This window comes from Schistocerca serialis, chromosome 6 (assembly GCF_023864345.2).
Source record: "Schistocerca serialis cubense isolate TAMUIC-IGC-003099 chromosome 6, iqSchSeri2.2, whole genome shotgun sequence".
Taxonomy (NCBI): Eukaryota; Metazoa; Arthropoda; class Insecta; order Orthoptera; family Acrididae; genus Schistocerca; species Schistocerca serialis.
In genome coordinates, this window is record NC_064643.1 from 197,874,652 (window position 1) to 197,946,740 (window position 72,089).

The following is a 72,089-nucleotide window of genomic DNA, read 5'->3' on the forward strand; positions in this document are numbered from 1 at the left end:
AAGATCAAACCGGAGTGTTACACCATGCATTGAAGACAAACGGCAACATATCTGCAAAGGAGAAAGTCTCGGGTGTAGGACAGCGGTAGTACAGCAGCTTCTACATGTAGACTCTAAACTGAGCTATTGTAAAAGGCACCAGTGGCCAAACAGATGACACAATGGTGGATAGTATTGAGACGGCGTAAGAGGGATGGACATGCAGATGCATAAACGAAACACCCATAGTCTAGTTTCAAACAGACAAGGGACTGGTACAAAGGGAGGAGGGTGACTCGATTTGCTCCCTGGAAGTACCACTGAGGACATGTAGGACAGTGAGGGACCCCACACAGTGGGCTGCCAGGTAAGACATGTGGGAGGACCAAGAAAGTTTCCTATCAAGCATGAGCCTCAGGAAATTTTGTAGTTTCAATGAATGGAAGAGCAACAGGATCAAGATGTAAAGATGGTGGAAGAAACCAATTGTGCCAATAGAAATTCATACAAACAGTTTTGTCAATGGAAAAACGAAAGCTATTGTCAATGCTCCATGAGTAAAAATGATCAAGACATCGCTGAACATGCTGCTTGATGAGGTAAGTCGTGGAGAACTACAACAGACGGCGAAATCATCAACGAAAAGGGAGCCGGAGATACCCAGTGGGAGACAGGCCACTATAGGGTTAATGGCAATATCAAAGAGGACAACGGTGAGGACGGGACCCTAAAGCACACTGTTTTCCTGCATAAAGGTGCCCAACAAGGCAGAACCCACACCTACCTTGAATACTTGGTCTTTTAAAAATTCCTGAAGGAAATGGGGCATGCAACCATGGAAGCCCCACAGAGAGTACGGAGGATACCAGTCCAACACCAGATTTCTTAGGCTTTCTCCAAATCGAAAAACATGGCCAGTCTGGGATTTCCACAGAAAACCATTCATGACTTGGGTGGACAAAGTGACGAGATGGTCAATCGCAGAAGAGCGCACTCTAAATCCACACTGTGCAGTGGTTAGTAAATTGCGAGATGCGAGCCACCATACCAGCCATGCATAAATCATATGCTCCATCACCATGCAAACACAGCTGGTGAGAAAAATGGGGCAGTAGCTAGAAGGAAGGTGTTTTTCCTTACCAGGCTTAAGGATGGGTATGACAGTGGCTTCACGCCAGCATCTGGGAAACATACCCTCTCCCCAGACGCAGTTGTATGTATGAAGGAGAGTGTGCTTGCTGCAACATCTGAATGTGAACATCATCTGGCCATGAGGCGGAGGATCAGGATGAAGCAAGAGCATGATTTAGCTGTCTCATGGTAAAGGCGGCATTGTAGCACTCACTTTTCTGAGAAGTAAAAGGTATCCGATGGAGGAAGGGACGCCAATAGTGGAAGGAGCTCAAAATCTCCGCAAAATGGGGGTCCAAGGTGTTGGAGATAGCAATAGGGTCCACTAAGACACATCTGCTACCGTCAGGCCGGAAATTGGGGAATGGACCTCGGTCCCAAGAGCTGTCGGTGGTTGGTCCACACAACAGAAGAGGGAGTGGAAATGTTAAAAGAACTAGTAAATGAAATCCAGCTAGCTTTTTAGCTATCCCAAAGAAAGTGACTGTGCACACAACTGTCGATAATGAATGCAGTTTGCAATTGTAGGATGATGGTTGAAACATGGAGAACATGTCTCCACACACAAATTGCGTCGCGGCACGCCTCAGTCCACCAGGGGACCAGGACACAGCATGCTACAGAGGAAGTGCTAGGAATGGAATGTTCTGCAGAGGTAAGGATAATGTTTGTAAGATATTCTACCTGTTCATCACAACTGGGGAGATGTTGTTCAGCGAAGGTCACCAGAGAGAAGTAAAGCCTCCAGTCAGCCTTCGAAAGCTGCCATTTGTGTGTGCACGGAGATAGGGTAAGAGTCAGAAAACGGATAGCACATGGGAAATGGTCACTCGAGTATGTGTCAGAGAGAATCCATCACTCAAGACGATGGGCAAGCTAGGCAGTGCAGCAGGATAGTTCAAATGGGAACAGGTGTGCATGGAGTCTGAAAGGAATGTGGGTGCTCCAGTGTTAAGGCGGATGAAATTAACTTGATTGAGGTCAGTCTAGATGGCACTCTCTGACAAGTTCTGAGAGAACCCCAAAAGGAACGGTGCGCATTAAAGCCACCGAGCAGCAGAAAGGGGTAAGGCAACTGCCCAATAAGCTGGAGGAAGTCTGCCCTGGTGACATCAAATGAGAGAGGGATGTAAATGGTACAAAGGGAAAAGGTCACGTGAGGAAGGAAAAGGCGAACTGCAACAGCTTGAAGACAGGTAGTCAGGGAGATGCGTTGACTATGAACATAATCTCAGATGAGCAGCATGACTCCCCCATGACTTGGAACGCTGTCATCAGGCAAAGGTCAATGCAGACCGGGAAGAAACGAAAGAGCTCATAGCAATCGTGAGAACGAAATTTTGTTTCCAGGAGGCAGAGAACAAGGGGATGCTGTGATTCTAAGAGCAACCATAAATCCTCTTTATTGGATCGAAGGCCGCTAACATTCTATTGGAGGAGAGTCATGAGGAGGGAAAAAAATGAAGGAGTGTTGCGTCGGCGGCTGCCTAGTGCCAGCCTTCGAAGGCTCACTGCTACAGGGTAAAGAGATTGGAGGTCTGCAGAGGCATCGGCATTCACCTTCTGTCAGTCTGCAGAATCCAGGGCAGAAAAATGGTTGGTGGTGCGCACCGGCGACATGAAGGTTGGCTGATCAAGGGTATCATGTGGCAACACTGTTGAAGAGGATCTCTGAGATGGCAAAGGAGAAGACCGTTTCCCTTTGTTTGATTTCTTGGAGCCTTTCTGATTGGCAGAGGAAGACTCAGATGTTTGCTGCCTGGAGAGACATAGGAAGTTTTCGGGGGAGTATTCCTTCTGTTCCTTCCAGCATGCTGGTTGCGTAGCAGGTGACTTTGCCTCGTGAGGCGGAAGTTTGGTGACTTGTTACACAGCTGAAGGAGGAGATGTGGACACTACCATGATACTAGGTGGTTTTACAACCGTGGTGCAAAATTTGAGGTCACATGTCTACGTGGCCATGTCCTTCGTGGAGCGAGATGTAGCAAGAACAGTACTGTATGTTCCAGATGGTAGAACGCTGGGTTTCCAACTAGCCAATACTTGTGAGTCAGGATAAGGCACTTTTTCCTTCACTTGGATCTTCTGGACAGCCCACTCATTGAGATACATGGGACAGTCTTGAGAGGAGGCAGAATGGTCCCTATTGCAGTTGATACAGTGGGGAGAAGGAGGCAGACAATTGCCTTCATAAGCATCCCTACCATAGAATACACATTTGGCCGTGTGTCAAAAGGACCCCGGAGTGTGGTAGCAGCGCATCAGGTTTGGAGCATATGGTCGTACTGTGATAACTTCATAGCCTGCTTTAATCTTTGATGGAAGTAGCATTCTATCATAAGTGAGAAAAAGAGTGTATATAGGCACTAAGGAAGCACCTACTTTTTTTCATCACCCAGGAACTGCAATTACACCCTGATCAGAGAGGTACATTTGGATTTCAGCCTCCAGCAGAACATCACGCAGCCTAGTGTAGATTATACCATGGGAAGAATTCGGCATTCGATGGGCCACGACACGAACAGGATAGCCGTGGGGGAGCGAAGATGCAAGCAGTTGTTGTGTTTGAGAGTCAGAAGTAGTCTCCAAAAGCAAAGTGCCATTGTGTAAAAACAGCAGAATTTCACAGGGCCAGCAATAGCATTAACATCTTTCTGAATAATAAATGGATTGACAGTAGGGAAGGACTGATTGTCTTCAGTATGTGAAACCACAAGGAACCGTGGTGCAGCTGGGAGAGTCTTCGAATCATTAGCCTCATTCCATTTACGTTTGGTAGACATTGACAGTGAAAAAGATGATTGGCTCATTGCGAGAAAATCCCTCCATGATTGCCAGCATCTCCAGTAGTGCGCTTCTTCCAACTGGGGGTGCACCTTACGTGATTGTTCACACCTCAGGTCACATCTCCCAAACATGTGACAGAGGGGCCAATTGGCAATTTAGGAAGGTAGCAGCTCAGGCAATCATCTCTCCCTGGTCCTGGCCTTTACCAGGGGGTGCATGTGAACCCTACTTGTCAACCCGGTGCTGGGAATTACGCATTATACAGTCACCTTTTATATGTCAGATGCATGGGCTGACCTTCAGGAGCACACTGGGAGGAAGAGGAAGAGGAAGAAGAACCTCAAACACCAAAGTGAAGGCAGAATAGGAGCGGAAAAAAAGACAGTGGAGAAACTGTTCTGAAATTGGCAACATGTCATATTTTGCAGTTATCTGATGACCTGAACTCTACACAATTAGTCTGCAATGGTAAGGTTCCACTGCATTAATTCCACAAGTTACGATAGTGTGTCACTTCTGTGTGTTTATCGTGATACTATACATTTCATCTTCAGAAAGTAAGTAATGGCCAGCAACTCAGCCTCAATTTATTAGTATTCCCAACTGAATTTCTCTTTGAGAGACTCTACCATTTTTATTATTTGAAGTCTGCTGCTTGATTCTCTCCAATGACATGTCTGTTCCATCACATTTGCTTTGGCACACTGGATACTGCATAAACTGACATAAAATAAGGCAATACAGCCATAAAGTTCAAAACAATTTTTATTTTACACACTGAATACACTGACATCTGGTTTTTCACACTGGAATACATGGTCTGAACTGATGATATATGCAACAGTTTCTATATTTTACAGAAATCACACGAAGTACATTATCATCTATTTAATTTAATACCATATAATTTTTCAGCTACATGCATCTGTGCATCAGTTAACAGTTTTAATAATTTACTTTGTTGAAACCCTTGTCCGCTTGTTCCATGAGAAATTGAAACCATAATTTTTGACCTTCGCTTGTTTTGGCTTTGGTTCCTCAACAAACCAACGCCAACCATTCTTTTCACAAAAACTTATTGCATCATCTTTGGTTTGGAAGTCAATCTTCATGTTTGATAATGGGTCACCACTAGAGATGAAAAAAAATCTATTAATAGAGCATCTGAGAAAATACAGAATGAAATCTAAATTAGTTACCATCCATGAGCAAAACAATACATGTATATAGTCTCCATTAATGATGATGTCATTAGAGACAGGACACAAGTTCGGATTTGAAAGGAATAGGAAGAGGCCTTGTCCTCTGAAAAAATAATCATTAACTTAATTTAGGGACAGCATCAATCAAAAACTGGTAGGCTGGACAAGGAATTGAGTCCCATTAGCATGAGAAAGTATTAAGATTTAACTTCCTGTTGATGATGCCACCATAAGAAACAGAGCAAAAACTTGGGATAGAGAAGGAAAATTAACTGTGCCCTTTAAAACAGAACCATCCCAACATTTATATTAATTTGTACAGGGAAACCACAGACATCCTAAATCTACCTGGTCTGACAGAGATTCCAACCTCATTCTTCCCAAATGTGAGCCTAGTGTCTGAACCATCGCATCACCTCACTCTCTTTGTCGCGAAATGGCTAACAGTTAACGCTATCTATAACTCAGAAAAATATCCCAATAAACTATATTATGTGAAATGACAACTGGGATGAATATTTATGATAACTAAAATGGTTATGATTTATGACTTCTTCTTTGGGCACAGTTCACTGCGGACATTACTGATACTGGATAGCCCACAAAAAACTTCAGTGTGGATACTATATGCACAACAGGAAAAAAAATGCCCTCCAATGTAAAAGGTGTCCCAAGAACGTGGTGAAGATTCAGGGATATGACAGGAATGATCATTTGAAGCAAAAAAGTCTTGTAAACAAGGGCTCTCAACTGCATTCCTTTAAGATCTATGAGCACCACATCTTCAATACAGCAAAAAAAAATCTCTTCTACTGCGAGCTCTTTGTTTTTCATATACTGGGAGGAGGTAGTGCTGTGTCATCCAAACAAGACACAGCCAGGGCAAAAGCACCAAAGGCACAAAGATGTGAGCTGGTGCCGGTCCCACAAAGACTCGCCACTTGTGCAAATTCCACCAGCACCATGAGCAGCACTGAGAATGAAGATATCAACTTCACCTCGGCCAATTGCCAGCCAAATACAATCTGCCAATGACCTGACGACAACAGACAGAAACCTACTTGGAAGATAGAAGAGCAACAATCATTGTTCACAGTTGACTTAGACAGGGAACACTACTGAACCAAGGGTTTACAAAACTGGCAACAAGGGTTTACAAAACTGGCAACAAGGATTTACAAAAAGCAGTATGGGCCAAAACAAGAAAAAAGTCTAGTTAAGCATGGGCTCTGAAATGCTAACCTTACAAGCTACGAGCACTTGTTCAATAGAAGAAATGTCTTTCTCACTTTCACAGTAGTGAAGATGAAGTGCTCACAGCTCTTAAGGTATGCATTCTAGGGCCCATGTTTACTAGACATCTCTGCTTTGAATGACCATTCCTGTCCTATACCTGAAGATTGACCATTCTTCCTGCGTCACCCTGTATATGATTAACACACTATCGTGTAAGCAAGAGCTGAACAGACGGTTGCACCTCATTTCGGTCTGAAAGGAACTGCACGTGAAAAAATGCAATGTTGTCATCTTTGAGAGGGGGGAGGGAGGGAGGGGACACTCGGTGTATTGTGTTAGTGAAGGAGGTTGCCATTACTAACAAATATTTAAATATTTTGTTTGAGGAAATGAAGGAGTAATTATGCATGGACAATTGTACATATGGGTACTTTTTTCTTGGCTTCTATGACCTCTAGTTCTGAATATAGAAATGCCTGAAGACTCTGGACCACCCGTATTACATGTTCAATAAATATCAGGCAGACAAATCAAATATCACTATGTACAGGAACACTGTTGATGCCTTTGTTGGACTTCTTGCATCATTTCACTGTGTTCATTTCTTTACGGTAAAACTGGAGATGAAACTGTTAAATTTACATCCTCAGCGATTTTTATTTTATGGGCATTAGGCCATGCTCCAATACCCAAAAAACAAAAATTGCCAATGATGTGAGTGGTAGCCATGAGAGCCTACATTATATGAATAAAGCACTTAATCATCGTTTATTTCCAAATAACAATTGTGGTTTTGTTGATGCTCAGCAGAAAAAGGAGAACACAATGATAAACATTGCGTAAGTAAGGGTGAGGCCTGTCCTCTCTGTACCCCTGACGGCAGTCTGTATGTAGTCAGTCTTCTTTCCTCGATTCCCTACAATTGTCTCTAGAATTAGCCATAACTACAGCGACAAACTTCGAGGATGATGTAGAATGTGTATTAGAGAGAAAATGAAGATAGGAACCCAAATCCAGAAAAGCCATCCAATGATGCTACAGTGCATTGAAGTATTGGTGCTGGCACCTGTATATGTATGTATATACAAGGTGATTCCATGAGGACTGTTTTGTTTGGTTTTAGGGTGCAAAAAACAAATGGGGTCATACACGCCCAAGTCAAAACTACAGAACACGAAGACAGAGAGGAGTTAAAAAATGACTATACATCAATCCCAAGTGATGTAAGATAAGACAACTAAAAACAGGGACATGTAGAAAGGGCTATAAAAGACACCGTACAGAAACGGAGATCCAGAACTAAAAATTAAATGGCCTTCACTGTATTGCTACGCCGGATGAAAAGTACAATGCAGTCAACAGCCAGTGCGCCGTTTGCTAAAACAGCCGATAACTCAGACGGCAAACCCAAGCAGGAACGTAAACTGTCAAAAAAAATGGCCATTCTGTCAGGAAATGGTGGACAGTTAAAACTTGGTGCAATGTGCACATAGTGTTGGGGGAGCACCACTTAACCAATGACGATGGCCGATACACAACCTAGTTTAAAAAAACCTCCTCCCAATGAGAGGGCCAAGAGGGGGTCATCCAAGCCACTGGGAGAGGCTTAATAATGTGGAGTTTATTCCCATAAATGGAGGACCAATGGTGATGCCAAAGTGACACCACCTGTTGACAGACAGTGACACAGATATCATTGGAGAGAATATAGGAACTAGTGAGCTAAGGTATGAGGACTGCAGCCTTGGCAGCAGCATCAGCAGCCTCGTTTCCTGGCATACCAACATGACCAGAAACTCACATAAACTCACAGTGGCTCCATCAACAGTGAGAAAGTGGCAGTTTCCCTGGACCCATTGCACTAAGGGATGGGCAGATGACAACGCAAAGAGACTTTGAAGGGCGCTGAGAGAGTCAGAGCAAAGGACACAACTGAAATGCTTGTGTTGCCAGATATACTCTGTGGCCTGATACAGAGCGAAGAGCTTGGCTGTAAATACCGAGCAGTGTGCTGCAAGACAATATGGAAAAACAGCGACACCAAAAGTCATGGATTCCACAAACACTGCTCATGTGTAGCCACATTTGGGCTTTTACATATGACATCATCAAAGTGCTAGGTAGTCAGCTACACGTAGCAATTCTTGACTTTCAAAAAGCATTTGTTTCATTACCACGCAAATGCTTATTAACAAAACTAAAATTATATGAGGTATCAAATGATATATGTGACTGAGTGAAGGATTTTTTGGTAGGGAGGAAGCAGCATGTTATCTTGGATGAAGAGTTGTCAACAGATGTAGAAGTAATTTCAGGTAGAAATTTCATGGCAAACTTAAACTGTGTGCCAGATGGAGACTTGAACTCAAGGTTCTTGTGAGGGAAATTGCTCTACCAGCTGAGCTACCCAAACACGACTGATGACCCATCCTCAGCGGTTTACTTCCACTAGTACCTGATCTCCTACCTTCCAAACTACATCAAAGCTCTTGTGAAAAGCTTGCAAGACTAGCATACCTAGAAAATGCCCCAAGTTTGAGTCTTGGTCTGGCACACAGTTTTAATCTGCCAGGAAGTTTCATACGAGCGTACAATCCACTGCAGAGTGAAAATTCACCCCAGGGAAGTATGTCAAAACTCTTGCTGTTCATATTACATTTAACAACTTGTTATACAATATTAAAATAGCTTCAGACTTTTTGCAGCTGCAAAAAACTGTACATTAATCAGTCAAATACTGGTAAGATTTCAAAAAGAGGGTAAGACTGGAACTGAACTGAGATACTCAGATCTAAAGTGGCAGATGCTTGTTAACAGACAGCAAGAATCCTGAAAAAGCATACTTACAAAGTTCCAGGAACCAGTATTATGTGAGGAATCTAGGAATACTCTACAAATTGCTATGTATCATTGTTATAGGGATCACAAAGGCAAGATTAGACTAAGTACAGTGAGCACTGAAACATTTATTTATGCAATCTTTCTTCCTGCACTCCATCCAAGATAGAGCAGGTAGATATCCTAATACATGGTACAAATGGAAGTAATCTCTTACAAACACTTCATACTGGTTTGCAGAGTATTTATGTTATATACAGTTTCCTCAGGAACCAGACGGCAGTTATAAAACTCAGAAGACATGAAAGGGAAGCAGTAGTTGAGAGTACGACAGCGTTCAAACATTTCCCCAATGTTATTCAATCTGTATGTTGAACAAGTTGTGAATGAAATCAAACAGAAATATGAAAAGGGAATTAAAGTTCAGAGAGAAGTAGAAAAAACTTTCAGGTTTCCTGATGACACTGTAATTTCATCGGAGATAGCAAAGAACTTGGAAGAACGGACAATGGTCCAGACTGAAATTTCACTCTGTAGCAGGGTGTGTAAAATTTTGAAACTCCCTGCCAGATTATAACTGTGTGGATTTCTAACCTGGGATCCCCTTCTGTGGGAAAGTGCCCTACTGACTGATCTAAGGACAACTAACGACCAGCTCTCATAGCTTTACTTCTTCCAGTGCCTCATGTCCCATCTTCCTAAGTTCACTCAAGTACTTCTGCACACTTTGTATGAATAAGACTCAATATAAGGGACATTGTTAAGAAATGGCTTAGCTATAACCTAGGGGATTGTTTGCACATGACACTGCAGAATGAAACTTCACCCTGGAACCAGTCTCCTAGGTTGAGGCTAACCCATGTCTCCGCATTAGCCTTTCTTCCGGGAGTGCTAATCACACAAGGTATGCAGTAGATTTTCTGTGAAGTTTAGTGTGCACAGTTATGGCTGCTGTGAAATAAAGAAGAAGAAATTACCCAACAGTAATGACTCTTCATATTTGTGATTCCACTGTATCTCCACTGCTACTTTTATTGATTATGTGACATCTATTAATCTTCTTCATAGTTCTTTTCCTTTCCTGTTATACTTCTACAGAATATACATTGCTGTATCTTTTTTGTCAGTCCTGTTTGCCACAAAATTAATAGTTGCTGCATACAAAGAATGTTTTTCCACTTCCTATTTTTCCAATTAGTTAAGGTAAAGTATATGTAAACAGATACATGTGAAACAAAATCTCTCATTTCCTCTTAGTATAGAAACACAATAACCACATTTTGAATATAAATCTCAAGATCTCTTAGCACTGACAAAATAATGTCTAAGGGTTGATTTACATTTTGACAAATGCAGCTTCCATGCACAGTTTCCACATGGGAGAGGGCCTGATAACTGCACATTTTGGAAAAGGAAATTAGGAAAGATCTAATGCAAAGAACTACATTTAACAATACTTACGTAGATGCCCAACCCATAAGAGGGTTTTCCCATCTCTCCCGTGTTTCAAACTCCATCTCCCAACGGTGGGTATTATCTGTGCCAGATTGCATTGCATTTTTTGCAGGCATGTAAATCCTCACTAATCGGGTCTTGATGTGCTCTTCAGGGACCCCAGTGATGACAGAAATGTCAGCCTAAACATATTATCAGTGTTCTGTAATTATGAATGGAAAAACATGTAGTAGTTTCAAGTCACATATAAAGGCAAGTAAAACTTTCAGATAGAGCTGGTCAAGACTTTCAGACAAAAAATTCTGGTGCCAATGTAGTAAAATAAAACTGTCAGTTCTACATCTGTCATGAGTTACTTTCCACTCCCTCAATATGCATCCTACATCTGTGTCATTGTAAATAAAAAGGACAATGCGCAGTTTCCTGCAGCTGCAAAACACAGAAAATAAACTTCATGAATATTGGATAATTTTGTCACAGGCATGAATAACAAACATTTTTTTACAGGGTGATAGTTTGAGAGAAAATGGAACCATATAGGAAGTCAATACTGTACTTTACATGGAAAAAATCATTATCAATATATGGTAATGAAAACAATATATATGATAGAGCAGAGGAAGTACATGCCAGTGTTGGTAGTATGCACACAATTAATTAATGAACGTTTATTCTTTTGTAAACCATCTGCAATGTGTGCATCAAATAGTCTAAAAACTGATGAAAAGTGGACTTACGTAAGTGTGCATACCCATTAGACTGGCAGCATACACAGCCTCATGTTTTTTGCGTAACGGTCGTAACATGCGATGGCAAACAGTTCCACCATATATTAAGTAGTTGCACAAGTTCATAGTGTGTTTGTTTTGCATGTTGGTGTTACAGTTGTTACGGGCTTTTTTATTGATTGTCATTTTTTACTTGTAATTCACCATTGCTATTTAAGTTTACATATCGTCATTTGGAGACAGCAAGTACACCTACAGACAACAGAAAATTAAGTGCAAAGTGAAGAAATCAGAGCATTTCCGACATTCTTCTGTTTAAGTTCAATAGTTGGGTGACAGAAGCGGAGGCATGTTGTTATCAATGGAGAGACGTCTACAGACGTTAAAGTAACCTCTGGCGTGCCACAGGGGAGTGTTATGGGACCATTGCTTTTCACAATATATATAAATGACCTAGTAGATAGTGTCGGAAGTCCCATGTGGCTTTTTGCGGATGAAGCTGTAGTATACAGAGAAGTTGCAGCATTAGAAAATTGTAGCGAAATGCAGGAAGATCTGCAGCGGATAGGCACTTGGTGCAGGGAGTGGCAACTGACCCTTAACATAGACAAATGTAATGTATTGCGAATACATAGAAAGAAGGATCCTTTATTGTATGATTATATGATAGCGGAACAAACACTGGTAGCAGTTACTTCTGTAAAATATCTAGTAGTATGCGTGCGGAACGATTTGAAGTGGAATGATCATATAAAATTAATTGTTGGTAAAGCAGGTACCAGGTTGAGATTCATTGGGAGAGTCCTTAGAAAATGTAGTCCATCAACAAAGGAGGTGGCTTACAAAACACTCGTTCGACCTATACTTGAGTATTGCTCATCAGTGTGGGATCCGTACCAGATCGGGTTGATGGAGGAGATGGAGAAGATCCAAAGAAGAGCGGTGCGTTTCGTCACAGGGTTATTTGGTAACCGTGATAGCGTTACGGAGATGTTTAACAAACTCAAGTGGCAGACTCTGCAAGAAAGGCGCTCTGCATCGCGGTGTAGCTTGCTCGCCAGGTTTCGAGAGGGTGCGTTTCTGGATGAGGTATCGAATATATTGCTTCCCCCTACTTATACCTCCCGAGGAGATCACGAATGTAAAATTAGAGAGATTAGAGCGCGCACGGAGGCTTTCAGACAGTCGTTCTTCCCGCGAACCATACGCGACTGGAACAGGAAAGGGAGGTAATGACAGTGGCACGTAAAGTGCCCTCCGCCACACACCGTTGGGTGGCTTGCGGAGTATAAATGTAGATGTAGATGTAGAAACATTTGTGCCGTGTATGGGGATAATGCCAGAGGACACAGCACAGAAAGAAAATGGTTTTCATGTTTTAAGGAGGACCATTTTGACATTAGTGACTCTCAAAAAGTCCAGGCAGACCTTCAGGATTTGAGGAAGATCATTTAAACACATTAATGAATGATTATTCAAAGCCAGTCTACTTAAGAACTGGCAAATGTGATGAGCTGTACTCATTCCACCATCATGTGATATTTGTATGCAATGAGAAGCGTTCAAAAATCAGGTGTATGGGTACTGCATTCTCTATGCCAAAATCACAAAAATTAGCACACTGCCATAAGTCCATCTCTGCTTGCTCACTTTCAACTAGCTCATGAACAACACCAACCATTCCTACCCTGTATCATTACTGGTGGTGAGAAATGGTGTCTTTATCCTAACATGAGGAAAACAAAGGAGTGGCTGAGCCCAAACAAAGCAGCAACTCCCTGTACAATGACCTACACACAGCCAAAATAGATAATTTACGCATCTGGTGGAACAGCTTCAGCGTGGTGTGCTACGAATTGCTTCCCCGAGGAGTAACCATCACTGCTGACATTTACTGTCAACAACTGAGACATCTTGCAGAGGCAATACAAGAACAATGGCCAGGAAGACTGCTTTGAAGCGACACTGCTCCACGATGACACCTGCCGGCATTTTGTTAAGACACCAACAGGAGTTGGGTTGGGAAGTCATTACGCACCCACCTTATTCACCTGATCTTGCACCCTCAGATTCTCACCTTTTCCACTCCCTATTGAACAACCTTCAATGTGCCCCAAACATGGCTCGACGAGTTCTTCCTTCAAAACCATGTGATTTCTACAGTCACAGAATCTACAGTCACATTGACTGACGGTTGCAAATAGTGAAGGATAATACATTATGGATGACTAAAGTCTCCGTTATGTGTGTCTGTTGTGTTTATTAAACTCATATAAAAATTCCACAAACTTACGCACCAATCCAATAACATGACAGCAAAAAAATCCATTGGCTTTCCAGTAAAGTAGAGTTTATCTGTCTGGAGAAAAGTCACTAACAATCAACACTGAGCTACAACACATGCTGATAAAGAACGAAAGTTTGACTGTGTATGTACGTGCTTACAACACAATTCTTCCTCTACACAGAGTGTGGTGGCCTTCATTCAAAACATTGTTTTTGTTGCTGCTATTATTACTGTTTGGGTAAAAAATGCACATCATTGTTATTAATGTCTCATCTGAGTCAATACATGGCCAATGTTTGACAATTAATCTAAAAAAGCAATAAATTAATAAAAACATCACAGAAGGGAAATGCACAAAAATTATCTATATATAAGGTATGATCAAAAAATAATGGGAATCTTTTAATTTTGGTTTTTGAATATTTAGTTTATTATTGAGAGTCAAAAATGTTATATGTGCTTTTGAGTGGTCAGCAAATTTTCACCTACAAAAAAGTTGGATCAAAGACTTTGCATCACATTTTGCTTGAAAATTGGAGTAAAGTGCAACAACACATTTGAAATGTTGACTTTGGTTTTTGGTGAATCTACTATTAGTAAGACAAGAGTTTAAGAGTGGTATAAATATTTCAAAGATGGTCAAGAAGACGTTGAAGATGACAACTGCCCTGGACACCCTAGCACATCAATTACTGATGACAATGATAAATGGTAATGAAAATGGTTCTGAAAAATCACCAAATCACTATCAGCAACATTGCTGATGATGTCAACATATCCTTTGGCTCATGCCAAGCAATTTTTTTCAGAGTTTTGGGTATGAAACTCGGAGCAGAGAAGTTTGTTCTGAAATCGTTGAATTTCAACCGAAAGTGATGTAGTGTGCACATCACTCAGAAATTGGTGAATGAAGTCAACAATGATCCAGAACTTCTAAGGAGGGTTGTAAAATGTGACAAAACATGGGTATACGGGTATGACATTGAAACCAAGGCCCAATTGTCCCAATGAATACTGCTTGAAGAGCCAAGACTGGAAAAATTTTGACAAGTTCAATCACATGTGAAAGTTCTTCTCTCTTTTTCTTTGATCACAATAGCATGGTGTATCATGAGTTCCTGCCTTACGGTCATACAGTCAATAAGGGATTCTTTCTGGAAGTTATATGTCATTTTTGTGCAGCAATCTGAAGAAAACTGTTGTTGCCTCAGCCACAGTATGCACCACATGTTGCCCCCTACAACTTCTTTCTATTCCCGAGGATGAAGAGAACAACTGCAGGATGCCACTGTGCTACCATTCATAATATAAAAATATATTCACTGAAGGAGTTGAACACCATAACGAAAAATGAGTTCCAGAAGTGCTTCCAACATCAGAAAAAGTTCTGGCACAAGGGAATGATGAAGGGAACTACTTTGAACGGGATAAAGTGGATGTTGATGAATAAATAAAGATTTTTCAGAAAATCAAAAATTCCCGTTACTTTCTGATCACACCTCATAATCCACAAGATGTTTAATATCATCAGGCTGCTTGGTTAAATTAAGTTGACAACCAAACAAAGTGTTCCTTCCCAAAACCATCAAAAACCTAAAAGGTTGAAAAATTTAATATATGCTCAACGATTGTTTGTTCTCATTAGCTTTGAGGTCAGGTATTTAGCCAAACAATGAAGTACTTTCTAATGTGTGAATTAGTTGCACTCATTAAAAATGGAAAATACAGAAGTTCGTACTTCACAAGCACCACACACTGCTAGAAAGTGAAAGATATATCAGAGATACTGTCCAATTTCGAGGTGTGTTAATAAGATGTCACGCTGCTTCAGGGTCTAGAAGGAAGTACGGCATAGCTGGATGCTGTTTCACTAATCATAGTCTGTTGTCCCCCACTTGCACCAATTTCTCTTCTGATTGTCATATGGGCACAAGCAAGAGTGAGCTTAATAGATGTCAAGCACCACACTACTATTTCGGGTAGGAGGCTAGCCTCTTGCTTCCTCAAAGCTTCCTCTACGTTGTGAGCAGCACCTCTATCTTAATTTATTTTGTCTGTACCTAACAGAACATGCAATATTTCCTTGTCTAATTAAAGAAGGCTGACCTGGTACAATTCTTACGCTGGATACTCAGGGAATCAAAGCAGACAAGAAATTTCATACCTGGAACATTCCTTACTTGCTCCAGTGCCCTCAAAAGCATGTTTATCTCTGGATCAAAAATGCTGAATTTGTTTGGTAGCAGATCTTAATGCTGCAGCTGGCATGCTGCTTTTCCAGAGTTAGAGGTGGAGTAAAATGTCACATCATTGCCCACAAACTGTGAGGTCTGAATGTTCGTCTTTATACTGAAAATTATGTTGTTAATAGTAGCAGAAAACAAGGTACTGCTCACCACACTTCCTTGAGCTATACTGATCTATCAATCGCTCAAATGAAATCAGATAAGACTTCCTTAACTCCATTAGTGCAAATAGTGTCTAGGAAGAAGGAACCACACAAAGATGGAAAGATATCTTCAGAGAAACCACTGATGGAGCTATCGGAGTACCACTGTAGGCCCTCAAATGACAGAAAAAAATACTTGTGAGCAACACCCCTTCTACACAGCTGCCTTAAGCAAATTTAGGCATCAACATGGAATGATAACTCCTGAGTCCATGATCCATAAGCCTTTGAGAACACAGACAAGATGTCAGTTGTCTTATATGGTTCAAAGTCTTTCCTAGGCACCTTATGAATACAATCGTACAATAACCACTTGGGCCCTTATGGTTTATGTTGGGTTTAAAAAGAGAGACTAAGATGGTATCCCTCCCACAAGTCAGAGAAGTGTCTCCCAAATTTGGCTGAACAGGAAGAGGATGATTTCCTTTGAAACCCAAGTTAGTTGCAGCAATGTGTTACACCTTATCATGATCAGATGGTGCACCAGGAGCCACAGACAATGCCAAAACTAGTAACCATATGGAAAACGGGCTGCTTTAGTCCTCAGCTTGGGCCCCTTTCCCAGGAACTGTTTGCACTGACGGCTGTAACTTGGCTGACATTGGCAAAAATTAGGGGAAAATTTTTCATTATTTTCTGTGAAGTGCCTCTCACGATTGTCTGGAGATCACTGTTCCACATTAAATCAGTAACTGTGCATCTCCCATCCTCCTGATAGTCTCCTACATCACTATGGATTTTGCAGGATTGTTTGTCATGTTAAAGAACTCTTGTCTCCACCTCTTCCCGCTCTCTTTCACAATTTGACAGTATTTAACACCCCCTGCACAAAACTTTCCATGGTACTCTGCACTTGGTCGGCATTTGAGCCTGTACTTAGCGGTACACCTACTCCTGACTACAGAGCAGCACACCCCACTTTAATAATGCATTACCAACGGCTTAGCGAGTTGCCAATGTAATGTGACACACCCATTCCTAGACACTGTTCAAATGTTGTAACACAGTCAGTCGGCAGCACACTGCCCAGCTAGCCTTGCTATGCATCTATTTAGGTGGCACTGTTTTATCTGTTTGGTGTACCCAGACTGAAAAGTGTTCAGTTGAGTGCAAATCATCAATTTCTTCTCACTGAGCACTGTTAGTGAGAGCAGGTGCTCATAGAGAGTAATGGCAGAGTATCAACCCATGACACTACTGAAGTGTGCTGACACAGCATAGCATATGTAGTTCTTGACAACTCAACCCCCTGAGCAAGTAGAGTTCAAGAAATCATGCTCTAAATTGGCACCTTCTGCAACACACCTGGTTTTATGCTTCCAACACCATGAAGAGCACATCTAGAATTAAATGGAATGCAGCCACCAAAATAAAAAATTAATGTGAAGTTACATTTTAGGCAATAAATAAAAACAGAATTATTGAGATGACAAACATCAGTGGTGAGTTTCTGACCAGCTACGGATAAATACTGGCAATGTTCTTTTTGTTTTGAGCATATCTCTGCTTTTTGTTTCATGCTGACATATAACAATCACAAGGCAAGTCTACAAAAAGCTTGAGAGATAAGGAAACCAAGCAGTCAGAATGTAACTTGTAACAACTTTTATACTTCTTAAAATTCAGGACAGTAGCTGCTAAAAAGGATACTGATGATATTTGGAACAAGAACTTCCAGAACAACAACTTCCAGAAGAAACAACAAACAGAGAAGTTCATTTTACTTCAGGTATTATGCCAATGTGGTCAACTGTATCAATTTTAAAAAAAAGTTAAAATTTTATTCTAACAAAAGTAAATGTGCTGTTATCACAATCATCTAACAAGTATTTATATCCATAAACAAAAGACAAATAGACGGCCAATGACCATTTATTATATCATATATGATGTTTCCACATATATGGGAATATATTTGCACATCCCAATTGGATTGCAAACAAATCATTGAGAAGGAAAGTATTCTTGAACCACCCATAAAGCAACACACTGTGATATGAACATACTTTTCAAGATCAGATGAATCAACAAAGATTGTCAATAATATTCAACAGACTGACCTTTGTATTTTAATATTGTAGCTTGCAACAGCATGAAAACCTATAAATTATGCCAACTGTGCATTTTGTAAATCAATTAATAATGATAAAATGAAATTACTATGATGATAGTGCAACAGTTATACTTAGATTAGAAGATTGCCATAGTGTAAGATCCAGAGTCCTGTATCAAAGGCTGCAGGTTGAACATAGAGGACAAGGGTAGGTCTATGAAATATTGGTGTTAGAGCTGTAAACTGCCATAGCTGCAATGGGAAAGAACAAGAGAAAATGACAATATTATAAAAAGGCTAGACAGCTACTCACCATTTAACAGATGTTGAGTCGCAGACAGGCACAACAAGAAGACTGTTAACAAGTATGCTTTCGGCCAAAAGGCCTTCTTCCGAATTAGACCACACAAACATGCATTCATACAAATGCATCTCGGCTACACGCGACTACTGTCTGGCTCCTGAGGCCAGACTTGTTAACAGTCTTTTTGTTGTACCTATCTGCGACTCAACATCTCCGCTAAATTTTCATAATACTGTAGTTTTTCCATTGTTTAATAATTGTTTCCTTTTACTGACACTCTAACTCAGATGATGCATTGCTGAAGGATTCAAGGAAAATTTGAGTCATTTCGAATAGGTATCTGATTCATACAATTACAGTTAGAGGTGATCTCGCTCTACCCTCGATATGTTGATGAAAATACATTTTTAATGTCAGTGGTATGCACAAAACATTGTCTGAGATTATACTAAATGCATTTTCCAAAAATTATTTTGAGCAATTAGCTCATGAAAGCACATGAAGTGTAAATGTCTGTGATAACATACTAGACCTCTTGGCAACAAACAATCCTGAGCAAATAGAAAGCACCATGGCAGATATAGGGATGAGTGATCTTAATGTGGTTGTAGTGAGACTGAACAGCGCAACGTGCGTGTACACCAAAATAAATAATATATTTGGTTGGCAGCTTCCTATGAGACTCTCTCCATTCCTTCCACACTATATAACCATAGAACAGATGTGGCTTAAATATGAAGAAATAGTTTTGATGGCAACTGAGAGATTCATACCAAGTAAAATTAAAAAGAGACGCAATTAAAAAAACAACACACACCAGACTTAAAAGAAGTAAAATCTCCAAGATTGGGAAGGTTCTACACGACGTCAAAATTTAACGTTGACTTCAAAGCGAAATGCTATTAAGTCCTGTTCTGAAAATCAGGCAGGTAATTATGAAATATTCCAGTCAACTGTAAACTACACCAGAAGCAAGACACAATCACTGCCTTCACTGTATGATAGCAATGGTAATGTTACCTATGACAGTGCCACTAAGACATAGTTGCTGAACATGGTTTCCAAAAATCCCTTCACTGAAGAAGATGCAGTGTTTATTGCAGAACTTTAATAAAAAACAGCAGCCAGCATAAGTAACTTACATCACTAACACAGGAGAGTCTTACGGTCTAGATCGTAAATCGATAATCTTCCTTTCAGAGTATGCTGATGAAATAGCTCCACATTTTACAAACATCTACAGCCATTCACTTGACAAAAGAATCATATCTAAGGACTGGAAAGTTGCACATGTCACACAAATACACAAGAAATAAGTAGAAGTAATCCACTGAATTATAGATCCATATCACTGACATTAATTTGCAGTAAGATTCTGGAACATTAACTGCTTTCAAACATTATGACATATCTCAAAGAAAACAATCCATTGACACGCAGTCAACATGGATTCAGAAAATATTCTTCTTGTGAAACACAACTGGTCCTTTATTGAAGAATGTAACAAATGCTATCAATGGTGAATCTTAAGTTGATTGAATATTTCTGGATTTCCAGAAGGCTTTTGACACCATTAGTCACAAGCAGCTTCTAATCAAATTGCATGCCTATGGAGTATTGTCTCAGTTGTGTGACTGGATTCATGATTCCATAAGAAAGTTCATACTGATTGACAGGAAGTCACAGAGTGAAACAGAAGTAGTATCTGGCAATCCTCAAGGAAGTGTCATAGGCCGCCTCCTGTTTTGAATAATATAAACTACTTGGGAGACAATGTGAACATCTTTTCAGATTGTTTACACATGATGCTGTTGTTTATAATCTAGAAAGTCATCAGGGGACCAATACATACATATGGTGCAAAAGCAGCAATTGACCCTGGACATTAAGAAGTACTAGATCCTCCTCATGAGTACTAAAAAGAATGTCTTAAATTTTGGTTAAATGATAAATAATACCGTAATAACTTCAAGTTGAACAAATATATTTCAAGGAAGACGCAATACATGAAAGTCACAGATCAAGTAAACAGAGGCGAAGCATTCTCGGTGGAAAGGAGGATAACACCATCTCTACCCGTGAGGCGGTAAAGCAAAGCGTAGTAGTTCCGCAACAGATCAGAAGTCTTAGTGGACGGACGATCTGGCCAACCCTTCTGAATACAGTGTAAAACCTGGGAGAGGGTAGGGTCAGAACCCGTAGCAGCCGCCAGCCGGAACCCTTCCACAACCCACTGCTCGGCAACATCCAGGTGGAAACACAAAAGTTCGTCCCTATCGAATGCCAGATCAGGACCCATGGGAAGGCGAGACAGTGCATCAGCATTCGCATGTTGAGCCGTTGGCCGGAAATGAATCTCATAATTGAAATGAGACAAGTAAAGAGCCCAACACTGGAGGTGGTGTGCAGCCTTGTCGGGAAGCGACGTTGATGGTTGAAACAAGGAAACAAGTGGTTTGTGATCCATAACAAGATGAAATTTGGATCCATAGAGAAAAACATCAAACTTATGAAGAGCATAAATAATGGCCAAAGCTTCTTTTTCAATTTGAGAATACTTTTGTTGGGCATCCGTGAGTGTTTTGGAGGCATAAGCAATGGGTTGTTCAGAACCGTCAGAAACATGGTGTGCAAGGACTGCACTGACCCCGTATTGAGAGGCATCTGTGGCAAGAACGAGATGTTGGCCAGGTCGATAAGTAGCCAGGCACGGGGCCTGTTTCAGCATAGTCTTCAATTTCTGGAAAGCCGCATTGCATGATGCGGACCATTGAAAAGGCATGTTTTTATGCAACAGGCGATGCAACGGCTGAGTCACCAAAGCAACAGACAGTAAAACCTTGTGATAGTATGCTATTTTCCCCAGGAAGGCCTGCAGTTCCAGATGTAGGGCGAGGAAGGGCATCGATCGCAGCGACAGTTTGCTGAAGCGGACAAATATCATCCCGAGAGAGTTGAAACCCCAAGTACGTGATAGATGCCTGAAAAAATTTTGATTTCTGAAGATTACACTTAAGACCGGCAGTCTGTAGGACATGAAAAAGTGTGCGGAGATTTTGAAGATGTTAGTCAGTGGTGGAGCCAGTGACAACAATGTCGTCCTGGTAATTTACACACCCAGGGACAGTGAGCAATAATTGCTCCAAGAATTGCTGAAAGAGAGCAGGGGCGCTGGCAACGCCGAATGGCAATCGTTGGTATTGATAGAGGCCAAAAGGCATGTTAAGGACCAGAAACTGCCAGGAAGCAGTGTCGAAAGGAAGTTGATGATAAGCTTCTGACAGGTCAAGTTTTGAAAAATACTGGCCTCCAGCAAGTTGAGTGAACAATTCTTCATATTGAGGCATAGGGTAAGTGTCGATAAGGCTTTGAGCATTTACAGTGGCTTTGAAATTGCCACAGAGACAAATATCACCATTTGGCTTAGCAATGACAGTGACAGGAGAGGACTACTCACTGGAAGTGACAGGAAGCAAGACCTCTGAAGCAGTGAGACAATCCAGCTCCCGTTTGACTTGGTCACGAAGGGCCACAGGAATGGGCCGAGCCCGAAAAAACTTAGGCCGAGCAGTGGGTTTGAGTGTGATATGAGCTTCAAAGTTGTTTGCACGGCCTAACCCGGGAGAAAAAAGGGACGAAAATGTCGTCAACAAGGAATCCAATTGAGCATAAGGAATAGCATCAGAGACGATATTGACAGAGCCATCTATGGAGAGCCCAAAAACGCGAAAGGCATCGAAACCAAAAAGATTCTCCGCGTTACTATGGTCGACCACAAATATGGGAACAACAGATTTGTAAGATACCTCAGCATCAAATTGTCCCAAGAGAGAAATAATCTGTTTATTGTAAGTCCGTAATTGCCTAGTGACAGGTGACAGGACTGAAGACCCCAACTGAAGATACGTCTGAGAATTGATGATAGTGGCAGCCGAACCAGTATCCACCTGCATGCGAACATCTCAACCAAGTATTTGGACAGTGAGGAATAACTTCCCTGAAAGGGAAGAAGTACAACTGACAGACAACACAGAATCAGAATCAGCGTCATGGTCATGAACATCATGTATGCAGTCGGATTTGTGAATGGACGACACATGACCCTTTTTTTTGCATTTGTGACACACGGCCCAACATTGTGGACAATCATCTCGTGAATGTTTCGTAAAACACCGCGGACATGAAGGAAGTTGCTGTGGGTTTTGCTGCAGTTTCTTAGAGGTTCGTTTACGGTTAGGCCGAGGCTGCGCTTGGGAGCATACTGCGGCCACGTCGGCCTTCGGGGACACGCCACACACTTTGTCAACATCGCACAGAGGTTGTATTTCCCCGACATCGGCCCATGCCTCTATTTGCACTCCAGCGGCGCGAGAAATTTCAAAAGCCTGAGCGATGGATAGGACTTCATCTAGAGTCGGATTTGCCAACTGAAGGGCACGTTGCCTAACTTCTTTGTCGGGCGCCGATTGGATAATAGCATCCCGTACCACTGAATCGGGGTAGGATTCTTTGTGAACTTCAGTAACTAATCGACACTTTCTACTGAGGCCCTGAAGTTCGGCAACCCAAGTGCGATAGGATTGATTTGGTTGTTTCTGACAACGATAAAAGGCAACACGAGAGGCTACCACATGCGTTTGCTTTTGAAAATACACGGACAGAAGTGAGCACATTTCAGCAAAGGACAAAGACACAGGGTCTTTCAAAGGAGCCAATTGCGACAACAACCGATACATTTGAGGTGAAATTCATGAAAGGAACAGAGAGACACATGTTTGTTCATCCGCGGCATGAAATGCCAAGAAGAGCTGTCGAAGACGTTTTTTGTAATCAGACCAGTCTTCCGCCGTCTCGTCGTAAGGAGGAAAAGTAGGTAGAGAGAACGACGAGAGATCCCCCGCATTTGATGCCGCGACGAAATCACGAATCGCATTTGTGAGAAGCGTTTGCTGTTCGATGAGACCTTGCAATAGTTGCTCTAAAGTAGCCATGGAAACATGTGGGTCAACGATGGAAAAGAAAAATCCCATCCTCATCGCCAATTGTAATAACTTCAAGTTGAACAAATATATTTCAAGGAAGACGCAATACATGAAAGTGACAGATCAAGTAAACAGAGTAAGACATGTGTGCACTTTAACAGTCAACTCATAACTGAGTCCAAGTCTAGCGGCCGCTGGCTGGCTGGCCGGCCGCTTAGGTAGCGCTGCTGCTGCATGGCTGGCAGACAGCGCCGTATGTAGAGGATGCGTGTAACTGTGCGGCGGCACTTTGAAAGATCAGCGAGTCACAACAAATACAAATTTAAAGATTGTCAATTTAACTAAATGCCAAGGGATTACAATTATGAACAAATTGAATTGGAACCATCATGAGCAAAATGTTGCAAGTAAGGTGAACCAAAGACCTTTTTACTGGAGGAATACTCCAAATGTGCAACAAATCTACTAAAGAGAGTGCCTACATCATACTTGTCTGTCCTCTGCTAGGGTATTGCTGCTCGGTATGGGGTCCTTACCAAATGGAATTGACATAGGATATTTAAAAAGTTCAAAGAAGCAAAACTAGTTTTGTATTTTTGCGAAACAGAGGACACTGATTCGTGGATACAATACTTGAGCTGGGCTGGTAATCATTCAAACATTGGTGTTTTTCATGGCAGCAAGATGATCACACTCTCAACTGCAAAAACTTTGCGGTACTGGAGAACTGAATGCGAACATAAAAAAGGCAATCTTTCTCACTTCTCCATTCCAGCATCTCATTATGTCTTACTTCCATCATTCGGTTATTCTGTAATTACTTTTTTAATTCGTTAATGTTGCCAGACACATAACAGCAGCTGATGACACCACCACAGTAATTCGATTTGTTACATATTTCAGAATTCACAAATATTAATGTAGAGTACTGGCACACAGAAACTGCACTGCTTGATTAGCTGTCACTGCTTCAACTAGTAAAATGCCATTTCACAGCCCTTTCACAGATTTCAATGTTCCAGCTAACCAATCTATTGCTTTATAAATATAAATTGGCAATAGCTTTCCAAATGTTCCCTCCATTTTATTTACGATGATACGCACTTTATATTTAAAAGGACAGGTTCTGTTACTACTATTTTCTTTTAAACCAGATACAATACAATCAGGAGCACTAGATGCCCTGACACACTTAGATTTTTGGGTATTGATGCTCCTGCCAGTCAACTAAAACAACTGGGAGATGAGTTATTTCTATTTGTGAGTTCAGTCTCACTCCAACATGATGTTATGAAAATTACAGGTGCACAAGACGGAGCCACACTCATCTGGACAAGTTCAACATAAATGAAGTGCTTGACACACACACACACACACACACACACACACACACACACAAAAGCTGCTCTATGACCAGATGTCACTCTTTCTGAGGCGATCATTACTCATTAACAAATAAGCATTAGAAGACGAAAAGTTGGTTCACATAAAAGTATTTCCACTATGACACAAACGACAATGTTACCTCCCTCCAAATACGTGAAACCAGGCAAAATGAGTATAGTATCATGTAAAACATAACAAATTATCCATAAATGATAAATTATAAAGTCATCAACACTATTTACTTGCTATGAACTTCTGTTCATACTTGCTTTAGTAATCATTTCTCCAGTTTACATATTTGCATTGTTGTAACCTTGGAAAACGAAGATTCATTTCCTGTATGTCATTTGGTGTGCTGAAAGATGTTCTGCTAGGTATAGTGCTAAGTATTAAAACTGAAATACTAAGAAGGATGTACACCATCCAAGCCACATTAATTGGATGTAACATTCAGCATACTGTATATCACAGTTACTCCCAAAGGTTAAGGTTGTTGAGACACACACTATCTGATCAAAAGTGTATGGACAACTATTAGTAGAGATTAATGTGGGGTGTATCCATTGTTCAGCTTTATGACAGCTTGAACTCTGATAAGGACACTTTCAGTGAGGGTTCTGGATGTCTGTGGAAGAAAGAAAGCCGAATTTTCCTCAGAGTTGAAAGTAGTAAAAGAAATTATGCTGGATGCTGGGTTCTGGAGTAAGTCAACATTTTAACTCATCTAAACTGTTTTGTTCAGTTCAGGTTGAGGCTGCTGACCAGGCCATTCCAATTCAGGAATGTTACTGCCTACAAACCACTACCTCACGGATGCTGCTTGATGACAGGTTGCACTATCTCCGAACTCTTTCTCTACTGTATGCAGTATACAATGGCTGTAAAATGTGTTCCTACCTTTCTGCATTCAGTGTTTTCTTAAGTTCAATAAGGGAACCTTAACCACAAAAAACACCATCATCCCATAAGACCTCTGTACTTCACTGTTGGCAGCATTCATGATGACATCAAATATTCTCCAGGAATTTATCAAATAAAAGCCCTTCCTTTCGTCCACTGCCCAGTGGCATCACTTCTACACCACCACCAGTGTCACTTAGCTTGACTACAGATTACAGAAATGTGTGAATTATAAGGAACTGTTTGAGCATTACACCTCATTCCTTTTAGCTTCCTACGCACAGTCACTGTGCTAACGGATCTGCTGGTAGCGTTTTGGAACTCATGAGTAATATCTTCTGCTGATTTTATGCCTTTTTTTACATAGACCCATCGCAAAGCTCAATGTTCCTGTCCGCCAGTACATGAGCTCTGCCTGGTCTTGGTTTAACTGTGGTTATTCCATCACGCTTCTGCATCAGAATTACATCACCAACAGTCAATTTGGGCAGCTTCATGAGGATTGAAATGTCCCTGATAGATTTATTACTCAGGTGACATCCAATGACCTGCCCACATTTTAAGCCACTGAGCTCTCCTGACTGATCCATTCAGGTGTTGCTGCTTCTCTACTGACAAGAAAAGACAATATTTTACATTTACACACATACTCCACAAACATCATTAAAGTTTTGGAAGAGGATACTTTGCGTACCAGCGTCATTTCCCCTTCACCTGTTCCAGTTGTGTATAGTTCATGGAAAGAATGATAGCAGGTAAACTCCTCTCTCTAATTTTATCTTTATGGTCATTTCACAAGATATGTATAGGAGGAATTAATATACTGGTTAACTCTTCTAGGAAAGGATGTGTTCTGAACTTTAACATTAAACAATATTGTGATACAGAATGCCTGACTTGCAGCATCTGCCACTGGAGTTAGCTGAGCATCTATGTGACACTTTCACACCTGCTAAATAAACCTGTAATGAAACATGCTCATCTTTTTTCAATCTTCTCTATGTGTTCTATTTGTCCCATCTGGTACAGACCCCATATTGACGAGCAATATTCACGTACTGGTCGAATGTGTGTAATGTAAGTTACTTCCTTTGTTCATGGACTATATTTCCTGAAGATTCTTCCAGTGACTCTCAGTGTGGCTTAAACCTTAATCTTGATTAATTTTATGTGGCCGTTCCACTTCTAATCATTCCACACTGCTAGATCTTTTATGGGAGTAACTGCTTCCTGTAATTGTTCTGCAATTGTGTAATCATACAATAAAGGGTCTTTCTATCAATTTATTCACAATATTTTATATTTGTTTATGTTGCAGACCAATTGCTGTTCCCAGGATCAAGCATCGATGCTCTGCATGTCTTCCTGCATTTTGCTACAATTTTTCAATGTCGCAACTTCTCTGCATACAACAGCACATCCACATAAAGCCTCATAGAACTTCTGATGTTATCTACTATGTTGTTCATAATGGGTTCCCAGAAGTTTTTCCCTGATCACAAACATTCATAAGGCATAAAATACGACACACAGACAAATACTTCTTATCTTGAATTGCATGTGATATATTAAGTTTTTGCGTACATATGTACTTACTATTACTTTGTTTGTTTCAGGGCCAAGTGACATTAACGACAGAGAGCTCAGGCACCATTTGCAAAAAAACTTGTACTAGAAACACAAGAAAGCCAAAAGTGTCATCTGGTATAGCGACCCACAGTCACAAAAAACAGCCAAGTGAAAATTCCAGATAGCATACCATAGACAATTGCCAAATTTTAAAAGCATCAGGACACTGTATGCGAAGTTTAGGGAAACAGGGAGCAACTTTGATCTTCCTAGAACAGGCAAGGCAGAACCTAGAGTGGAGACAATTCAGAAAGAGTGTGTGTTTTTGCATGTCTTTATAAATTTTTTACATGATTTTTCTTTTATCCAGCTCCCCTCACAACAATCTAACACGACGACGTTGACTGATTATCTGTTATGTGGTAATTGTGGCTTGTTCATGACTCTTGGGTTACTTTAACTTTACTGAAACTTCATCAATAGTTGAAAAATATATATGGCACGATAATTAAATTTTAGAACTTATTTGAGAGAAACATACAAAGAAAGTTTTAAAATATGTGATCATAAATTTGCTTTCTGAAATTCTGAACAACTGCTTGAGAAAAGACAGTCAGTTTTACCCCAATTCCACCCAGAATTTGGAAAGTTTTATTCATGTGTCTATAAATAGTTAAGTATAAAATTAACTTATCGCTGTGAAGGGTCAATGCACAACATACATAAGACCCACACACACGAGTTGTTTTATGCCAGTCACATGAATAAAAGTTTTAGCTCATTTTTAAAAATAAAATCCAGTCCTCCTGAAAACAATCAGTACCCAGACAGGGATTCAGAATGACATGTATTTAGTTACTGTCACAAATTATGAAACTTCAAACTGTAAATATAATAACTAAAAATTATGTTTAATATGTAGTTATTTAACATAAAATGTTTTTTTCTAACCTTTTCAGTCAACTACACCCCATTTGATGGTACTGAAAATATTAGAAATTGGCTACTGAGAACACTTAAATATCAGTAACTCTCACCAGCTCTTACCGGTTGGTCAACAGTGATGTAACCTTCAAGGTGTTTTCGGGCCACTACTTCTTCTGGTTTCATTAAGGCACGTTTACTGTCAACTTGGGGAGCTTCTTTTATCTTCAAAGCAGTATCAATGTCCTCACCATATCGCACAGAACATGTTGAGAAGGCATATTTACATCTGTAATGGGAAAAAAGTTTAAGAAAAGTGTATCTTCAGATAAAAGAAATCCAGTCACCAAAAAAATGCATTTCTTTCTTTACTTCATTCTATTACAAGAACACTGATATATGGATTTCTTCATTATTTCATAACTGATGAATGTTAGTCTTTGCACTGTTTGGACAAGAAACTTAAACACACATCTCACCTCTTACTCTGACACACAGTGTGTCTAGGTCATGCAGTAGCAATTTTACAGTTTAACCACAAGTAATTTGAAATTGTTGTAAATATGACAGAGCTTGCAGGGAAAAATAAATCAATTTTGTTAAATCAATAATTTTAATTTGCTTAGTCAGAAATCCAATTACAGCATTCCAATTGCACTGTCTCATTTGCAATAACATGAGTTCCATAACACCTATAAACTTCTATAGGACAAATCTGATGGCACATATATGAATATAAATGTGTTTTGTCTGAAACACTGCCACAACATATAATTAGCAGCACGTGCTTGAGACAATAAGTTACACTGTTCCAACTACAATTTACACTATTCTCTCTGTGAGGGTATATGGAAAAAAACTATTTTCTAATCGGGTATCCTTACTGTCTCACCTGTTAGAGCATAACCTGTTTCAGAACATATAATTCTATGTAGAAATACATGTCACCTGGCTGAACAAACTAGATTTTGATGGTACTGTTCACATAGTGAAAATCACGGTGTGAAGTTTTTATTGTGATGGCGTCCCCACTCAAAATCTTCATTGTGGTAACAGTCTTGTTAATAATGTAGCCCAAGGTCTAGTTTACACTGGAAAGTGAAAATCTGTTGTGAGTTATTAAAATATGAATAATAAAAATTTATGTCATCTGAAATTTATCTGTATCCTGAGGTCTACGTTTGGGCCATATATCATACACATTTTATTATATGTAACTAGATCTTCAAGGTAAATTCAGAAAATCTGTATTATAAAATATGCAAACCTCCACTGAGTACATTAAACTGAAGGATGCTTTAACAATAGGACTACATGTGCTAAACTGGTTATGCTCACAGAAGAAGACAATAAAGGTATCTATTTGGAAAGCAGCTTTTCCTCATTGTTGTCACAGGGGTTCTTAAGTCCATAGACTGATCTTTTTGCAGTTTTCCATGCTAGTCTATACTGTGCAGATCTCATCTCCACAACATCCATTTGAACCTGCTTGCTTTATTCAAGCCTTGGTCTCTCTACAATTTTTACCCGCCACACGTTACCAAACTGACACCACCTTCATGGGACAGTACACGGATACCTATCCCTTCTTTTAATAAACTTGTGTGATAAGCTTCTTTTTTCCTCTAATTTGATTCAGTACCTCCTCATTTGTTATTTGATCTACCCATCTCATCTTCAACAACCTTCTATAGCACAACATTTCAAAAGTTTCTATTTTAAGTTTCTATTTTCTTCCTGTCTGAAATCCTTTTTATCATCCATGTTTCACGCAATACCTGGAGAAAAGACTTCCGAACACTTAAATTTATATCAGATTGCTCTTTTTTGGAAATGTTTTTCTTGCTATTGTCCGTCTGCATTTTATATGCTCTACACTTCACTTCAGCCATCAGTTATTTTGCTGACCAAATAACAAAATTCATCCACTTCTTCTAATGTCTCATTTCCTAAGCATTGCCTGATTTAATGCAACTATATTCCATTCTCTTACTGTTGATGGTATTCACCTTATAACCACTGTTCAGGACACTTTCAATTCTGTTCAACTGCTCTTCCAAGTCCTTTGCAACTCTAACAGAATTACAGTGTCACTGGCAGAAATGAGAGCTTTTATTTCTTCTCCTTGAACTTTAAACCTCTTTTCAAATTTCTCCTTGGTTTCCTTCATAGTCTGCTCAATATACAGATTAAATAACATCTAGAATAGACTAAAATTACAACTGCATTCTGGTTTCTATATGAGTTGTAAGTAAACTTTTGCTCCCTGACAACTTCAAAATTTTAAAATGTGTATTCCAATCAACAGCTGTCTCCAAATCTACAAAAGCTATAACATAGGTTTGCCTTTCTTTAATTCATTTGTAGGGTAGGTCATCAGATCAGTGCAGTGTTGCATGTTCCTATATTTCTCCAGAACCACAATATCATATCTCCCAACTCATCTCCACTTACTTTCTCTTCTCTTTCTGTAATATCGTCCTCAAGTTCATTTCCCTAATAAAATTCCTCTCTACATTCTTTCCCTTCCCTTGCTTAATAATGGCTTGCCACCGAAGCTCTTGATATTCATACAGCTGCTTCTCTTTTCTCCAAAGGTCTTTCTAATTTTACCATGGGCAAGCTCTTTTTTTTCCCTAGTTACGCACACTTCTACAGCCATTCACTTCTCCTCTAGCCATTCTTGCTTAACCATTTTGTTCTCTCTGTTAATTACAAATTTTAGACGTCTGTATTCCCTTTCGGTCAACGGCCTTGCCGCAGTGGTAACACTGGTTTCTGTCAGATCACTGAAGTTGAGCACTGCCGGGCTCGGCTACAACTTGGATGGGTCACCACATGGATCTGCCAAGTGCTATTGGCAGCTTCTGAGGCCAAATGAGGAGCTACTCGTTTGAGAAATAGTGGCACCAGTCACAAAACCTGACAGCAGCTGGGAGAGTGGAGTACTGCGGTTGCACCTGCAGCACTGCAATCACCCCCCCCCCCCCTTTCCCATCTCCAAATTCATACAGCTTTAGACTTAAACCATTTCCAATATCATGATGTTTGTTTGTTTGTTACTTTCACAACAGTATACTCTGGAGATTCCCAAACTAAAGAAATTTTTGTTAGTGTTGGAAATGGACTCCAACTCACTAACACTCTGTAACTGTACAACAGTATACAATACGCTTCACATTATACTTTCTTTTTTGTGCTTTTTGCATACATTTCCTTTTGGTTATCATTTTTTAATGTTACAACAGTGTTATTTCAATGGATTTACTTTACTTTTTTTCAGATCTAGCTGTTGCCTGAATGCCACAGTAGCCAGAGACAGTGGCCATGTGAGTGAGAGTTGCACTTGTGTGAATGTGTTTCCTACTTCCAAAGAAAAGCTATCATGCCCGAAAAGTTAAATGTTCACAAGTCTTTTCACTGTGCCTTGTGCCTGTTTGCAATTTAACGCCTCCTCTGTGGTGAATAGCAATTACCCTTTGGCAATACTGTTGTTATCCCATATTGGACTTTCCATTATTTACTTTGAATTTTGATGTCATATGACATGTTAGTGGGGTCTGGGATGTTTCCATTTCAGATGTCAGTCTTGTTTTGTTTATAATATGTAATTTGTAGGTGGTGGCTTAGACCTATATAGGTCTAGTAGAGATTTGGATCAGCTGAGGGGAATGGTATTTTGGACTGTGTTTTAATGAGGAATTAATGACAGCACTATCATGTTGCCTAACATGCAGGTTACGTTGGAAGATGATAGTTTTGTTGAGAGTGGGCAAAGCTAGTGAATAACAACCTTTCTTCAACCTACATCGTACACTCCATAGTTACATTGACATCCCTGATTAAAAAAAACACATTCTATTTTTTCACTATGATCTGATATTCCCAGCAAAAAGCCCATTATTGCCAAGGAGGTCTAATTAGTTTCTCAGATTTAATTTTTCTAACATTTTCATGTTGTTAGTGATTTCTATCATTCATTGTTTCTTCAGGCTTGAATCTCTGTCATTTCAATAATATCAACAGTCAATCAGCATGTTATTTCACTGTGAACTAATTCCTATAGCTCAAATGAATTACATGGTTCGTTTATTCCTGACCTCTCTCTCTTTCAACTGACACTTCTTGACTACTTGTATTATCAGCTACCTACTACAATTTCCTGAGTTGCTTCCATCATCACAATCATTTCTTAAGACACTCTTCCATTACTGTTACTGACTGCTCCATATTAACAACATTCCATATCCTATGACCTAAGTTTCACTGTGTTTAAAGATTATCCTATACTTTTTTACATGAGCATATCTTTCTCTACACGAGTTGTTTCCTGTATACAATCATCTGCAACTTTTACGATGACCAACACTTCTACAAATAAAACTTTAACATTGTCAATTTCCTCACTTGTATTAAAAGACCTGTTAAGTTTGGCATTGCATAACATTACTCGAGATATTGAAAGTATTTGTACCAACAAAACAAGCAAAATCTTAATCTTCACTTCTTGTCAGTATTATACACAATGATTTCTGGGATCAATTAAAAAAATCAAATCAGTAGATGTCATCAGCCTCTTCCTAAACCATCTCCCCCCCCCCCCCCCCCCCCCTCTCTCTCTCTCTCTCTCTCTCTCTCTCTCTCTCTCTCTCTCTCTCTCTCTCTGGGATAACACAGGATTTTTCCATTAAGAAACCATCTTGACATTTGCTTGTCTGACACAATCATGAAAATTCTAAGGAACCTAAGGATAGCAGGTCATCTCCTGAAGTGGCATCCACATACAAAAGCACTCTTGCTTTGCACACAGGTTTAGCAGCTTTGCCATACTGCAATCCTTTATTTAGTGTACTAGCTTCTGAAAAATCTTAAACCCCATAGTATGACTAGTTATCTCAGCTCTACTAAGATAAGTAACATGGCTGTTCACTTAATGTCTTTCTATTCTGTGCATGTCAGCTTTGCTGGAACCTGATTTTGATGTCTTATTTAATTCCTTTAATATCGTAAGGTTTAAATGATGGAAATTTATATATAAACAGTGTAGAGTTTTCTTGTTTGGGAAAACAAAAGTGTCATTAATGAATATCTTCATAGTCAGCTCCAAGAATTCACCCCAGGACACACAGATATTGAGCACCTTTGGTCAGAATTTAAAGATATTGTCCACCATGTGCTAGAGACATGTGGACCTAGCAAAAATTTAGGAGAGGGAAAGGATCAACTTCGGCTCAACAAACATTACAAAGTTGCTGAGAAAACAGATAATTTTGCACAGTTGTTTTAAACATAGTCGCTGCCCTGCTGACAAACAGAAATTACGCGAAATGAAAGCAGCTGTCTAAATTTCAATGAGAGATCCTTTTAACAAATTTGAAAGCAATATTTTATCTGCAGATTCTAAAAATAACCCCCAAAAATATTTGGTGGTACGTAAATCTACAAATGCAACAAATGATTCAATACCTTCTCTTGCAGACAGTACAGGCAATGTAACGGAAGATGATAAACAGAAGACCAAAATTCTAAACCTAGCTTTCAAAAACTCATTTACGGTAGAGGACTGCAGCACCACTCCCCCTTTCAATTATCGAACAAACACAAGGATGGCTGACATAGTGTTTAGTGTTATCTGGAACTGTAAAACAGTTAAGATCCTTAGACGCCAGGAAGGCATCTGGCCCAAACGGTATCCCTGTAAGATTTTATGTTGACTATGCCTCAGCGATACAGATAGCCATACCATAGGTGCAACCACAACAGAGGGTTACCTGTTGAGAGGCCAGACAAGCGTGTGGTACCTGAAGAGGGGCACAGCAGCCCTTTCAGTAGTAGCAGGTGCAACAGTCTGGATCACTGACTGATCTGGCCTTGTAACACTAACCAAAACGGCCTTGCTATGCTGGTACCGCAAACAACTGAAAGCAAGGGGAAACTACAACCGTAATTTTTTCAGAGGGCATGCAGCTTTACTGTATGGTAAAATGATGATGGCATCCTCTTGGGTAAAATATTTCGGAGGTAAAATAGTCCACCATTCGGATCTCCGGGCGGGGAGTACAAGAGGACGTCATTATCAGGAAAAAGAAAACTGGCGTTCTACGGGTCGGAGTGTGGAATGTCAGATCCCTTAACCGGACAGGTAAGTTAGAAAATTTAAAAAGGGAAATGGATAGGTTAGTGGGAATTAGTGAAGTTTGGTCGCAGGAGGAACTAAACTTCTGGTCAGGTGAATGTTGTTGTTGTTGTTGTGGTCTTCAGTCCTGAGACTGGTTTGATGCAGCTCTCCATGCTACTCTATCCTGTGCAAGCTTTTTCATCTCCCAGTACCTACTGCAACCTACATCCTTCTGAATCTGCTTAGTGTATTCGTCTCTTGGTCTCCCTCTACGATTTTTACCCTCCACGCTGCCCTCCAATGCTAAATTGGTGATCCCTTGATGCCTCGGAACATGTCCTACCAACCGATCCCTTCTTCTGGTCAAGTTGTGCCACAAACTTCTCTTCTCCCCAATCCTATTCAATACTTCCTCATTAGTTATGTGATCTACCCATCTAATCTTCAGCATTCTTCTGTAGCACCACATTTCGAAAGCTTCTATTCTCTTCTTCTCCAAACTATTTATCGTCCATGTTTCACTTCCATACATGGCTACACTCCATACGAATACTTTCAGAAATGACTTCCTGACACTTAAATCAATACTGGATGTTAACAAATTTCTCTTCTTCAGAAACGCTTTCCTTGCCATTGCCAGCCTACATTTTATATCCTCTCTACTTCGACCATCATCAGTTATTTTGCTCCCCAAATAGCAAAACTCCTTTACTACTTTAAGTGCCTCATTTCCTAATCTAATTCCCTCAGCATCACCCGACTTAATTAGACTACATTCCATTATCCTTGTTTTGCTTTTGTTGATGTTCATCTTATATCCTCCTTTCAAGACACTGTCCATTCCATTCAACTGCTCTTGCAAGTCCTTTGCTGTCTCTGACAGAATTACAATGTCATCGGCGAACCTCAAAGTTTTTATTTCTTCTCCATGAATTTTAATACCTACTCCGAATTTTTCTTTTGTTTCCTTTACTGCTTGCTCAATATACAGATTGAACAACATCGGGGAGAGGCTACAACCCTGTCTTACTCCCTTCCCAACCACTGCTTCCCTTTCATGTCCCTCGACTCTTATAACTGCCATCTGGTTTCCGTACAAATTGTAAATAGCCTTTCGCTCCCTGTATTTTACCCCTGCCACCTTTAGAATTTGAAAGAGAGTATTCCAGTCAACATTGTCAAAAGCTTTCTCTAAGTCTACAAATGCTAGAAACGTAGGTTTGCCTTTCCTTAATCTTTCTTCTAAGATAAGTCGTAAGGTCAGTATTGCCTCACGTGTTCCAGTGTTTCTACAGAATCCAAACTGATCTTCCCCGAGGTTGGCTTCTACTAGGTTTTCCATTCGTCTGTAAAGAATTCGTGTTAGTATTTTGCAGCTGTGACTTATTAAACTGATAGTTCGGTAATTTTCACATCTGTCAACCCCTGCTTTCTTTGGGATTGGAATTATTATATTCTTCTTGAAGTCTGAGGGAATTTCACCTGTCTCATACATCTTGCTCACCAGATGGTAGAGTTTTGTCAGGACTGGCTCTCCCACGGCCGTCAGTAGTTCCAATGGAATATTGTCTACTCCGGGGGCCTTGTTTCGACTCAGGTCTTTCAGTGCTCTGTCAAACTCTTCACGCAGTATCATATCTCCCATTTCATCTTCATCTACATCCTCTTCCATTTCCATAATATTGTCCTCAAGTACATCGCCCTTGTATAGACCCTCTATATACTCCTTCCATCTTTCTGCTTTCCCTTCTTTGCTTAGAACTGGGTTGCCATCTGAGCTCTTGATATTCATACAACTGGTTCTCTTATCTCCAAAGGTCTCTCTAATTTTCCTGTAGGCGGTATCTATCTTACCCCTAGTGAGATAGGCCTCTACATCCTTACATTTGTCCTCTAGCCATCCCTGCTTAGCCATTTTGCACTTCCTGTCGATCTCATTTTTGAGACGTTTGTATTCTTTTTTGCCTGCTTCATTTACTGCATTTTTATATTTTCTCCTTTCATCAATTAAATTCAATATTTCTTCTGTTACCCAAGGATTTCTACTAGCCCTTGTCTTTTTACCTACTTGATCCTCTGCTGCCTTCACTACTTCATCCCTCAGAGCTACCCATTCTTCTTCTACTGTATTTATTTCCCCCATTCCTGTCAATTGCTCCCTTATGCTCTCCCTGAATCTCTGTACAACCTCTGGTTCTTTTAGTTTATCCAGGTCCCATCTCCTTAAATTCCCACCTTTTTGCAGTTTCTTCAGTTTTAATCTACAGGTCATAACCAATAGATTGTGGTCAGAGTCCACATCTGCCCCTGGAAATGTCTTACAATTTAAAACCTGGTTCCTAAATCTCTGTCTTACCATTATATAATCTATCTGAAACCTTTTAGTATCTCCAGGGTTCTTCCATGTATACAACCTTCTTTCATGATTCTTAAACCAAGTGTTAGTTATGATTATGTTGTGCTCTGTGCAAAATTCGACCAGGCGGCTTCCTCTTTCATTTCTGTCCTCCAATCCATATTCACCTACTATGTTTCCTTCTCTCCCTTTTCCTACACTCGAATTCCAGTCACCCATGACTATTAAATTTTCGTCTCCCTTCACAATCTGAATAATTTCTTTTATTTCATCATACATTTCTTCAATTTCTTCGTCATCTGCAGAGCTAGTTGGCATATAAACTTGTAGTACTGTAGTAGGCGTGGGCTTCGTATCTATCTTGGCCACAATAATGCGTTCACTATGCTGTTTGTAGTAGCTAACCCGCATTCCTATTTTCCTATTCATTATTAAACCTACTCCTGCATTACCCCTATTTGATTTTGTGTTTATAACCCTGTAGTCACCTGACCAGAAGTCTTGTTCCTCCTGCCACCGAACTTCACTAATTCCCACTATATCTAACTTCAACCTATCCATTTCCCTTTTTAAATTTTCTAACCTACCTGCCCGATTAAGGGATCTGACATTCCACGCTCCGATCCGTAGAACGCCAGTTTTCTTTCTCCTGATAACGACATCCTCTTGAGTAGTCCCCGCCCGGAGATCCGAATGGGGGACTATTTTACCTCCGGAATATTTTACCCAAGAGGACGCCATCATCATGCAATCATACAGTAAAGCTGCATGCCCTCGGGAAAAATTACGGCTGTAGTTTCCCCTTGCTTTCAGCCGTTCGCAGTACCAGCACAGCAAGGCCGTTTTGGTTATTGTTACAAGGCCAGATCAGTCAATCATCCAGACTGTTGCCCTTGCAACTACTGAAAAGGCTGCTGCCCCTCTTCAGGAACCACACGTTTGTCTGGCCTCTCAACAGATACCCCTCCGTTGTGGTTGCACCTACGGTACGGCTATCTGTATCGCTGAGGCACGCAAGCCTCCCCACCAACGGCAAGGTCCATGGTTCATGGGGGGGGGGGTCAGGTGAATACAGGGTTATAAATACAATATCAAATAGGGGTAATGCAGGGGTCCGTTTCATAATGAATAGGAATGCGGTTAAGCTACTACAAACAACATAGTGAATGCATTATTGTGGCCAAGATAGATACAAAGCCCACTCCTGCCACAGTAGTACAAGTTTATATGCTAACAAGCTCCGCAGATGACGAAGAGATTGATGACATGTACGATGAGATAAAAGAAATTATTCAGATTGTGAATGGAGACGAAAATTTGTATACACAAAGATACTGAAAGGTTTCAGATATACATTATAATGGTGAGACAGAGATTGGTTTTAAATTGTAAGAAATTTCCAGGGGCAGATGTGGACTCTGACCACAATCTACTGGTTATAAACTGTAGATTAAAACTGAAGAAACTGCAAAAAGGTGAGAATTTAAGGAAATGGGACCTGTACAAAGTGACAGAACCAGAGATTGTAGAGAGTTTCAGGGAGCGCATTAGGGAACGATTGACACGAATGGGAGAAAGAAATAAAGTAGAAGAAGAATGGGTAGATTTAAGAGATGAAATAGTGAAGGCAGCAGAGAATCAAGTAGGTAAAAAGACAAGGGCTAATAGAAATCCTTGGGTAACAGAGCAGACACTGAATATAATTGATGAAAGGAGAAAATACAAAAATGCAGTAAATGAAGCAGTCGAAAAGGAATACAAACGTTTCAAAAATGAGATCCAAAGGAAGTGCAAAATGGCTAAGCAGGGATGGCTAGAGGATAAATGTAAGGATGTACAGGCGTATATCACTTGGGGTAAGATAGTTACTGCCTACAGGAAAATTAAGAAGACCTTTGGAGAAAAGAGAACCACTTGCACGAATATCAAGAGCTCAGATGGAAACCCAGTTCTAAGCAAAGAAGGGAAAGCAGAAAGGTGGAAGGAGTATATGAGAACAATATTACGAAAATAGAAGAGGATGTAGATGAAGATGAAATGGGAGACATGATATTGAGTGAAGAGTTTGACAGAGCACTGGAAGACCTAAGTCAAAACAAGGCCCTGAGAGAAGGCAACATTCCATTAGAACTACTGGTAGCCTCGGGAGAGCCAGCCCTGACTAAACTCTACCATCTGGTGTGCAATATGTATGAGACAGGCGAAATACTCTCAGACTTCAAGAAGAATATAATAATTCCAATCCCAAATAAAGCAGGTGTTGACAGATGTGAAAATTACCGAACTATCAGTTTAATAAGCCATGGCTGCCAAATACTAACACAAATTCTTTACAGACGAATGGAAAAACCGGTAGAAGCCGACCTTGGGGAAGATCAGTTTGGATTCCGTAGAAATGTAGGAACATGTAAGGCAATACTGTCCCTATGACTTATCTTAGAAAATAGATTAAGGAAGGCAAACCTACGTTTCTAGCATTTGTAAACTTAGAGAAAGCTTTTGACAATGTAGACTGGAATACTCTCTTTCAAATTCTGAAGGTGGCAGGAGTAAAACACAAGGGGCGAAAGGCTATTTACAATTTTTACAGAAACCAGATGGCAGTTATAAGAGTCGAGGGGCATGAAAGGGAAGCAGTGGTTGGGAAGGGAGTGAGACAGGGTTGTAGCCTATCCCCGATGTTATTCAATCTGTATATTGAGCAAGCAGTAAAGGAAACAAAAGAAAATTCGGCGTAGGTATTAAAATCCGTGGAGAAGAAATAAAAACTTTGAGGTTCGCTGATGACATTGTAATTCTGTCAGAGATAGCAAAGGACTTGGAAGAGTAGTTGAACAGAATGGACAGTGTCTTGAAAGTAGGATACAAGATGAACATCAACAAAAGCAAAACGAGAATAATGGAATGTAGTCGAATTATGTCGGTTGATGCTAAGGGAATTAGATTAGGAAATGAGACGCTTAAAGTAGTAAATGAGTTTTGCTATTTGGGGAGCAAAATAACTGATGATGGTCGAAGTAGAGAGGATATAAAATGTAGACCGGCAATGGCAAGGAAAGCGTTTCTGAAGAAGAGAATTTGTTAATATCGAGTATAGATTTAATTGTCAGGAAGTCATTTCTGAAAGTATTTGTATGGAGTATAGCCACGTATGGAAGTGAAACATGGACGATAAATAGTTTGGACAAGAAGAGAATAGAAGCTTTCGAAATGTGGTGCTACAGAAGAATGCCGAAGATTAGATGGGTAGATCACATAACTAATGAGGAGGTATTGAATAGAGTTGGGGAGAAGAGAAATTTGTGGCACAACTTGACTAGAAGAAGGGATCGGTTGTTAGGACATATTTTGAGACATCAAGGGATCACCAATTTAGTATTGGAGGGCAGCTCGGAGGGTAAAAATCGTAGAGAGAGACCAAGAGATGAACACACTAAACAGATTCAGAAGGATGTAGGTTGCAGTAGCTACTGGGAGATGATGAAGCTTGCACAGGATAGAGTAGCTTGGAGAGCTGCATCAAACCAGTCTCTGGACTGAAGACCACAACAACAATGCTACAAATATAGTGCCATTCTTATCCATAATATATCAGAGATCAGTAGAACAGTGGAAAGTTCCACGCTACTGAAAGAAGGCCCAGGTCATAGCAATCTATAAAAAGGGTGGAAAATTGGATGCACAGAACTACCAGCCAATTTCACTGACATCGATTTGTTGGAGAATCATGGAACATATTTTGTGTTCAGACATAATGATCTTTCTAGACTCTGAGAAGCTCATCTGCAGAAACCAGCACAGTTTTAGGAAACAGTGGTCATGCGAGACACAGCTGGCCCTCTTTGTGCATGATACACAACAGGCTCTACATACCGACTCCCAGGTTGTTGCCATATTCTTTGACTTTCAAAAGGCGTTCGACTCAGTTCCACACTGTCACTTGCTCCAAAATGTGTGCACTTACAGTCTATCCAATGACATATGCTGTTGGATTGAAAGTTTTGTAACAGACAGAGAGCAGTATGTCATTCTGAATGGGGAGACTTCAACAGAAACAAGCGTAACATCAGGTGTGCCCAAGGGCAGTGTGATAGGTCCACTGCTTTTTATGATTTACATAAACAATCTTGTTAATGGTATTGACAGCAGCATTAGACTGTTTCCCGATGATGCTGTAGTCTACAGGAAAGTAGCACCACACTAAAGTTGTGAACAAATCAATGAGGATTTGCAGAAAATAAATGTGTGGTGTAAGGACTGGCAGTTACCTCTCAATATTAGTAAGTGTAATCTGCATATAACAAAGCGAAAATCTCCATTAATGTACGAGTACAAAATAAATGCTCAGACTTTGTAAGCTGTAACATCCATCAAGTATCTGGGTGTGACTATTCGAAATGATCTCAAATGGAACGATCAAATTACACAAGTAACAAGTAAAGCGAACTCTAGATTGCAGTTTATTGGTAGAATGGAGTCCTTCTACAAAGAAAATTGCTTACAATACTTTAGTTCATCCAGTCTTAGAGTATTGTTCATCTGTATGTGACCCTTACCAGTTGGGTCTATTCAAGAGATTGAGAAGGTGCAAAGAAGAGCGGCAAGATGTGTGACTGGTACGTTTAGCCATCGCAAGAGCATTACAAATCTCATAGAAAGTTTCAAGTGGGACACACTTGCAGACAGACGACACGCTAAATGGAAAGGGCTGCTCGCTAAATTCCAAAATCCGATCTTCGCCGAGGATGTAGTGCATATATTATTACCACCAACTTTCAAATCTTGCAGTGATCACCATCCAAAGATATGGGAAATTAGAGCTCCTACTGAGGTGTTTTTCCCTTGTACAATCCGCAAGTGGAGCAGTGGGGTGGGGGAATATGACTTTGGCGCGAATAGTGCCCTCTGCCACACACCGCTTGGTGGTTAGTAGAGTGTATATGTAGATGCAGATGTAGATATAAAGAATTAATAAAACATGAGAGTGTATATGACAAATTAACACATTACAGAGAACAGTTTTCAACTACAGTGAGGAACTCTTGTGCAATATCAGAGGGCACCACAAAAACTTTTCATCTTAGATTTTTTAGACTTGGGTTTATCATTCAATTGTAGTTTACTTTCCCTGGATTCTCTATAAAAATGAAACCTGCTGAATAGTGGACGCATTTCAGTACAATGCTTAAGAAAATTTATGCAAGTTAAAATAGTTTTTCAGTCTAGTGATCACTGAATAAATGTTGGTTTCTTCTGAATGAGTCAGTATTTTCGACAATCTCCATGATGGAATATACACATGGGGATGGTAAAGTCAGAGCTCCAAAAAACTTTAACAATGGCCTACAAGAAGTTTGAAAACTGGCATTGCAGATCTGCCTGATTACCATTTCGGCAGTACAGACGTGTCCGATTCCACCTGTCTGCTTTGGCCCATGTCGTCATCAAAATGACGGAAATAGACATACAAATTAAGATAAAAATGACACAATAATGTCTCACTCCAAAAATTAAATGAGACTTGTGTGACAGCCACAGAAAATTGGGGTTTAGGGCTGGGACAAGCTGAATACACAACAATAAAAAAACAATGCACCATCCCAAAACAAATAATACAAAAAAAATTAAATTATAGCATTCTACTACGCGAACAAAACCACAGGAATCTGCCATTTCACTTAACCTATGTAGCTCAACTGCAGCTACCAATATCAAAAAACCAACACCTACAAGCCAGAAATGGGGAATTGGACATTTCCCTTGACCTATATAGCTGTTGTCAATGTCCTATTGTTGTCACAAATGTGACACCTAACATATTCAGCAATAAGACCAAACATCTGCAGAAACTGTATGACAGACATCATATCATCAATCATCTCAAAACATAATGATACACTCGTAAGTGTCATATCCATCCCTAACAAATAAGCAATTTTTAAAAAAAAATTAGGCTTCTTTCCACACAACAAACACCAAACTAATCAGATCTAACAAAAAACTTTAACAACTCACTGAAAACAATTCCACAGCCCATGTTATTGTACCACCCACCTAAACTGAAAACAACATTAGCACGACAACCAAAACTCAAATGAACTCAACACCACGCGTTAAACACAGAACGTCCACATCCACCACCAAAGGAGACCATCAAATACATCTATAAACACAACCAACTCAAAAACTCCGGGCAATAGTGACATCACACACACCACTACCATTATGTCACGGGTCAAAGCAGACGGGTAGAATCAGACGGTTTCATTGACCCAAATATTCTTTGATGGTGCACAGTTACCCCAAAATATGAAACATAAAAAGAGTGAAAGCAAGTACAGTACACAAGCCTTTGAAATTCATTGTCAGGGGCAATGGAGTTTATTCTGGTAGTGAAGATAGCAGCATTCAGTTTCTGCTCTAGACCTTGAATGTGATACTTCTAAGAAAGCTTTTCATCTACCCTCAGTCCTTAGAATGTAACTGCTGATTTCACTCACTTTTTGATTACTTTGGGGTAGTAAAATTTCATTTATACAACAGTCACAAGCGAGAAACTGATTGCAGCGTGTTTGGTCACAGCTGAGCATTAATTTATTCTCTAACAATCAGTTGCTGATGATACTAAGTGTCCTATTAGCTAGAGCATATACATTACATTCCATGTCTTCGACAATGGCATAGACAGTGGCTGAATTTCAGGACACTGTTCACTGACATTCTTATCATGCTTTAGTATATCTTCATAAAATTTATAAAGTTTATTAAAAAATTTTTTAAATATTATCCCCATACTGAAAATGTTTAAATAAGAATCAAATTTTCAATTTAATATATTGCGAGTTCCAACACTCATATTTTACATTCAGTGTTTATCATTTCATTAGTGATTAGGTCTAAAAAAATTTTTTAATTTTTTTTTATTGGCACATAGGTAATGTGAATACATTATTTCATTTGTAAGTCAACCAATTAGCTCTTTTCGCATTAACATACACATGGTAATTAAGTTGCAAAAACATAATTCTTGCAGACACACTACCTACTATACAATATCAAGAATGGATGACGGTTATTAATAACAAGTGAGCCAAAGTCTCCCTGTGAATGTTGATACTTTGAAAGTCTTGTCAAATCATACATGGAGTACTTTCAAAATTTTTTAATGCTAGAATTGATTGGTCACCAGCATTACCACTGACAACAGCACTGATGCACACATCATCATACTGTACAATACTTTTTTTGTTTACTTAAAACTAGGTAAAATAATGAAGTCTCATACAAAATTAATATTTCAAAATGAAACATAGAAACATATTCAAGAAGATATAAGACTGTCTTAAGGAATGAAATCTAAAACAAATTCCACTGCGAATCTATCATCAGTTGCACAACATAGAAAAATGAACTGGAAAACAATACTCACACTGTGCATGCTCTGACCGTATAGTGGCTTTCAAAGTATAGGGACATATGTAAATGAGCTTACTGGAATCAATTTTAATGTGTCATGTCAAAATCACTAACAAAAATGTGGAAATATATTAATATGAGAATGTTCTCAAAATTCCACACAATTGAATGGCCGGTCTACATAGCAACTGACATGAGCCTAAATAAAATTTATTTCAATTTTTTAAAAACTGACAATTTTTAGTCTAAAATGTCAGACGGAATTTCATATACGCACTGATCCAGCAAAACATTACAACACAACTTTCACAGAGGGACAAGCACAACTATGTTACATTACTCGTTATGCAACGGGCTAGGGATACAGAAAGAGTCACACTGGTGACTCCACATATTAAGAAATGAGTAACTTGATTGATTAGAGGGACAAGCAAAGTACACTGTGATACCCACATGACATTTAATGACTAAAGTGGACACATTCAGGCCCATGGTTTTTCTTACAGCATTAAGCTTACAGTGACATGTCCAGCTTATTGTTACTACAGTAGACAGATTAAGTTTCTATGATGTCTTGGCCTCACATTAATGTATACCACGAGTAGCTTCATGTCACTAAATGTTCTTCTACTTGATGGCATCTACAGAACACTACAAATGAATGAATCTTGAGCTACCATTAGTAGCCCCATCAAAAGTGGACAAATGAAAAACCGTTAGTACAGGAGGAGTTGAATGTGGAAGTCTCATCTATACTTATGTTCAGTCATGACAGGTCTGTTACACAGTGCAAATGCGGTGGATCCGATGTTACATTTTTCACAAATAGATTTCGGGAAGGAAACTTAAAATAGGGCATTAGTGTTATTCACTATATCGAGTATTCAAAATGGTTAGATATGTAGGGCAGCAATCTTCAATATTCAAAACGATCAAATATGAATGGCAGCAATCTTCAGTCATTCGCAAAGGCGTAAATCATCATATTCACTGCCGTCAATTACAACTGACGAGGGGAGGCACGAGTTGAGAGAGACTAAGTTAAATATCAATAATTCGCCAATCACAAAAACAAAATTGGTGTGATTTACGATCCAATGACTGGTAGTTCACTGTAACTTTGGGCTAAATGAAATATTTTGTTATTACTGGGTCGCTGTTTCTACAACTTCACAGTGACTTGTACGAAGGTTTCAAAAACCTCATTTTAATGGTATACCACAAGCAGAAGTTAAAATAATTTAACACATTTATTTTATCGCTATATTTATACGTCTATGATCAGTCAAACACCAATTTTTTAGATCGGATTTCAATGTTTTGTTTTTTTGTTCCAAAATTTAACTTTAACACGATATGCCCTCAAAGAAATTATAAAACATCGGAGACAATTGAGCTGCGCCAGATTTGGAAGTTATATTCACTGATTTACCCATTTAATGCAGTTGAACGCTTTGTAGCAACATTTCGCAGCGCTGTTAACCCAGCCATGTCTTTCGAGTCTCGATTCACGATAATTTACAATCGACAAATAAAATTCGGAACAGCTTCAGAGATTGCAGACACACGCCAAAGATTTTCCTGTGAAACTTGCAGAGTGAAACGTCTCTCATCTCTGTATCGGGTACATTGGAACATCTTTGAACGAACGTGGTCTTTCAGCTTCCGCTAGCGTGTGAAGCGCGTGTGGCTGTGCATGTTGTATGTTTAGTGATCGGTTGTAATCAAAGTAGTAAGTGCGTTGTATTTTATACCGTTACACGTATTTGTATCAAAATGCCTCCAAAATTTGATCCAAATGAAATTAAAGTTGGTAAGTGAATTAGAATTTATTGTTGCACTGCACATGCCTGTCGTTGATGAAATTATACTGATTTGGCCCATTTATTTCAGTGTTCTTGAGGTGCGTTGGTGGAGAAGTGGGTGCTACCTCATCCCTTGCACCAAAAATTGGTCCCCTCGGTCTGGTAAGCTTCCTCTTTTTAAAAATAAATAATTTGCACATATGTATGCCATGTTGCGTTCTCTGTTGTAATTCCACCCATACGTAGAGCCTGTCGAAATAATGTGTCGATCTGCATGTATCTGAATCCGTAGAACATAAATAATTTAGTCAATTTATGTTTTTGCACCGTGTAATTATTAGTACATAATGAAATAGATTTAAAACGACTCGTACTGTCGGCGAATGAAATCCTATCGTACACCCACTGGCCAGTTGTAAAATTTGCATTTTTATCATAGTACCAGTCGAAAATACTAACAGGTACAGTGCATAGAAAGATTTATTTGTATATATAGTGATAAGTACAGCTGTGATACCGAGCGAGGTGGCGCAGTGGTTAGACACTGGACTCGCATTCGGGAGGACGACGGTTCAATCCCGCGTCCGGCCATCCTGATTTAGGTTTTCCGTGATTTCCCTAAATCGCTCCAGGCAAATGCCGGGATGGTTCCTTTCAAAGGGCACGGCCGACTTCCTTCCCCGTCCTTCCCTAATTCGATGAGACCGATGACCTCACTGTCTGGTCTCCTTCCCCAAAACAACCAACAGCTGTGATTTCTTTTTGTATGTATTTTGCCACTCAGTAAAAGTGTTGATATGCCTGGTAAAACACCATTGAAAGATTAGCAGTTTCGGTTGGCAGGCAGCTGCGTACGAGGCAGGAAGAGGACTGATCTTATCTTTGTAGGACATGGAATCAGTGTGTTGCCAGTCCCTCCAGTTGTCATGCAAGTAGATTAATCCTGATGCCAGTGCTTCCTTGTTTCAAGCAGTTTCTCATTTTGATCCACAAGACTGAGAAGACCCTGTTAACGGACCTCCATAGCTTAGAGGGAAAAAAAAACTGTGGTACTATGAATTGAGCCTATGCCCTTCCACAATGGAGGAAGCAGTACTAATAAGAGGCAGGCAAATCCATAGAAACATTAACCACTTTCCACAGAAAATATTGCATCTTTAAAGAAGTCTTAAACTTGACAAGACATGTCGGTAATCAAATAGGTCCTTCAAATGGAATCTACTTTCTTGAGTGCATTGTTGAATGCATCCCTGTTATCCATGGTTCTGTTTACAAAACACAAAGTAAATCACTTCTGTCCATGGCTTAGTTTAAAGCCAACATCCACATGCCGGTACTGTGGTGTGCACAAACTAACAGCTACAATTATTTTATTAATAGCACTGCATGGGGCGGGTCATCATTATGCTTTCTGTGCCACAATTGGCTGTTGAGTCTGTAGACTAAACTCGCAGAAACAAATCATACATTGTGGTCTTTAATTTTGCACAAGGTCAGGACATAAATTTGCAAGCTTGAGTAAAATTGCTTAAATGTCAGTCTTGGGTGCGCACTCACAAGTTGACGCCCATGTGGATTGGAAATGGCTGCAGATTTGACAACTTGGCTGTATTAAGCATATTGTTGATTGGCTGTAGGGTTATTTGTTAACCCTTCTCTGTGCTTCCAAGTAAAGAATATTGCAATCTTGGAAGACAGGTTGCAGTAGAAAATGTGACCATTTGCAGGTAGAAATTGATCATGGCATTAGAAATTTCTAGGTACGTGAAAGCATACATTATTAGGGCCCTTCTACTCGACTCTGCTAACCACACTGAAGTGCATGGCAGAGGGTACGTGCCAATGTACCAGTTATAGACTTTATCGAGATAGCTTATGTCTGTCTTAAAGATTCTCCCAGTTCAGTTTCTTCAGTATCTGGGACATTCTCCCATAGATTAAACAAACCTGTGACCATTTATACCACTTGCCTCTGTATATGTTCAGTATTTTGTTGGTTCTATTTGGTACAGGTGTAACACATTTCGACAATCTAGAACCAATTGTGCAAGGAATTTGTAAGTAATCTCCTTTGTAGATTGGACTTACCCAGTGTTCTACCGATAAACCACAGTACCACCTACTTTACCCATGACTGAACCTATGTGATCATTCCATTTCATATTCCTACAAAGTAATACACCCAGGTATTTCCATTAGTTGGCCAGTTCCAACAGTGACTGATATTATGTTTATAGAATTAAGTTTTTTGTTTTGTAAAGTGCACATTTTTACATTTCTGGACATTTAAAGCAAGTTGCCAATCTTTCAATCTCTGCACTGCTTTGAAATCTACCCAAGATTTGCTGGAAGGGTTATGCAGCTTCTTTAAGAGAGTACTTCATGACAGATAACTGCATCTGCAAAAATACTGATTTTACTATTAATATTGTCTGCAAGGTCATCATGGCACACCCAAAGGTACTTCTGGGGAAATTTTAAGTATATGTCAAAAGGATAGGCAAATGGGAAATAGAGATGGTGTATTTGTCACAGTAGACAAACTAGAGTCCATAGAGGTAGAAATTGAAGCTGCATGTGAGATTGATTGGGCAAGATTCAGTAACAGGGGTGTTCATAAAATAATTGGATCCTTTTATCACCCACTCGACTGATTTCTTGATGTAACTGAAAATTTTAGAATAAACCTCAGTTCACTTGTACATAAATTCCCCAATCATACTGTAATCGTTCGTGAAGACTTTAACCATCCGGCAATCAATATGGAAAATTAGTTTTGTTAGTGGTGGGCTTGATAAGACATCGTTTGAAACTTTACTAAATGCCACATCTGAAAACTACCTAGAATAGACAGCTAGGAATGCCACTCGTGGTGGGAATATATTGGATTTAATGGCACCAAATAGATCTGACCTTTTTAAGAATGTCCACATCGAAACAGATAGCAGTGGCCATGACGTTGTTGTGGCAACAGTGATCACTCAAGTACAAATGACATCTCAGGCAACCAGAAAGATATATATTAGTAAACTAGATAAAAAATCAGTAGTGTCATACCTCAACAAGGAACTTCAAACTTTCAGCACAGGGCAGGAGCATGTAGGGGAACCATGGCTCATGTTAAGAATAATAGTTGACCATGCACTGGATAGATAGTACCCTGTAGTAAAGTTCATAATGGGAGGGAACCTTTGTGGCTAATAGCCACTGCAAAGAAACAGATCACTGTGTAATAGGTGTAAAACATAGGGCTGTAGAGGTTCTGAATGAAATGTTTGGCTGTCAAGATCAATTTGTGTCACCTTCAGTGACTGTTGTAGCAGGATATTGTCAAGTGATTTCACAGAACCCAAAGAAATTTGGGTCACGTGTAAAAGCTATTAGTGGTACCAAGGTTAGTGTCCACTGCCTAGCGAATAAGACAAGAACTGAAATTGGGGGTAGCAAAGCAATAGCTGAAATGCTTAACTCAAATTTCAAATGTTCCTTTACAAAGGAAAACGCAGGAGAATTGCCCCATTTTAGTCCTCGTACCACTGAAAAGATGAATAAGTATGTGTCAACAGCTGAAATCATTAAAATTGAACAAAGCTCCAAGGCCCAATGTAATCTGTCAGATTCTATACTGATGTTGCAGCTGAGTTAGTCCGTGTTCAAGCTATAATGTTTGTAAATACATAGAACAAAAAACTGTGCCCTGCTCTTGAAAAAGGCACAGGTCACACTCATCTACAAGGAGGAGAGAAGTGATCCACAAAAGTGTTCAGTATCCCTGACATTGATTTGTTGTAGAATCTTAGAACATATTCTGGGCTCATACATAATGGTGTCTCGAACAGAATGACCTCGGTGCCAATCAGCGTTCATTCTGAAAACATGATCACATTAAATCAAACTCAGTTTTTTCACTTGGTGTACTGTGACACTCGTATAACTTACCATAAGTTTTGGACTCAAGAGGATCACATTTAGTCGGTGTTTGTATTAAGTAACTTTGCATGAAATATTGGCGTAATAACCGAATCTAAAGCATATTGCTGTATTGTCACAATTTGGGAATGGAGGTAACAACCCACTAAACAGTAGAAATACCCAACAGCACTATTTTGGTGAGGTCCTAACTTCATTTCGAAGTTTTTCACATCCTTTCGAGATTTTGCATTACTATATTAACCATTATCAATGTGTTAGTCATGTCAAAATGTTCTGTTCCGCCATTTTACTGTTAGGCGATAGTCATAATTTATAGATGCTGTATTGTCTTCCCTTTGTGACATATTATTGAATGGTTTTTGCTTTGAAATGTATTTCAGGCACTTGGTTTCTTATGTATTACTGTTTGAATTCATAAATAAGATTTACTAAGTGAATACATGCTTTTTACAGTCACCTAAAAAGGTTGGTGATGACATTGCCAAAGCAACAGCTGACTGGAAAGGCCTGAAGATAACAGTGAAGTTAACTATACAGAACAGGCAGGCAGCAATTTCGGTCTGCCCATCTGCAGCTTCTCTCATTATAAAGGCTTTGAAGGAGCCCCCTCGAGACAGAAAGAAGCAGAAGAATAGTAAGTAGTAAATATTTGGAAGTTAATTTCTGTAAAATTTAGAAGTGGGGAAAATTTCAGTAGTTTGCTGTCTCCTGTCATTGAAACTGGGAGAAAAAAGTAGGCTGTGCACTGTTCTGCTTCCTGGTTATCCTTGAACAAGGTGTTCCCCCTCACTGGTTACTGCATATTTTGTGATCAAATAGTACTGTATTGTTGAACTGAGAGGTATAAATTAAGTAATACAATTATTTGACCATGTAGTAATTTAAGTGCTGCTGTGGTTTTTTTAATTACCTCTGTAGATTTTTGTACAAAGCTCAGAAATCCTGTTAAATTTTGTAGCTGGAGTGTATGGAAAGATGGTAGCTTCCTGATCTGCACTAGCACTGTGGCAGTCTGTGTAAAGCACACTTTACCACTCAAAATAGTTCAAGAAAATTACATATGTTGTACAAATGTACACTCTGTATGTAATTTAAATGTTATGTGCTAATCATTCATAGATAATCACAGAAAAATATGCAGTATATGTATTGGCAGTTTTCTTTTACGTGTTCTCTGTATGGTACATGCTTTATCAGCCCAGCTTTGTCCCAAGGTGGTCTAGGTTATGTTTAAATGCCAGAGTTTGGCTGAGTCAATAATTGTGTTATGAGAATATCCATAATTCTTATGGTGTATATTTTAGTGTATGGGGTTTCTGTGTGTTGGTCGTCAGCAGTCTTGATATCAAGGATCATAGCAGATGGGTGGCATCAATGGATTAATATTTCTGGAGAAAACAGGTTTGTGATGTTCTTTAATCAGGTATATAAATGGCCTGTGATTAGTTGTAGGGCACTGTCACCCTCAGGTCTTCAACAGTCCTACCACGTGAATATAAACATCTCGGTGAATTTCTCTCTAGTTTATCCTGTTGAGAGTCCTGCTGTTGAGATGGTAGTTGCTGCCCAGGTAAAAGCTGTAGTTGTGCATCCTGTCTTTGTTCCTTCCTTGATGACACTTTGATGTAATATAATTTTATCTGGCTCGCTCTCCTCAAACAGTAGATTTACCCTAATCAAAGTTGTCACATTCGTTTGATGAACTGACCATTTGCTATCATAGCTGTTCAGCAGTTTCTTGGTCATACAAATAGCAAACTCTCTAACATTCATTGTTGTGGGAGGGGTAGGAGGAAAGTTGTTTTGTACAGTTTTGTTAAGGCCGGCATAAGATTAGCAGCTCTTTGACTGTGTGTGTGACATGTGTAAACATACTTAGTTTAATTGGAGAGCTGCAACGATTTCTGACAAGGACTTCTTGTATTCAGAAATTAAATACCTCAAACTCATGTTCTAGAAAAACAGAACGAAAATCATGACACAGAGCTAGTGCTTTCCAAAAAGACACATTGCTCAACAATTGTAGAACGATTCTTTCACTTTGTTTCCTCTCTGTAGTATTGTACATACAAAGATGGTTAGTTTTCTGAACAGGCAAGGCATAAGACCCAAAAAAAAAGCTATGCTGTGCCCAGTTCAGTTTTGGCTTTGGGGTCCCTGGAATTCAAACTGTCCTTGTGAATGCAGAAGCAAGTAGTAGTTCTGAATGAATGTTTTGTCGCATAGCCAGTTAACAATGGAGATTTGGAAAAACCTGTTATTACTGAGTAAAAACTTACAAAATCACATTCAGTGGAATACGTATCCTGTCCTCTCACCTAGGCATACTTAGTACTGTCCATCTGAGCATACTGGGAGTATCATGAAAGAGGCCCTAGAGATCAATGCAGCAAGAACTTGGACATTGGGTATAGTGTAGTGGAAGGCAACACACTGTTCAAACACTACTGAATTGATCAAACTGGTACAATTATGCCTCATCTTTTCAGAATTCAGTGCCGTCTTTGGCAGGCATTTGAGGCAATCATTAAAAGCATGGGTCTTTACTCCAATTTTGTGTGACAACAAGGCTGAGAACATTAGATAGAATTGAGTAAAAATCTCTCGGTGTACATGCCGCGTGAAATCAGGATAAATCTCCAAGCTTTCGACCACGACCTCCATGGTCGTCGTCAGGGCTAAAACTGACTGTCGTGAACTAGCGAGGTTCCCACTTTTATATGCTACGCGCCATATCGCTGACGTATTCCAGCCAATCAGAAGCCGTCCTTTGCATATAAAAGTGGGAACCTCGCTAGTTCATGACAGTCAGTTTTAACCCTGACGACGACCATGGAGGTGTGGTCGAAAGCTTGGAGATTTATCCTGATTTGACGCGGCATGTACACCGAGAGATTTTTACTCAAGAAATACGTCGCAAAAGACTTCGTAGCCATATTAGATAGAATTATTTTGATTGTGCTATAACAGTGTAGAATGCCTCATCTAGATAATTCATTTAATAATGAAATATAATTTCAGGGTATGCTTGTAATTCCTGATTATTTGCTTGATTTGAGCATGTGAACTGATCTTTCAGTGAGTACCTTTAAGAAATTGAGCCCTTTCTTTTCTAAATGGTACATTGTAAATTTGAAAGTGTTGGCTACAACTGTAGGCTAAGGAAAATTGTCCATTATTTGTTGATCTCAGCCCTTATTAAGAGATGTGCCCTTGGAATTTGGTTGGCTACTGAAATGTTGTTGTGAAACCACAGACAATAGTAACAGTGATAATCTCTGCAGTGCAGGCTGTTCTGGTGGTGCTGAATGGAGTTCATGTGCCCGTACTACGCAGGTGCAAGTAGTAAAGGTTATTGCCAGGCAGTCATGTTGAATGTGTTCTCTGTGCATTTGCAAACCACTGTCACCCTTGCTGACAGGAGCTTGACGGAGGCAGTAGGATCATGTAGGTTACAACCTTGACTGTCCTTGCATAAGTTGTTTGCCTTTGAGTTCCTGGCTGTAACAGCCTGGAACAGTCTTATAGTGTAGTTGACAGAATAAATATTGTCTTGTACTTCCTGTAATCTCTATTCTTGTTCTAATTTAGCAAGTATTTTATATATGGTTGATCTGCTAGTAAATAGTGACATCACTGTGTTCTTTCATTTACAGTAAAACACAGTGGAAATTTGTCATTTGATGAAATCGTAAATATTGCCAAACAAATGAGGGACAGATCCATGTCGAGAAAACTTGAAGGAACGGTGAAAGAAATCCTTGGGACTTGCCAGGTAAGTTTTTTAATGGCTGTTTAATATTATGATGCTTTGGAAGTAAAGTGTGTTACTATTGCCAAGTGTGCTATTATTGCTTTGTTTCTGTTACAGTCTGTGGGATGTACTGTTGAAGGGAAACCACCACATGATTTAATTGATCAGATAAATGCTGGTGAATTGGAAGTTCCAGACGATTGAAATGAGTAAGTATGCTGTTGAGATCAGAGTTCTGGAAAAGCACTAGTAGAAATGTGTGCTAATGAAAATATGTTTTTTGTTAATAAAATACCTTCTGTCACCGAAGTTTCTCGTGTTTATACAAGGTGCACTTGTAGAAATTTACTACATTACTTAATCTAGGACAGTAGTTATACATCAGTATTGTTTGATGAAATTTCGAACAATTAATATCCTTTGGAAGAAAACAAGAATACTTTTTCAGTCATTGGATAGACTGACAGCATGATTTCTAAGCATATTTTGAGAGATACACATGCAGTGTTAACACCTTAGCAGCCATAGTCATTCATTACGTAGCATTGGCAAGTGTAATTGATGCAGTTAAGGTAGTTATTACAAATTTTCTGAAAAGTGAAGTTCCCTCTGTGGCTATTAGATTAGTGGGTATATATATATTGTGATACACTTTCGTGAAGATAATAGAGCTTTTTGTCTTCATATTCAAGTGGGCAACTTATTGGACATGTTCGTTGTTCCACGAATTAGATTTTTGTACAAATTATTTGGTACACTTATCATTTAAGCAGTGTAATCTTCGTAGTGTCTATTTTTTGTAACAAAGGCAAGGAGCACTAGGTTATGTGGCCAGAAGCTGAAAAGAAAGTGTGTGTGTGTGTGTAAAATGATAAGTTCATTAACACCATACATAAATGTCTTCATGATTGATTGTAACTGGTAGTAATATTTCAGTAGCCTGCCATTATCGGCCCTCAAAAATTTATCACGAACAGAATCTTTTTAAAAATCTTGGTGTGTAATTTTGGTGATTGTGTATTAAAGTTGAAGAGAACAATGGAAAACAATCCAAAGTCCACTTCTTTATATTTTACAGTAATTTAATTTGAAGTTTAAAGAAAAACAGAAGGTTAAGTGTGTGAGACATACGAAACACTTTTTTTCCTAAAACGGGTTCTCAAGGTTCTTCTTAACAGATCCGGAAATGCGGAAGTGTCCGATCCCACCCGTCTGCTTTGACCCATGACGTCACAAATATGGCGGAAAGAAAAACACACACACACACTTTCTACAAGAAGCCTAATGACACTAACGGGACAAGCGCGGGAAATTGGGTGTTTTGGGTGGGGGGCAAACTAAATATAAACAAATTTAGACGCCTTGCGTAGCTACAACGTGTAAGTGAAGACAGCCATGCATGAATACCCACCCACCTCCCCAGGGGTCGTAACCCCTGCAACCCATAGAAGATAAAGATGCTTCAGTAGCTGATTAGTGTTTGTTGTCTTGGGAAAAAAAACCTCACGAGATAGAACGAACAGATCAGAAAAGTAAATAAAATAAGATAAAACAGAACTGGAGACAGCCACACTCAAACCAAACTCCGCGCCGTCATGACGTCACACACACGACAACACCCTTACGTCACGGGTCAAAGCCGACGCGTTGGATCGGACGCTTCTGTCGACCCACAGATCCTTCTTTTGAAATTAGTAGTGTGAGTTAGTCTTTGTTTATTAACAATGAAAGTGGAAGTACACATGTTCACAAAAATAGACGACTTCCTAGAATGTATTACATAACTGCTTGCCTCAGAAAAATGTAAGCAATATTTGTGGGATATTATTCGGTAATACCAATGAGAGACAATGAGGTTAATATAAATTCTACATCAAATTACTCGTCAGTGTGGGTAATCTTTCAAACTAGAGCTCCTTAGAAAAGAATTTCTTAAAGGATTGTAGGTCATCTTATTTTCTCATGGAGAGTGGAATTAAACTTTAATATGAAGGTTTTGGCAAGTCACTGCCTGCACTTTAACAACATAGGACTCCCAAGGACCAATTTATGTGGCACAATAACTGCAGTTACTCTTACTTGCGATGTCTCAATTGGTCTTTCTGTATTCTTTACCAAGAAATGAAGACCACAATTTGAACTTTTCTTGAAAAAGGCCTAGGTTTTGTGTGGCACCTTTTGATGTGCCCATTCCAATTTCTGGTTGTTTCAAAGTAGACTTATTGATTTATTAAACCCAAATGTTTGTCAAATTGCATGTAACTGTGCCCTTTATTAGCACTGTTTACTTTGATTCACATTGTTGTTTCTACGAATCATAATATGGATGATGTGAATGACATTTTTTATATTCTGGCTGGGTCAAGTGAAACAACATTGATGCAACTTTCTTCATCAGTTCCCATTTTGGGTATGTTCTCATCATAGGTAAAAAATTACACTTCTCTGAAGGTGAGAACATGAACATCAAACGTGTAAAGACAGTTGTTGCTTCTAGTGTAGATCATTAGGGATAATACTAAGCACTGCAAGATTTTCAGTGAAATCTCTGCATGTTTCCTTTGTCTTTAATTTTGTCTCCACATTTTTGTTGATAAAGACTTCAGTCTTCTTACGTAATAGAGCTTCTAGCTGCTTAATTTCTTTGCCTACTTCTGCACTGCACCTATCATTGTTTTCTTGCCAGAAGAGATGGCTTTTTTGCTTTGAATTCACGTGCAGAGCAATTGTCTGATATGGGGCACCCACAGTTGTCTGATATGCGCTACCCAAAAGTAATATTATATTTCGTTGGATACATGTTCACAAAAAATCTATACAAAGTGGGAAACTTTGGAAATGGCTGTACATTTTATGCAGTATTTTAATGATTAATTCTTTAGGCAAATATAGTTAAGATGTATCATAAAGGCTATAGAAGAAGATTACTAGCCTCTGGTTTCTGTGGTCTTCATTTCACAGGTAAAATTAAAATTAGTGAATACAAGTGTGCATTCTGAATATCATTTCCAAGTAAATTAAATTGGATTCATGTTTTGAAATTTTTGTGAAGCACTGTTTCTGCATTTCCAGTCGTCACCAGGAACATGACAGTGTTCTTATGCATGTACTTGCATCATGAAGCCATATGTTTTGGTTTTTCCTTTGCTCCACTTTGTTGAGCTGCTGTAACATTTTCATCACTTGATTCCATGCCAAAATGTAAATTGCACCAGTACACATCAGTCAAATAAACTTCATTGAACAACAGTGCAGTTTGCTATCAGTGAAAAATGTAAGCCCAAACAATGCATTGGTTGCCACAAATTAAAAAAAAAAAACCCAAGCAAACCCACATTTAAAACAAATTTTCCTGAAGTAGTAAAAAATTACTCTCATTAAAATAAATGTGGTCTTTTTTTCACACAGATGAATTTTTGTCCTGGAAACTTTTCTCTATGTTGATTCCTTATGGCCTACATATTGTTTTTTTCTATTTATCTGTTGGTATGTAGTAATATTTACATAGAATCCAGTGGTACAAGAATTTCAAATTTCACCAAAGATGGACTTTGATTGTTTTTCCTGCTATACCTTTCAGTTAATTACAAAACATGAAATAAGTGTTGAGTGTTGTTTATGTAATTGTGGATATGAAAATCTGATTGCAAAATGGATCTGTTTTGTGGCTGGTGCCTGGAGAAGTTCTAATTGCCAGTATTCTGTGGTATATCTAGTTTTGAATAGTTATATTTTGTTTTGTTATATTTTAAGTTTACAGTTCATATATATTTTCCAGAGCTCTGTACTCAGCAGCTAACACAAGGTCGGGGTTGGCATCCCATCCTCCCACTTTCTCTCTTGATAGTGTGTGTTTATTTTTGTGCTGTACACCAATGTGAAAAAATTAAAGTAATGGAGCTACATTTTCCTTCAGAAAAAAGTAATATGCATGCTGTTACAGTCTGTAGCAGCTGGTGACTGTTCACACCCAGACTTGAGTAGAGCAGTGAATAATTAGAAAACAGCTTCAAGATTTATTCTTAGTGTGCATTCTCGTACTGCGCACACTTGTTGGAAAAGCTGATAATTTGGAGCTTTCTTAGAAATGTTCTGGCATGTTAAGAGAGACATAATGTGGGTACCAACTGCCATTGGGGAGACAACCCCAATAACAAATCACATTAACTTAACCTTTTAATAACTTGTAAACTTGTCATGTACACCCATATAGATATTTATTTCTTCAGTACCATTGTATCTTTCATGTATTTTTCTTTCCTTTCCAGGTCAGTGATGGAATAAAATTACATTTTCTGCTATAATTGCATTTTTCTTTTCATTTGCCTGTCCTTTTAATTTTGTACCCATATTTGTTCCAAGCAAACTTTGATAAATTCTAAGTGCCAACCTACAGATAGGATAACGTGAATTTAATCTGTGTAAATTGTAATGAAAGTGGTGCATTGGACTGAATTACTAATGTAACATGTGATGTAGATAACACAGAAAACTTGCCAGGTGGTACTAGAGAATATATCCTCTCTGCAAAGGGGAAATAGTACAAAACTGCTAAAGATGGTGCAAAAAAGGTACCAAACACTGCATCAGACATACATCAGAATTTTTATTACCAGCATATCCATTCACACATAGTAACTTCCCTCTGTGTGAAAGACCAAGATTGTGGACTTGTATTCTTATAAATAACAAATTAATTTCTTCACCAGTCATCTACATTTGCGGATTTCCTAAATTGCTGAAAGAAGATGCTTTGAAGTTCATTTTCTAGAAGGTTCCCGGCACTTTCATTCATTCCCTCTTTATATAAAATTTGATGGATGCTAAACTTTCCTCCTTTTCTTACTTTCCTACTTCAAAATTAAATGTTCTTTGTCCTAATCGTTTTTTTAGTTTTCTGCAGTGTTCGCAATTCTATATATACTGGAATACTTAAGCCTGTAAAAGTTGTGGAGCCACAACATGCATAGACATTTTCGCTGTGTGAAATGAAAATTTGTGATGGTATCTTTCTGTTACGTTCAATTTTATTGTAACCAAGCAAGATGTAATCAAATGCGATAAAAATCCATTAGATTTCATACATACTGAGCAGGAAATACATACAAAGGTTAAAGTTCAGTTCGGGGGAGGGGCACTAAATATAAACATTGGCATTCATTGTAGAGTCTGTGCAAGATGCAGGGGTTGATGTGCAGTATAGACTTTGTTGGAGATCCTCCTGGTAACAAGTTTAGAAAGTTGATATGTTGCAGTCATGTGCATCAGTGATAAAATGTAATATCCACAACATTCCTCATTTCATAAAGGCTTTGAGATGTTGAAATGAGATTTTGGCAAATGATAGTACACAAAGAGGACGGTATTTGCCTTACAGTTATTATGTGTAACTTGATTATCTACAATGTTAATGGAATAACAAACTTTCTTGAAGGAATTTATTTTTTGAGGGCCTCAATATCTGGTGAAATGAAATATGTTGTGGGTATTTCCAACAGCGTCAGTGTGAAGACATTACACATTTTTGTACTGAGCATGTGCTGTTTCATAATCTATTGATCTTAACTTTTTCTCAGTTCCTCACTTAAGAAACCTGTTTCAGGTGTATCTTGCAATTCTGTTTGCCCGTTGTAGTGAAACGACATTGTGTAAACTCCGCTGTGTTTTTGGCAAGAGAAGCAAATTTTAACATGGCAGTAAAAAATGTAGATTTTACTTAAAATTTGCCACTCCTGTTGCTTCTCTGAAAGTTACAAATGATTTAAAAAGTCAAGAAAAAATAAATTGTTGCATTTTCAGTGGAATTCTTTCTGTATACTAACAAAGCAGATGTGACTAGATCTTTTTGAATGGATACCGTGCAGGTGTGGTTGTGGAGGGGCTGCACTAAATGCTTATAAAAACTGCGAGCATAGGATTCTGTTTAGAACAGTGCTTCCCTTACAGTGCTCAGCATTTCCTCTAGTGTCTGCTGGCACCCCCAACACCATCGCTTTACCCACACTTGCTGTGCCAATTGCGCATCTATCGGCCATGTTAAAAGTTTCCTACATTCCTTAAAATATGTAATTTAATGTCTTTGAATGTTGCTCTTGTGAAGTAGCATATTTTAGGGAAGTGTCTGCCATTGATAGCAGTTAATGGTAAACGTATTTTCACAGAAAAACCAAATCTGAAGCAGTAGGTAGAGCAAGAATATAACTCCACTTGGCTAAAACACGCACATTGTCTTTGTATGCAGTAATATTTGCTTGCTCATTTACATACAGGAATCTAGTTCTTGAAATCAGAAGTGCGTGTTTGTAGTTATGAAATATTAGGTGTAGTTAATACTTGGTCTTGGGCTCTTATGGAGGAGAGGCATTCCCATATAGGATATAAGAAACTGTGGTATGATGCCTAATTCTATCAATATTTTAACCATGTAGAGGAGGCATTGATCAGCAGACGGGCACATTGAAAGCTTTCTTACAGATTATAAACCATTTGAAAGTTACTCTTCACTTGTAGAAAGAAATACGTGCGTAGTTCACATACAGTCACTTGTCTCTCTGTGCTAAGGCTTGTCAGGTTTCAATTGCAGGACCTAATGAACTGAAATGTGCATTAGCTGTTTATTAAATGTGATATTGTCAGAATTATTGGATTACCTTGTCAGTGTCTAATTCTGCTTGGTAGCAAACATTCAGAAGTTGCATTTGAATTAAAGCTTCCTATTCTAATTGTCTCTCCTAGGGGGCTCGCGGTTCTTTTGAGAGTTTGTGTGTGGCGCACACAGGGCCGCAAACTATTGCAGCTCTTCATTCCCTAGCTGCTTTTCCTTCTCTCCGCCCCCACCATCCCTATCCCCACTCCTTCACTGTGGCCACCTTCCCCTCTCTCGGTGTTTTGCTTTGTCAACCTGGTTATACCCCTGGTTTCCTGTATTGGTTGCAATTTTGTTTCTTTTGCCGGTTCTTTCACACTTTTGGTGTTTCAATCCCCACTTTAGGTTGACCTCCACTTCAAAATTCCCTGCAAACTGATGAGGAACTCTGAGCTAATCTGGACCGGCGTGGCGTTCATTTTGTTCGGCATGTGCAGAAGGGTCGCAAAGATAACCACACCAATACTGGCACCTTCATCCTGGCTTTCGAGGGGGAGTTACCCTCTGAGGTCAAGATTATGTGCTACAGATGGGATGTGAAGCCGTATATCCCTCCACCTATGCAGTGCTTTCGGTGCTTACCTTTTGGGCATATGTCTTCCCGCTGTATGGCGGACCATTTGTGTGGTGGCTGTGGGCACCCGGTCCATAAGAGAACCCCTTGTGTTGGGCTGCCTGTGTATGTTAATTGTGCTCACCGCCACTCCCCTCGCTCACCGGATTGCCCGACTTATAACAGAGAAAAGAAGATCCAAGAATATAAGTCCCTGGATTGTCTATCTTTCACTGATGCTTGCCAAAAGAATGGAGACTCCATCCAGTGTCACTGTCTTCAACTTTTGCCTTTGTTACTTCCTTTCCTCCTCCTCCCCCCACCCCCTCGTCCTTACCCCAGCCCTGCCCCACTCTGCCATCCACCTACCCTGCCATTCCCACGACCTCCCATCAGGGAGTCGCCCCCACCCTGGCCAAAGAAGTGCCCCCTTCTTTGGTATCTGCTGGTGATTGGGAACCTTCTCCCGAGCGTCTCAGGCCAGAAGACTGTTACCACCATGAGGCGCACCATCTATGGGCCCCGCTCTTTCGGTTCCCGATCTTGCAGACGCCTGTACTCCCCGAGTCCTGTCCTCCTCCACCTCAGAAAGAGAAGAAGAAGAAACATAAATCCCAAGAGAAGGCATCTCCGGTGCCCTCGGAAGTGCCTACTCCCCTCTTGCAACCTCAGTCTGACATCTTATTTATGGATGTCATTCCATCCTTGTCGGTGACAAGTACTGCCCAAGTGATCTGACCACCTCGGCTCCTTCATGCGTATCTTGGACTCGCACCACATGATCATCCAGTGGAACTGCAATGGATACCTGAAATGCAACGTCTTGTCTCCTCTTATTCTGCATTTCTGTCTTGTTCTCCAAGAAATGCATTTCCGTGATGACAACCCTCCCACTTTACATGGTTATCGGGCGTTCTGCCGAAACCGTGCTGGCCCTGGGATAGCATCTGGTGGTGTCAGCACTTTGGTTTGCTCCGATGTCCTTAGTGACTGGATCCCCCTACATACCACCATGGAAGTGATAGCAGTTAGAGTGCAAACGACTCTGGCAATCACCATTTTCAATGTCTTCCTCCCTTCAGGTAGGCCACTTGCTTATATTGCACTATCTACCTTACTTCAGTAACTCCCTCCCCTGTTTCTTCTCCTTGGAGATTTCAATGCCCACCATCCACTGTGGGGGAGTGTTACATCCACGGCTCAAGGTATCGTAATCGACCAACTTATCACTGACTTTGAACTGACTCTCCTCAAAGATGGTTCCCCTACCCACTTTAGTGCCGCTCATGGTACCTTCTCTGCTATCGATCTTGTGATCTCCTCCCCTGCCCTTGTGGCTTCCCTACATTGGTCATCCCATGATGACCTTTGTGACAGTGATCAATTCGCAGTGACGCTATCGTTCCCCTGCTGCCACCAGGCAGACAGGCTACCAAGGTGGGCATTCCACAGAGCCAATTGGCCTTTATACATGTCTGCTTTGATACGTTCCTCTGGAATTCTATTTATGTCTTGCAAGACATCTCTGCCGCTATTCTTCACGCTGCTGGCACTGCTGTCCCCCCTATCCACAGGGCCCCGTAGTCATCGGCCAGTACTGTGGAGGACCAAGGACGTCGCAGTCATCCAGGACCGCTGACGGGTGCTACAGCAATTTAAGCGACACCCCTCCCAGACCAACCTCCTCACTTTTAAGTGTCTTCGTGCTAGGGCTCGTTACATTATTAAACGGAATAAAAAGGAATGGTGGAAGTGCTATGTTTCCTCTCTGGGAACATATGCCTCTCTATCACTGGTTTGGTCAAAGGTCCGTAGTGTTCTGAGGTGCCAGCAACAGTCAACTGTCCAGGGTCTGAACATCCAAGGAGCTCTGTGCATTGATCCATTGGTCCTCGCAGAACACCTTGAGACACACATCGTGACTGAATCGTCCTCCTGCCTTTCCCCAGCAGAAAGTTGAACAGACCCCCTCTATTTCATCCCGCACCATGTAGAGCCCTATAATGCTCCTTTCACTGAATGGGAATTGGTGCAGACCTTTAGCTCTTCACGAGACACAGCCACAGGGCGAGACTCCATTCAAGATGATTCAACACTTGGACGTTCCCCAGAGACAACGGCTCCTCAGGGTCTTCAATCATATCTGGCTCATGGGTGCTTTTCCGTCACAATGGCGAGACAGTATAGTTATCCCCATCCTTAAGCTCGGGAAACTCCTAACATCTCTTTGACAGCTACCAGCTTATTTGCCTTACAAATGTGCTTTGTAATCTGCTTGAAAGGATGGTAAACTCCAGATTACATTGGTTACTCAAATCTCAGGGCCTTTTGTCATCATATCAGTGTGGTTTCCGGGCAGGGCGATCTCCAACTGACAATTTACTCCAATTGGAATCAGCTATATGACAGGCTTTTACTCACCGCCAGCACCTTGTTGCAGTGTTCTTTGACCTACATAAGGCGTATGACATGGCTTGGCCTCATCACGTTTTAGTTACCCTCCACGACTGGGGCTTCCGTGGTCCCCTTCAAATTTTTATCTTACCGGCTCTTCCGGGTTCGAGTTTGCACTTTACTCAGCACCCTTCAGAGTCAGGAGAATGGTATCCCACAGCATTCCGTGCTAAAGTGTCACGCTCTTCCTCATTGCCTCTGCTGGGCCTCTGGTTACCCCAGTGTTGTATGTTGACAGATTTTTGCGTCTGATGCAGCTCCCACTCGATGGCGTCTGCTGAGCGCCAGCTCCAAGGCGCCATCCAACAGGCCCCTGTGTGGGCCACTGCCCATGGCTTGCAGTTTTCCTCCTTCAAAATGCGGGTAACGCATTTTTGTTGTCGACCCACAGTACACGCTGATCCAGAACTTCATGTAGGCAACCAGCTCCTTGATGTTGTAACACAGTCCCATTTCTTGGGCCTTATTTTTGACAAGCTGACATGGCTGCCCCACATTTGTCACCTAAAGACTATATGCATGCGGAGCTTAATGCTCTCCGCCTCCTGGCCCACACACATTGGGGTGCAGACTGTTCCACTCTTCTACATCTTTACCATGCTCTCGTTTTGTCCAGACTCAATTATGGTACTCAGGTTTATGGCCCAGCATTTCCTTCCACTTTGAAACTCCTTGACCTTATCCATCATTGTGGGGTGTGTTTGGCTATTGGTGCCTATCGCACTAGTCCTGTTGGTAGTCTCCTCACAGAAGCAGGGATTCCCCCTCTACACATCCGACAGAGCCAACTCCTTGTTTCTTACACAGTCACCATTAGCCAATTCCCTGACCATCCTGTATACCCTGTGCTCTTTGCCAATGAGGAATGTCTCCCTCCTAACACCTGCCAATAGGTGCGATTGCCAGTCGGCATGCGTCTCTCTACCCTCTGCCGGTATCTCCGTCTGCAGTCACTGGACTGCGCCTGTTGTCTTTCCTCCCGTACCCCTCCCCCCTCCCCCTTGGATGGTGCCTAGACCAAAATTTAGGACCACTCTCTTCCAGGGTCCTAAGGTCTCTGTTGCTGCTATGGTTAACTGGTGTCTTGTATGTGCTATCCTTGCAGAATTCCAGGATGGTTCTAAAACTACTGATAGTACCATTTGTTGCCAAGATCGTGTAGTGCAGGCTGTTCCAACCGAGCTCCAGGGAGCCGGAGCGCTCACTGCGACAGCTCGGAGCCCGCGTGGAGGGGGAAAGCGAACTCACTGCCCCCTGGCCGCATGCAGCCGCAATAATCCGTATTCATGACAGCTATGACTAGCCGCGGGAGCCCTGTACCTCTATTGGAGGATATTTTTCTATTCATTGAGAGGGATGGTCGTCCTCAGTGTCTTGTATGTCATAAAGTATTCAATTCTGCGAAGAGGTACAATAAACAACAATATTATACACGTCTTCACGCAGCGTACTACGATCAGGTAGAAGGTGTTGCACACGGAGAACTGGTAGCCAGGCTTAAGAACGACACACCAGTAGACGTAAGATGATAAACGGTTTTGTAATACGGAGGGTATCAAAACATGCAACATAGTTAGTGTTCTGTAATGTGTTTATAATATTCGGGTGAATGAGAGCGGAAAAGACACTAAGGAATCTGCAATTCGAGCAAGCTACAGGGTCGCTCACATCATTGCGACGAGTGGCAAGCTGTTTTCGGTGGGACCCCTTGTAAAATCGTGCATGGTAGCAGTTTGTTTGCAAGTGAGGTGCAGGCAATTGAAGGGGTTTGCCTGTCGAAGTAAACAATGTCTCGTCGAATCCTGGACATGGCAGCAGATTTAGACACAGCTCAGATTAAAGGCGGAGAGCTGTGTTGCATTTTCGCTAGCGCTTGACGAAAGCACCGACACGTCGGACTGTGCTCAGCTTACAGTCTTTGTGCATGGTGCTGCAAGTAACTGAAGAACTGTTGGATGTGGTACCACTCGATTACACCCCAACAGGACGTGACATTTTTGAAGCTGTTTGTGAATCAGTGGACAATATGAATTTGCCGTGGGATAAGCTCCATTCTGTAGCGACAGACGGTGCATCACAAATGATAGGGCGGCACAAAGGTTTTGCTTCTCGTTTGACAATAAACTCAGGGACTAATTCGGGAAAGACATTTTGACTCTTATTTTATTCACCAAGAGGCACTGTGTGCTGAAACAGTAGAGCTAGGTGGAGTAATGAAAGATGTCGTGAAGTGTGTGAATTTTAGCGGTGTCACGGTATGAATCATCACCAATTCAAAGGATTCCTGAAAGATATAGGAGCGGAGTATGGGGATATACCTTACCACAGTACTGTTCGTGGGCTGAGTCGAGGAAAAGCTCTTGATGTTTTCTTTGCCATTCGTGAGGAAATATACCTTTTTTGTCTGAAAGATATAAAATGGATATCAGACCTGGCATTCCTAGCTGACATAACTATGCGTCCGAATAATTTAAATCTGTCATTGCAGGTCATTGACATGCACGACCAGATCAAAGCGTTCATGGAAAAGTTACATTTGAGAGGCAGATGAGTAATGGACATTTAATGTTCTTCAATGGTCTTGCTTCTTTAAAACTACCTGAAGGTACTACTTTCGGCGATTACCAAGCAACGTTAAAGCAGCTCATCACGTCGTTTGAGACACGATTCAGAGACCCCACTAGTTTGGAAACAGAACTTAAGGTGTTAAGCACTCAGTTTTCAGTTTCCCCCGATGACTTGTCGTCGTCACTTCAATTGGAGATTATTCATTTGCAAAATTCAACTTTGTTGAAAGAGAGGTACTACAACACGTTGGATTTGTCACAATGGTATCGTTCATTCCAGAAAAAAACATTTCCCAAGTGTCACAACAATGCCGCTCAAATCATGTGCACGTTTGTATCTACATATTGTTGTGAGCAGCTTTTCTCAGCAATGAAAACAGTTAAAAAGTAAGGAACTATCGTTTCTTGTAAAACAGTTGTTTCTTATTTATTTCCTGAACATCGTATTTCCTGGTGTAGCATGACACCACATCTTAGCAGCTAAGAGTATGAGATTGTCGATCTTGTAAGACGCAGCTGGTACATCAAAACGCTTGCCTTGCCACCTGCCTCAGCCAACCGTGCCACGTGCCGGCCCACTTGACTGGTCACAGTGAGCGACACGGCTCCCTGGAGCAGAGAGCGCTCCGCGGCTCACCACGGAGCCGACGAGCTGGAACAGCCTGGTGTAGTGTATTTACAGCAGAGCTTCTAGCCATTTACAGGGACCTCCTTTTTGTTTCTCAGGCATCTCTCCATAGTGTTTTAATTTGTTCCGACTACATGAACAGCCTTCAGGCTATTGATCGATGCTACTGTCGTCACCCCTAGGTCTCTGCCCTCCATGACCTTCTCTCTGCCCTTGACTGTGCCGCATGTTCAGTCGTCTTTCTCTGGATTCCGAGTCATGGGAATCCCAGGGAATGAAATGGCTGACCATTTGGCTAGAGAAGCAGATACTCCCCCCCCCCCCCCCCCCCCTTTTTTCCCTTCACGATTCCAGCTGTGGATCTGTCAAATCTCCCTTTGCCCAACAGTGGAATGCCATCTGGAGCACCACTGCTCATAGTAGTAAACTCCACACAATCAAGGAGTCTACTAAAGTTTGGGGCACTTCTGTCCGCCCCTCTCGGAAGGAGTCAACTGCTTTATGTCGTTTACACATTGGCCGTACCCGGCTCACTTATTGTTTCCTCCTACGCAACGACCCACCCCCACAATGTGGTTGTGGCACCAGACCAACAATATCTTACATATTGGTGGCATGTCCCCTTCTTCCAACCCTTGGTGCTAAGTATAGTCTTCCTGCTTCCTTAAATTTAATATTAGCAGACGATCCACGGGTGGTAGACATGGTCTTCAGTTTCCTCCTTGAAAGTGGATTTTATTTCCAGATATAAGGTTCTCCTTTCGTCTTGGAGCAGGGGTGGGTTGGTTGTGATTGGGACTCTTTTTTTCATTCTTCAGTCTGTGACCCCATGACTGCCCCTCATATTCCAGTTTTTAGATTTGGTCTCACCTTTTATGCTTATACTGTGTGTGTTTAATGTTCATTCTTTTATAATTTGACTCCTCTGACTGAATCCGTTCACTTGCAACAGACTCTTATGTAATCCCCTTTGGAATCGCGGGACTGGTGCCCTCGCTGTTTGGTCCCATAATCTCTCAATCAATCGTGTCTCAGTGGCAATAAAATCTCAGCAATTTTACTGTTTTTAAATTTGTGAATGTATCAAGGGATACTGAACCACCTACTGCAGCTAATGGGAACCGCAGAGTCAGTAACTCATGCAATGCTCCCATCAGTTTGCTTAAAAACAGAGCTTCTGAATTGCTGGAAGGTGAAACAAATCAGGAAGATGACCGTGCACAGATGGATGTGAACCAGCTGCTGAAATTCATTTGCTCTAAGTGTGAAGTTACGTTAACAATCCAGGAAAAAAAACAAACTATGTAAGGTTCTTTTTTCAGTTTAATGGGATATAAGAGATACATTAACTGATATCCACAAAAGAACCATACAAACTCAAAAAGCATAATCCAGTTTTGTCATAGTATTGTAATGATTTGAATGAAATCTAAACTACTGCATAAAAATGTGGAATCAAAAAATCTTCAACTAGCCACAGCATAATATTTGAAACATCTGTTGGAACAGAATTCTGTAGCAGTATTGTCTGCTATAATATTTTGTATGCATGCACTATCTTTTAGAAACGTTTTATCTTATTGTCAACTTCCACAAAATTCTTATTTTTGAACTATTTGCATATCCTGCAATTCATCCAGTTAACACTTGGCAGTTAACAGAAAACAGGCTCCAAATTTTGAAGATTACACTTTTTTGTAGAAATTAAAAGAAATTATTGACTGTAATGAAAATCTTGTCACTCTTCTTCTGGAAGAAGATTAATGTGGATCAGATTACATTTTCAAATTCCCTATAACAAATGACTATTGGTTATGTGAATCTCATTCTGTACTTCTATTTAAGACTAGTGCTAACATAGGTCAATGAACTTTGGGTCATTTGATGTATGCTGTATTAAATTGAAGAGGAAACTTTGATTGTATCCATCCCAGTGAAATATTCTTATTATAGACAGCAACATGTCAGCTTTATCTGTAATGGAATGTTGTGGTGTCTTTAACTTTTTCTTGCCTGAGTTGGTTTATAAAGATAAATGATAGATGAATTTAGGGTTAGCTCCATGTCACATATGTATCAAAGGTGTTAAAACAGATGAAGACAAAGTGAAATTATGTTGTATATACTATAAAGCAATAGGTCAGTTAAGCTGTACGAAATAGCTAAAACCAAATCCATACCATCTTGTACCTGTTGAAGTAACTATAACTGGATTTGAATGCAGCTTAATTAATGACACACGTTCCAACCACTACCTTGAGAAATTAATACCATCAATTCCATGAATGAATTGGTAACACCCTTGTAAAAGGGTTTTTAAGCTAGGAAGACAACGGTCCACTGCTTTTTTCTGTGGAGATACAAAAGTCTACTTCCTGATTATAGAGTAAAGCAATATAGGACGAAAAAAAAAAGACAAATGCATTGGTGAAGAATAAATTTTTCCTTGGGCCAATGTCTGCCCACATCTGTGATTTTTCAATGGTACGGCTGGAAAATATGCATGCTGTTCAGCACATTGGCTCCTCTCTATGCCCACACCTGAAATTTGTAGCTGGGAAAGTTCTGAATCCAGAATGTTTCAGCAATGGGAAAAATAAAAGTTTAATTTAACCTAAAGTAATGACAAACAACCTGGCCATGAAAAGTTCTCATGTCTTTAAAGAGGTGTGTGTATTCCTCTGGTACTACAGAGTCGTGGCGAATAACAACATGCCTATACCATTTCTAAACTGATAAGGGAGTGGACGTGAAGGTGTGTAAAATGTTCTTTAAGAACATTTTGCAGATATCAGACGGTAGGATTACAAAGGTTCTTTTGCACAAAGTGAAGCACCAGACCCAACCCACTGATAAGTGAGGTGCATGCCCTGCTAAAAACAAAACACCAATAGCAAAGACAGTTGCGGCAGAGAACTTCATAAAACGGTTTCCAACATATCGGAGCCATTATGCACGAATGAATGAGACAGTGGATCGGAAGTATTTTGTCACCAGACGTGAGCATGGGGAAGTTATACCATTTATATAAAGTCGAGCATGATGATCTGGTCTAGTACATGTTTGGTCAGATATTTAATACAAGATTTAATCTGTCCTTTCATCCACCTATAAGTGACTCCTGCTGTAAATGTGGCCTCCGTAATATCAAACATACTGCAGCCGACACCATGGAAGAGAAGGGTAAATGGGAGTGTGAAAGACAGTTACATCAACGAAAGGCTGAGAGCGCGCGGACGGGAATGGATTGCGATTCAGCAGAAGGGAGGCATCAGGACAGTGATACAACCATGATTGCCTTTGATTTGATGAGGACTTTACCAACACTGGTACTTAAGACAGGTATCTGTACTACAAGTGGCAGTTGTGGACATACTGCCTTGGAATACACAAGCTATGTACCAAGGAAACTACCATGTATGTATCAAGTGAAGGCGAAGCATCCCAAGGATTGCAAGAAACTGGATCATGTCTCGTGCATTACATCGAACATAACGTCCAAACAAATAGACTGATTATGTACTCGGATCAATGTGGCAGGCAAAATCAGAATACAAAAATGGCCTAACTGTGTCAATTCATGGTTCTGCATGCAGACTTCACACCGGAAGTAATCAACCATAAATTCCTAGTCAGTGGGCATTCATACCTATCATGTGACCAGGACTTTGGTATCATCGCGAAGAACAGGAAATTTCACCCGAACATACACATACCCTCTAACTGGATGAATGTCATTATCACTACACAAAAACAACCACCCTTCACCACTATACTGATGACAAGGAGTGTTTTCATGTCCACAGTACGATGAGAGAGAAACATATGTAACAGTGAAGTGTCGACACAAAATACCAGGGTGAACTGGTTCCATATTCAGTGGCTTCCGTATAAAGCATCCTCCCTCCATATCATGTTTTATAAGTACTCCAATGAGCCAGATGTCCCGTTTGCCGACGTCAGTTTTGCTGAACGAGGGTCGAAAGTAACTGAGGCTCTGAACCTACCATATCCCAATGGACACGCGTATTGAAAAAGACCAATTTAATGACCTTGCTGCAATTCATACCCCCGATGTACCATGGCTATTATCGTAACTTGAAGTCATCTGCACAGCCATGTGGCGACACCATCCCTGTAAATAATGATACGGATTATGAACATTAACGCCTCATGTGTATCTTGTCCAATGTTTGACTACAGTGTGTAAAGCAATATCAGCTTATCCCACATGTTTCGTGTATTACGGTCGAGTGCACCGAAACGATAGTGGCCTAACCCACACAAAAAGCAGTCTAAAAACATTATCACAGTTAACTCCTATGGCCGATTACTGGACACCATACCACGTTATGTATACCACAATCATTGCTATACACCACAACCACTACCTTACACATCAATTCTGCAAATGTCAATCTTTTCCAGTGGCCATTCCCACAAACGAGTGTGCTGTGGGTTAGGCCACTATAGCGTCGATAGCCTCATATGCTCCATTACTCGAACAAGTAGGTAATTAATTTGTGATCACAATGGGTATTCATAAAGTTTCCTTTATCACCTAGAAAATGTAATGTTACCTAGTTATTATTTTTTTATTTGCAGGTAAATGTGTAGGACAGGTACACACTGAAATATTGGTGTCACAGTAGTGTCATGCTCCTAGAGGTTCCAGAACAAAATGATGCTCACCACTGCTTGTGATGTATCATTATGTAATTCGTTTGCAGCAACAAAAGGAATATTGCAACTTTGTCTGTCCAGTCCAAATGTGTCTAGAGCCATGCTACAGTACTGCGGCATGGGGATTTCAATTAGTAGCAGGACTATTTATGTACCTACAGACTATCAAAAAATTATCTAACTTAATTTTATTGTGTTTGTAGTTAAAGATGAGTACATTTCCTACGACGTCAAAGAAGACTTAGTGATAATTATGAAGTTGGTAACTTTTGTGTTTGTTTAGTTTTCTATGAAGGTTCTCAATGGCATTCTAATGTTGACAAATGATACTGAGCTGAATGATGTAGTACCTACAATAGGTTGTGGTACGTCAATACAAAAGATGCATATATTCCATTCCCTTATTGTGGATGCTTGTGCATTTGTATCGGTATCCTAAACCGATCTTAAATAACGACAGTGATTAATGTTTAATCCAAAAGAGTCACATGTGTAAGTAGCTATGTAATAGTATAAATATATATTTCCTAATAAATGTTGATACTAAATAATAAAAACATTTCTCTTAACTAATGATGATAACGTACACAATCAATACGTGGCGCTACTGTTCGTTTCATCGTTTAAAATATCTGAAGAAGCTATCTTGCCCACTTGAACATAAGTACCACTTAACATTTGGATCTTGGATCTTGTACCAGAAGTTTCAAAGACAGTCTATCCACAGAAGTTGTTACTAGGAACTCTCACTGTGTGGACTCCATTACCTGTCTTATGTGTCAGCAAGAATATAGAGCCTAAATGCTTCTGTAAAAACTAAACAGGGGTGTGTCAACAAGCACCACAGGAAGTACAGAATAGCTGGCAGAGAAACTTAAATTCTGAGCACAGTGATTTTTCCAACTTTATTTGCAGCAATTTTCATGTGACAATCTAAGTCACTGTTCAATCAAATTTAACTTCCTG

At 40.1% G+C, this 72,089-nt stretch overlaps 2 protein-coding genes across 2 annotated transcripts; one reads left to right on the forward strand and one right to left on the reverse strand.

Annotated features, from left to right (window-relative positions):
* Positions 1-4,644: 4,644 nt before the first annotated feature.
* On the reverse strand, positions 4,645-45,669 carry LOC126485164 (NADH dehydrogenase [ubiquinone] iron-sulfur protein 4, mitochondrial). Its single transcript, XM_050108839.1, has 4 exons — positions 45,533-45,669; positions 28,334-28,499; positions 10,635-10,810; positions 4,645-5,028 (listed from the first exon to the last, which is right to left on the reverse strand). Exons 1-4 carry the CDS (start codon positions 45,589-45,591, stop codon positions 4,851-4,853), a joined length of 579 nt encoding a protein of 192 aa, XP_049964796.1. The 5' UTR covers positions 45,592-45,669; the 3' UTR covers positions 4,645-4,850.
* Positions 45,670-45,738: 69 nt separating this feature from the next.
* LOC126485165 (60S ribosomal protein L12) lies at positions 45,739-57,896 on the forward strand. The gene is made up of 6 exons (XM_050108840.1): positions 45,739-45,913; positions 45,994-46,067; positions 50,292-50,472; positions 53,495-53,613; positions 53,710-53,801; positions 57,861-57,896. Exons 1-5 carry the CDS (start codon positions 45,877-45,879, stop codon positions 53,794-53,796), a joined length of 498 nt encoding a protein of 165 aa, XP_049964797.1. The 5' UTR covers positions 45,739-45,876; the 3' UTR covers positions 53,797-53,801; positions 57,861-57,896.
* Positions 57,897-72,089: the final 14,193 nt, after the last annotated feature.

Excerpts from the sequence above, each read along its gene's own strand:
- LOC126485165 (XM_050108840.1), top strand. The coding sequence starts at position 45,877 with ATGCCTCCAAAATTTGATCCAAATGAAATTAAAGTTG. Across the intron at positions 45,914-45,993 it reads TCCAAATGAAATTAAAGTTG|TGTTCTTGAGGTGCGTTGGT; the intron begins GTAAGTGAATTA and ends CATTTATTTCAG. Across the intron at positions 50,473-53,494 it reads CAGAAAGAAGCAGAAGAATA|TAAAACACAGTGGAAATTTG; the intron begins GTAAGTAGTAAA and ends TTTCATTTACAG.
- LOC126485164 (XM_050108839.1), bottom strand. The coding sequence starts at position 45,591 with ATGGCTGGGTTAACAGCGCTGCGAAATGTTGCTACAAAGCGTTCAACT. Across the intron at positions 10,811-28,333 it reads ACATCACTGTTGACCAACCG|GCTGACATTTCTGTCATCAC; the intron begins GTAAGAGCTGGT and ends TAATATGTTTAG. Across the intron at positions 5,029-10,634 it reads CTTATGGGTTGGGCATCTAC|TGGTGACCCATTATCAAACA; the intron begins GTAAGTATTGTT and ends TTTCATCTCTAG.